This window comes from Oncorhynchus nerka, unplaced genomic scaffold, assembly GCF_034236695.1.
Source record: "Oncorhynchus nerka isolate Pitt River unplaced genomic scaffold, Oner_Uvic_2.0 unplaced_scaffold_991, whole genome shotgun sequence".
Taxonomy (NCBI): domain Eukaryota; kingdom Metazoa; phylum Chordata; class Actinopteri; order Salmoniformes; family Salmonidae; genus Oncorhynchus; species Oncorhynchus nerka.
Window position 1 is genome coordinate 160,751 of NW_027040304.1, and position 72,089 is coordinate 232,839.

Sequence of the window (72,089 nt, forward strand, 5' to 3'; positions counted from 1 at the left end):
CAGTAGTAGTGGCTAGAACTGATAGAGAGATGACACCTGGGTTCTATCAGGTGGCCTATATATATATAGTGGCAGTAGTAGTGGCTAGTACTGATAGAGAGATGAGACCTGGGTTCTATCAGGTGGCCTATATATATATAGTGGCAGTAGTAGTGGCTAGTACTGATAGAGAGATGAGACCTGGGTTCTATCAGGTGGTCTATATATATATATATATAGTGGCAGTAGTAGTGGCTAGTAGTGATAGAGAGATGAGACCTGGGTTCTATCAGGTGGCCCATATATATGTATATATAGTGAATATATATATGTATATCTAGTGTTTTGGAGAACCTTCCAGAAGGACAACCATCTCTGCAGCACTCCACCAATCAGGCCTTTATGGTAGAGTGGCCAGATGGAAGCCAGTCCTCCGTAAAAGGCACATGACAGTCCGCTTGGAGTTTTCCAAAAGGCACCTAAAGGACTCTCAGACCATGAGAAACAAGATTCTCTGGTCTTTTGAAACCAAGATTTACCTGGTTTGCTAAGCAAACTGAATGCTAAGCATCACATCTGAAGGTAACCTGGCACCATCCCTACGATGAAGTATGGTGGTGGCAGCATCATGCTGTGAGGATGTTTTTCAGCTGCAGGGACTGGGAGACTAATCAGGATTACGGGTAAGATGAACAGAGCAAAGTACAGAGATCCTTGATGAAAACCTGCTCCAGAGCGCTCAGGACTTCAGACTTGTGATTAAGGTTGACCTTCCAAAAGGACAACGACCCTCAGCACACAGCCAAGACAACGCAGGAGTGGCTTCTGGACAAGGCTCTGAATGCCTTTGAGTGGCCAATCCACAGCCCAGAACCCGATCAAACATCTCTGGAGAGAACTGAAAATAGCTGTGCAGCGACGCTCCCAATCCAACCTGACAGAGCTTGAGAGGATCTGCAGAGAAGAATGGCAGAACCTCCCCAAATACAGGTGTGCCAAGCTTGTAGCATCATACCCAATAAGAATCAAGGCTGTAATCGCTGCCAAAGGTGTTTCAACAAAGTGCTGAGTAAAGGGTCTGAATACTTATGTAAATATGATCTATGTTTTTTTTAAATAAAAATGTTCACACATAAACTGTTTTTGCTTTGTAATTCTGGGTTATTGTGTGTAGATTGATGAGGGGAAAAACACATTTAATCCATTTTAGAATAAGGCTGTAACATGACAAAATGTGTAAAAAGTCAAGGGGTCTGTCACGCCCTGGTCTAGTATTTTGTGTTTTTCTTCATGTATTGGGTCAGGCCAGGGTGTGGCATGGAGTTTTTGTATTGTGGTGTGTTTTGTCTTGGGGTTTTGGTGTGCATGTTTTTGGGATTGTAGCTAGTGGGGTTATCTAGCAAGGTCTATGGCTGTCTGGAGTGGTTCTCAATCAGAGGCTGGTGGTTATCGTTGTCTCTGATTGGGAACCATATTTAGGCAGTCATATTCTTTGAGTTTGTCGTGGGTGATTGTCCTATCTGTCCTATGTGTACTCTCTGTTAGTTTGCACAAGTATAGGCTGTTTTCGGATTTCGTTTATTGTTTTGTAGTGTTCGTGTTTAGTCGTGTTTACGTTTGTTTAAATAAACATGGATCGCAATCGACACGCTGCAGTTTGGTCCGACTCTCCTTCATCACAACTAGAAAGCCGTAACAGGGTCTGAATACTTTCTGAATGCACTGTAAATCAGTATATTAGTCTCTCTCTCTCTCTCTCTCTGCAGTGATGTTGTTTTCATCACTTCTGGTTTAACACTGCCATCAAGTGGTGATTGTCCAAACTTCACCACTGTTAAGATAGATAGAGCAAAGAATGTGGGAGAGAGAGAGAGAGAGAGAGAGCAGAGTGTGGGAGAGAGAGAGAATAGAGAGAGAGCAGAGAGTGTGGGAGAGAGAGAGCAGAGAGTGTGGGAGAGAGAGAGCAGAGAGTGTGGGAGAGAGAGAGCAGAGAGTGTGGGAGAGAGAGAGCAGAGAGTGTGGGAGAGAGAGCAGAGAGTGTGTGTGAGAGAGATAAGAGCAGAGAGTGTGTGTGAGAGAGAGAAGAGAGCAGAGCACACAGAGAGAGCAGAGAGCGGGGAAAAGAGAGAGAGAGCAGAGAGAGGGGAGGGGGAGCGGAGACCAGGCTTCGAGAACAAAGAGAGAGAGCAGAGAGTGAGATCAAAGAGAGCAGAGATAATAGAGTGAGAGAGCAGAGAGAACAAAGGGCAGAGAGAGAAGAAAACAGAGAGAGAGCAGAGAACAGAGAGAGAAGAGAGAGAGAGCAGAGAGAGAGAGAAGAGAGAGCGCAGAGAACAGAGAGAGAAGAGAGAGAGAGCAGAGAGAACAGAGAGAAGAGAGAGAGAGCAGAGAGAACAGAGAGAGCAGAGAACAGAGAGAAGAGAGAGCAGAGACAGCAGAGGAAGTGAGAGAGCAGAGAACAGAGAGGAGAGAGAGCAGAGAACAGAGAGAGCAGAGGGAGAGAGAGAGCAGAGAACAGAGAGAGCAGAGAACAGAGAGAAAAGAGAGCAGAGAGCATAGAGAGAGACAGCAGATAACGAGAGCAGAAAGAGAGAGAGCAGAGAGAGAGGAGAGAGAGCAGAGAAAAGCGAGAGAGCAGAGAGTGTGTGAGAGAGAGAGAAGAGAGCAGAGCACACAGAGAGATCAGAGAGCAGGGAAAAGAGAGAGAGAGCAGAGAGAGAGCAGAAAAAAGAGAGCAGAGAGTTGAGAGAGCAGAAAGCAGGCAGAAAGCAGGCTGAGAGAGCAAAGAGCGAGAGCAGAGAGAAGAGAGAAGGCTGAGAGAGGGCAGAGAGCATTAGAGAGAGAGAGAGAGAGAGAGAGAGAGGGGGAGGGAGAGAGCGGAGAGCAGGCTGAGAGAACAAAGCGAGCAGAGAGTGAGAGAGAGATCAAAGAGAGCAGAGAGAGCAGAGATAATAGAGAGTGCGAGAGCAGAGAGAGCAGAGAGCAGAGAGAACAAAGGGCAGAGAGAGAGCAGAGAACAGAGAGAAGAGAGAGCAGAGAAGGCAGAGGGAGTGAGAGAGCAGAGAACAGAGAGAAGAGAGCAGACAGAGAAGAGGGAGAGAGAGAGCAGAGAACAGAAAGAGCAGAGAACAGAGAGAAGAGAGAGAAGAGAGCAGAGAGAGAGGGAGCAGAGAGCAGAGGGAGAGAGAAGAGACCAGATAGGGAGAGAAGAGACCAGATAGAGAGAGAGAAAAGAGAGAGAGCAGAGGGAGAGAGAGAGAGAGCAGAGAGAGAGAGCAGAGAGAGCAGATAAAAGCGAGAGAGCAGAGAGTGTGTGTGTGAGAGAGAAGAGAGCAGGGAAAAGAGAGAGAGAGCAGAGAGAGAGCAGAAAAAAGAGAGCAGAGAGTTGAGAGAGCAGAAAGCAGGCAGAACGCAGGCTGAGAGAGCAGAGAGCGAGAGCAGAGAGAAGAGAGAAGGCTGAGAGAGGGCAGAAAGCATTAGAGAGAGAGAGAGAGAGAGAGAGAGAGAGAGAGAGAGAGAGGGGGAGGGAGAGAGCAAAGTGAGCAGAGAGAGCAGAGATAATACAGAGTGTGAGAGCAGAGAGGGCAGAGAGAGAGCAGGGCAGAGAGGGCAGAGAGAGAGCAGGGCAGAGAGGGCAGAGAGAGAGCAGAGAACAGAAAGAAGAGAGCAGACAGAGAAGAGGGAGAGAGAGAGCAGAGAACAGAGAGAGCAGAGAACAGAGAGAAGAGAGAGCAGAGACAGAGGGAGCAGAGAGAGACAGCAGATAATGAGAGCAGAAAGAGAGAGAGCAGAGAGCAGAGGGAGAGAGAAGAGACCAGATAGGGAGAGAGAAAAGAGAGAGAGCAGAGGGAGAGAGAGAGAGAGCAGAGAGAAAGAGCAGAGAGAGAGCGAGCAGAGAGATAGCAGAATGAGAGAGGAGAGAACAGAGAGAGAGAGAGCAGAGAGAGAGAGCAGAGGGAGAGAGATAGCAGAGAGAGCGAGCGAGCAGAGAGCAGAGAGAGTGAGAAGAGAGAGAGAGCAGAGAGGGCAGAGAGGGCAGAGAGAGGGCAGAGAAAGAGAGAGAGCAGAGAGAGCAGATAAAATAGAGAGCAGCAGAGCAGAGAGTAGAGAGAGCAGAGGGAGCAGAGGGAGAGAGAGAACAGAGAGAGCAGAGAACAGAGAGAAGAGAGAGCAGAGAGCATAGAGAGGGAGCAGAGAGAGACCGCAGATAACGAGAGCAGAAAGAGAGAGAGCAGAGAGAGAGAGCAGAGAGCAGAGAAAAGCAAGAGAGCAGAAAGCAGAGAGCAGAGCACACAGAGAGAGCAGAGAGCAGGGAAAAGAGAGAGAGCAGAGAGAGAGCAGAGAGAGAGCAGAGAAAAGAGAGCAGAGAGTTGAGAGAGCAGAAAGCAGGCAGAGAGAGAGAGAGAGAGAGAGAGAGCACAAAGAGAGAGAGAGAGAACAAAGGGCAGAGAGAGCAGAGGAAATAGAGGGAGTGAGAGAGCAGAGAACAGAGAGAAGAGAGAGAGAGCAGACAGAGCAGAGGGATGGAGAGAGCAGAGAGGGCAGAGAGAGAGCAGGGCAGAGAGGGCAGAGAGAGAGCAGAGAACAGAAAGAAGAGAGCAGACAGAGAAGAGGGAGAGAGAGAGCAGAGAACAGAGAGAGCAGAGAACAGAGAGAAGAGAGAGCAGAGAGCAGAGACAGAGGGAGCAGAGAGAGACAGCAGATAATGAGAGCAGAAAGAGAGAGAGCAGAGAGCAGAGGGAGAGAGAAGAGACCAGATAGGGAGAGAGAAAAGAGAGAGAGCAGAGAGAGAGCAGAGGGAGAGAGAGAGAGAGCAGAGAGAAAGAGCAGAGAGAGCGAGCAGAGAGATAGCAGAATGAGAGAGGAGAGAACAGAGAGAGAGAGAGCAGAGAGAGAGAGCAGAGGGAGAGAGATAGCAGAGAGAGCGAGCGAGCAGAGAGCAGAGAGAGTGAGAAGAGAGAGAGAGCAGAGAGGGCAGAGAGAGGGCAGAGAAAGAGAGAGAGCAGAGAGGAAGAGCAGAGAGAGCAGATAAAATAGAGAGCAGCAGAGCAGAGAGTAGAGAGAGCAGAGGGAGCAGAGGGAGAGAGAGAACAGAGAGAGCAGAGAACAGAGAGAAGAGAGAGCAGAGAGCATAGAGAGGGAGCAGAGAGAGACCGCAGATAACGAGAGCAGAAAGAGAGAGAGCAGAGAGAGAGAGCAGAGAGCAGAGAAAAGCAAGAGAGCAGAAAGCAGAGAGCAGAGCACACAGAGAGAGCAGAGATCAGGGAAAAGAGAGAGAGCAGAGAGAGAGCAGAGAGAGAGCAGAGAAAAGAGAGCAGAGTGTTGAGAGAGCAGAAAGCAGGCAGAGAGAGAGAGAGAGAGAGAGAGAGAGAGAGAGAGAGAGAGAGAGCACAAAGAGAGAGAGAGAGAACAAAGGGCAGAGAGAGCAGAGAAAGTAGAGGGAGTGAGAGAGCAGAGAACAGAGAGAAGAGAGAGAGAGCAGACAGAGCAGAGGGATGGAGAGAGCAGAGAACAGAGAGAGCATAGAACAGAGAGAAGAGAGAGCAGAGAGCAGAGAGAGAGGGAGCAGAGAGAGACAGCAGATAATGAGAGCAGAAAGAGAGAGAGCAGAGAGAGCAGAGAGAGCAGAGAAAAGCGAGAGAGCAGAGAGAGCAAATAGAGAGGCCAGAGGGAGAGAGAAGAGAGCAGAGAGCAGAGGGAGTGAGAAGAGAGCAGAGAGAGAGAGCCGAGAGCAGAGAGAGAGCAGAGTGAAAGAGATAGCTGAGAGAGAGCGAGCAGAGAGCAGGCTGAGAGAGCAGAGAGAGAGCGGAGAGCAGAGAGAGCAGAGAGTGAGCAGAGAGCAGAGAGAGTAATAAGAGAGAGAGAGCAGAGAGGGCAGAGAAAGAGAGAGCAGAGAGAGCAGATAAAATAGAGAGCAGCAGAGCAGAGAGCAGAGGGAGCAGAGGGAGAGAGAGAGCAGAGAACAGAGAGACGAGAGATAGCAGAGAACAGAGAGAGCCATGGGAGAAAGAGAGAGAGAGAGAGAGAACAGAGAGAGAGCAGAGAGAGCAGAAGGAGTGAGAGAGCAGAGAACAGAGAGAGCAGAGGGAGAGAGAGCAGAGAACAGAGAGAGAGAGCAGAAAACAGAGAGAGGGCAGAAAACAGAGAGACGAGAGAGCAGAGAGAGAGCAGAGGGCAGAGAGATGGCAGCAGAGCAGAGAGAGAGCATAGAGAGAGCAGAGAGAGAGCAGAGAACAGAGAGAGAGCGCAGAGAGAGAGCAGAGGGAGAAAGAGAGAGAGAGAGGGAGCATAGAGCAGAGAGAGCAGAGAGAGCAGAGGGAGAGAGCAGAGAATAGATAGAATAGAGAGAGAGTTAGCAGAGAGCAGGCTGAGAAAGCAAAGAGAGAGTGAGAGAGCAAAGAGTGAGAGAGGAGAGAGCAAAGAGTGAGAGAGGAGAGAGAGCAGAGAGCAAAGAGAGAGAGCAGAGAGAGCAGAGAGAAACCAGAGAGAGAGCAGAGAGATCAGAGGAAGTGAGAGAGCAGAGAGAGAGGGAGCAGAGAGAAAGAAACAGCAGAGAGAGAGCAGAGAGCAAAGAGATACTCTCTTCTGTTGCTATAGTGACCCTGCATCACAACACTACATTGCTATAGTGACCCTGCATCACAACACTATGTTGCTATAGTGACCCTGCATCACAACACTCTGTTGCTATAGTAACCCTGCATTACAACACTCTGTTGTACTAATTGTACAATCTGTATAATTCTATTCCACATATTTAATTGTTTTGTATTTCATTTCATATTTGTTTCATGTTTCAACCAGTCGCAGGTTAACATCAACCTGACAGAGGAAACGTAAAATCAATAAACAAACTGTTTTCACAATTAACAAGCCTTTTCTTGTTTCAAGTATGTTTTATTATGAAAAGTACAATATATCCTTGTTTTCTTGTACAACTATGGAGCGTATGTCCATATATAATTATATATAATTGTACAATTTGTTGTTCAACATAAAAGACATAAAACAAATGATCACATTGGTATTTTAACAGTGTTATTGTCATGTGTGTGTCCAGTGTGTGTGTGTGTCCAGTGTGTGTGTGTGTCCAGTGTGTGTGTGTGTGTATGTGTGTGTGTGTGTGTGTTTGTTTGTCCAGTGTGTGTGTGTCCAGTGTGTGTGTCCAATGTGTCCGGTGTGTGTGTGTGTGTGTTATTGTTTGTCCAGTGTGTGTGTGTGTGTGTTTTTGTTTGTCCAGTGTGTGTGTGTGTGTGTGTGTGTCCAGTGTGTGTGTCAGTGTGTGTGTGTGTCCAGTGTGTGTGTCCAGTGTGTGTGTGTGTGTGTGTGTGTGTGTGTGTCCAGTTTGTTTGTCCAGTGTGTGTGTGTCCAGTGTGTCCAGTGTGTGTGTGTGTCCAGTGTGTCCAGTGTGTGTGTCAGTGTGTGTGTATGTCCAGTGTGTGTGTGTCCAGTGTGTGTGTCCAGTGTGTGTGTGTGTGTGTGTGTGTGTTTGTTTGTCCAGTGTGTGTGTGTCCAGTGTGTGTGTCCAGTGTGTCCAGTGTGTGTGTGTGTGTGTTTTTGTTTGTCCAGTGTATGTCCAGTGTGTGTGTGTCCAGTGTGTGTGTCCAGTGTGTGTGTGTGTGTGTGTGTGTGTGTTTGTTTGTCCAGTGTGTGTGTGTCCAGTGTGTGTGTCCAGTGTGTCCAGTGTGTGTGTGTGTGTGTTTTTGTTTGTCCAGTGTGTGTTCAGTGTGTGTGTCAGTGTTTGTGTGTGTCCAGTGTGTGTGTGTGTCCAGTGTGTGTGTGTGTCCAGTGTGTCCAGTGTGTGTGTGTGTGTGTGTGTTTGTCCAGTGTGTGTGTGTGTGTTCAGTGTGTGTGTGTCCAGTGTGTGTGTCTGTGTGTCCAGTGTGTGTGTGTGTGTGTGTGTTTGTCCAGTGTGTGTGTGTGTGTGTGTTCAGTGTGTGTTTGTCCAGTGTGTGTGTCCTGTGTGTGTGTGTGTCCAGTGTGTGTGTGTGTCCAGTGTGTGTGTGTGTGTCCAGTGTGTGTGTGTGTGTCCAGTGTGTGTGTGTGTGTATGTGTGTGTGTGTGTGTGTTTGTTTGTCCAGTGTGTGTGTGTCCAGTGTGTCCAGTGTGTGTGTGTTTTTGTTTTGTTCAGTGTGTGTGTGTGTGTGTGTGTCAGTGTGTGTGTGTGTCCAGTGTGTGTGTGTCCAGTGTGTGTGTCCAGTGTGTCCAGTGTATTTGTGTGTCCAGTGTGTCCAGTGTGTGTGTCAGTGTGTGTGTGTGTGTGTCCAGTGTGTGTGTGTCCAGTGTGTGTGTGTGTGTGTGTGTGTGTGTGTGTGTGTGTGTGTGTGTGTGTGTTTGTTTGTCCAGTGTGTGTGTGTCCAGTGTGTGTGTCCAGTGTGTCCAGTGTGTATGTGTGTCCAGTGTGTGTGTCAGTGTGTGTGTATGTCCAGTGTGTGTGTGTCCAGTGTGTGTGTGTGTGTGTGTGTGTGTGTGTGTGTGTGTTTGTTTGTCCAGTGTGTGTGTGTCCAGTGTGTGTGTCCAGTGTGTGTGTGTGTGTGTGTGTGTTTTTGTTTGTCCAGTGTGTGTTCAGTGTGTGTGTCAGTGTGTGTGTGTGTCCAGTGTGTGTGTGTGTCCAGTGTGTGTGTGTGTCCAATGTGTGTGTCCAGTGTGTCCAGTGTGTGTGTGTGTGTGTTTGTCCAGTGTGTGTGTGTGTGTTCAGTGTGTGTGTGTCCAGTGTGTGTGTGTGTGTCCAGTGTGTGTGTGTGTGTGTGTGTTCAGTGTGTGTTTGTCCAGTGTGTGTGTCCTGTGTGTGTTCAGTGTGTGTTTGTCCAGTGTGTGTGTGTGTTCAGTGTGTGTGTGTTTGTGTATTTTTGTTTGTCCAGTGTGTGTGTGTGTGTGTGTGTGTGTTCAATGTGTGTGTGTCCAGTGTGTGTGTGTGTGTTCAGTGTGTGTGTGTGTCCAGTGTGTTTGTGTGTGTGTTCAGTGTGTGTGTGTGTCCAGTGTGTTTGTGTGTGTGTGTTCAATGTGTGTTTTTCCAGTGTGTGTGTTTGTCCAGTGTGTGTGTGTGTGTTCAATGTGTGTGTGTCCAGTGTGTGTGTGTTTGTGTGTGTGTGTGTGTGTGTGTGTGTGTGTTTTTGTTTGTCCAGTGTGTGTGTGTTTTTTGTCCAGTGTTTGTGTGTCAAGTCTGTGTGTGTGTGTGTTCAGTGTGTGTGTGTGTGTCCAGCGTGTGTGTGTGTGTGTGTGTCTATTTGTGTGCGTGTGTGCGTGTGTGTGTGTGTGTGTGTGTGTGTGTGTATCACTGACAGAGAGACACTGAGTTGGAGTAATAATGAACCCTAAACCCTGGATAGAGGGGCTCAGTGAATGTGGAGGTGAATGTGATCAGGTGGGTCATTGTGTCAGAGGAGGCTCTATAGAAGGACAGAGTGCCGGCTGGCCAGTCCAGATACACTCCTACTCTGTGGGGGCTGGAGGAGGGGACGTCTATGGTAGTGGGATTATTATTGTGACAGGCATAGTAACTGTTGTCAGAGCAGAACAGACTCCAGGACTTGTCATTGTGTCCAAGACAACAGTCATCAACCCTTCCTCTCCTGTTGATTCCTTTATATGTCACTCCTATAACAGCCCTTATCCCACTCCACTCTACCTCCCAGTAACAGCGCCCAGTCAGACCCTCTCTACACAGCACCTGTCTACAGTCCTCAAATCTCTCTGGGTGATCAGGATACGGCTGCTTCTCTGTCCTCCATGTCACCTTTCTGTTCTCCTCAGACAGAGAGAGGAGTCTGTTTACTGTGTTTAGGTCCAGTGTGAGATCACAGACATCTGATGGATGAAACTCAATACCCTCCCTCTCTCTCTTTCAATCTGTTCTGACTCTATACCCTCCCTCTGTTCTGACTCTCTACCCTCCCTCTCTCTCTTTCCCTCTGTTCTGACTCTCTACCCTCCATCTCTCTCTTCCCTCTGTTCTGACTCTCTCCCCTCCATCTCTCTCTTTCCCTCTGTTTTGACTCTCTACCCTCCCTCTGTTCTGACTCTCTACCCTCCCTCTCTCTCTCTTTCCCTCTGTTCTGACTCTCATCTCTCTCTCTCTTTCCCTCTGTTCTGACTCTCTACCCTCCATCTCTCTCTTCCCTCTGTTCTGACTCTCTCCCCTCCATCTCTCTCTTTCCCTCTGTTCTGACTCTCTACGCTCCCTCTCTCTCTCTTCCCTCTGTTCTGACTCTCTACCCTCCCTCTCTCTCTCTTTCCCTCTGTTCTGACTCTCTCCCCTCCATCCCTCTCTTTCCCTCTGTTCTGACTCATCTCTCGCTCTTTCTCTCTGTTCTGACTCTCTCCCCTCCATCTCTCTTTCCCTCTGTTCTGACTCTCTCCCCTCCATCTCTCTCTTTCCCTCTGTTCTGACTCTCGACCCTCCATCTCTCTCTTCCCTCTGTTCTGACTCTCTCCCCTCCATCTCTCTCTTTCCCTGTTCTGATTCTCTACCCTCCCTCTGTTCTGACTCTCTACTCTCCCTCTCTCTCTCTTCCCTCTGTTCTGACTCTCTCCCCTCCATCTCTCTCTTTCCCTCTGTTCTGACTCTCTACTCTCCCTCTCTCTCTGTGATATCTACGTTTTTTTAAATAAAAATGTTCACACATAAAGTGAACCGTTTTTGCTTTGTAATTCTGGGTTATTGTATGTAGATTGATGAGGGGAAAAACACATTTAATTCATTTTAGAATAAGGCTGTAACGTGACAAAATGTGTAAAAAGTCAAGGGGTCTGAATACTTTCTGAATGTTACTGAATACTTTCTGAATGTTACTGTATATCTGTATATTAGTCTCTCTCTCTCTCTCTCTCTCTGCAGTGATGTTGTTTTCATCACTTCTGGTTTAACACTGCCATCAAGTGGTGATTGTCCAAACTGCACCACTGTTAAGATAGAGAGAAAAAAGTGTGGGAGAGAGAGAGAGCAGAGAGCAGAGTGTGGGAGAGAGAGCAGAGAGAGAGCAGAATGTGGGAGAGAGAGAGCAGAATGTGGGAGAGAGAGAGAGCAGAATGTGGGAGAGAGAGCAGAGAGAGCAGAGTGTGTGGGAGAGAGAGCAGAGAGTGTGAGAGAAAGAGAGAGCAGAGAGAGCAGAGAACAGAGAGAGCAGAGAACAGAGAGAGCAGAGCAGAGCAGAGAGAGAGCAGGCTGAGAGAGCTGATAGAGCAGAGCGAGGAGAAGAGAGCAGAGTGAGATCAGAGAGTGAGAGAGAAGAGGGCAGAGAGAGCAGAGAACAGAGAGAGCAGAGAACAGAGCAGAAAGAGAGAGAACTCTGTTGCTATAGTGACCCTGCATTACAACACTCTGTTGCTATAGTAACCCTGCATTACAACACTCTGTTGCTATAGTAACCCTGCATCACAACACTCTGTTGTACAATTTGTTTAATTCTATTCCACATATTTAATTGTTTTGTATTTCAGTTCATATTTGTTTCATGTTTCAACCAGTCGCAGGTTAACATCAACCTGACAGAGGAAACGTAAAATCAATAAACAAACTGTTTTCACAATTAACAGGCCTTTTCTTGTTTCAAGTATGTTTTATTATGAATAGTACAATATATCCTTGTATACTTGTACAACTATGTAGCGTATGCCCATATATAATTATATATAATTGTATAATTAGTTGTTCAACATAAAAGACAAAACATGATCACATTGGTATTTTAACAGTGTTGTTGTCAGAGGTCCTCACAACTATAGAAAGACGCGCATGTGTGTGTGTGTGTGTCCAGAATGTGTGTGTGTGTGCGTGTGTGTCTAGAGTGTGTGTATGTGTGTCCAGAGTGTGTGTGTGTGTGTGTCCAGTGTGTGTGTGTGTCCAGAGTGTGTGTGTGTGTGTCCAGAGTGTGTGTGTGTGTGTGTGTCCAGAATGTGTGTGTGTGTGTGTGTCTAGAGTGTGTGTGTGTGTCCAGAGTGTGTGTGTGTGTGTGTCCAGAGTGTGTGTGTGTCCAGTGTGTGTGTGTGTGTCCAGAGTGTGTGTGTGTGTGTGTCCAGAGTGTGTGTGTGTCCAGTGTGTGTGTGTGTCTAGAGTGTGTGTGTGTGTCCAGAGTGTGTGTGTGTGTCCAGAGTGTGTGTGTGAGTGTGTGTCCAGAGTGTGTGTGTGTGTGTGTGTCCAGAGTGTGTGTGTGTGTGTCCAGAGTGTGTGTGTGTGTCCAGAGTGTGTGTGTGTGTCCAGAGTGTGTGTGTGTGTCCAGTGTGTGTCCAGTGTGTCGAGTGTGTGTGTGTCCAGAATGTGTGTGTGTCCAGTGTGTGTGTGTGTCCAGTGTGTGTGTGTGTCCATAGTGTGTGTGTGTGTCCAGTGTGTGTGTGTGTCCAGTGTGTGTGTGTGTCCAGTGTGTGTGTGTGTCCAGAGTGTGTGTGTGTGTCCAGTGTGTGTGTGTGTCCTGTGTATGTGTGTGTCCTGTGTGTGTGTTTGTCCTGTGTGTGTGTGTGTGTCCAGAGTGTGTGTGTGTCCAGTGTGTATGTGTGTGTGTTTGTGTGTGTTTGTCCAGTGTGTGTGTCCAGAGTGTGTGTGTGTCCAGAGTGTGTGTGTGTGTCCAGTGTGTGTGTGTGTCCTGTGTATGTGTGTGTCCTGTGTGTGTGTTTGTCCTGTGTGTGTGTGTGTGTCCAGAGTGTGTGTGTGTCCAGTGTGTATGTGTGTGTGTTTGTGTGTGTTTGTCCAGTGTGTGTGTCCAGAGTGTGTGTGTGTCCAGAATGTGTGTGTGTGTGTGTCCAGAGTGTGTGTGTGTCCAGAGTGTGTGTGTGTCCAGAGTGTGTGTGTGTGTCCAGAGTGTGTGTGTGCGTCCAGTGTGTGTGTGTGTGTGTGTCCACTGTGTGTGTGTGTCCAGTGTGTGTGTGTGTCCAGTGTGTGTGTGTGTGTGTCCAGTGTGTGTGTGTGTCCAGTGTGTGTGTGTGTCCAGTGTGTGTGTCCAGTGTGTGTGTCCAGTGTGTGTGTGTGTCCAGTGTGTGTGTCCAGTGTGTGTGTGTGTCCAGTGTGTGTGTGTGTCCAGTGTGTGTGTGTGTCCTGTGTGTGACCATTGTGTGTGTGTCCAGAGTGTGTGTGTGTCCAGTGTGTGTGTGTCCTGTGTGTGTGTGTCCTGTGTGTGTGTGTGTGTGTGTGTGTGTGTCAGGTTATTATTGACACTGAGTCACCATCACCATTATTTTAGGGACACTGAGGAGTCAGAATCATAATAAACCCTAAACCCTGGATAGAGGGGCTCAGTGAATGTGGAGGTGAATGTGATCAGGTGGGTCAGTGTGTCAGAGGAGGCTCTATAGAAGGACAGAGTGCCGGCTGGCCAGTCCAGATACACTCCTACTCTGTGGGAGCTGGAGGAGAGGACGTCTATGGTCGTGGGATTATTATTGTGCCAGGCATAGTAACTGTTGTCAGAGCAGAACAGACTCCAGGACTTGTCATTGTGTCCAAGCCAACAGTCCTCAACCCCTCCTCTCCTGCTGATTCCTTTATATGTCACTCCTATATCAGCCCTCCCACTCCACTCTACCTCCCAGTAACAGCGCCCAGTCAGACCCTCTCTACACAGCACCTGTCTACAGTCCTCAAATCTCTCTGGGTGATCAGGATACGGCTGCTCCTCTGTCCTACATGTCACCTTTCTGTTCTCCTCAGACAGAGAGAGGAGTCTGTTTACTGTGTTTAGGTCCAGTGTGAGATCACAGACATCTGATGGATGAAACCAGACACAATATTAGAAATCATCAACATTCACATTAGAATGTTAACTCACTTTTCACTAATTCATTTAATGTAGATGTTTCTAGGTATCAAAAGGAGAAGTTAAGGTAACTTGAGACTTGTTGAATGATCATATGTTATACTGTATGGTAATATAAAACACACTTATTCCCATTAATTACACACACACACACACACACACACACACACATTGTCAAAGAAACTCATTGTAAACTTTGGTGTCCCTGATTTCTAATTCTGTAGAACTACGGCTGATATTTAATATGACCAAGTAAGTAATGATGGTGGTCTTTGACTTTGACTTAACTTGAGTTAAGACTTATTCTTAGTCATATTCTTCACAGCTGTCAACACTCACATTTTCTAAGCCCAGGTTTCATTCTGTCCTCTCCACCATGTTCCACACTGTAGTGGTAAGCAGAAGAACAGACAGTCATTGAGGGATACACCTGAACATATACACACACACACACACACACACACACACACACACACACTGGACACACACACACATGCACACTGGACACACACACAGGGTCAATCATTGGTAAGAATGTCCTGTGAGTATGTGTGTGTTCATTGTGTGTGTGTTTGTGTCTAGTTTGTGTTTCCTTTGTGTGTGAGTCCAGTGTGTCAGTATCTAACTTTGTCCAAGTGGTGGTTAGAATGTTTGTCTTAACCAGCCTGATAAGTCAAACATGTCTGATATGAACATTGACATAAACCCTCTACATACTTGAGTTTCTCCAGTCTGCAGTGTGGATCCTCCAGTCCAGCAGAGAGCAGTCTGACTCCTGAGTCTCCTGGGTGATTGTAGCTCAGGTCCAGCTCTCTCAGGTGTGAGGGGTTTGACCTCAGAGCTGAGACCAGAGAAGCACAGCCTTCCTCTGTGACTAGACAACCTGACAGCCTGCAAAGAGTCAAATCATATTAAAACCACACTGATATTCTTTGGTGGTGAAAATAGTGGCAGAATATTTTTTCAACATATAACTAACTTTCTCATTCATCCTTATTCTCTATTCATTCCTGATTATTCATCATCATGGTAGCATCAACATGAATGTAGAAGTGTTCAGAAACATCTTCTATTCTTACTGACAATACAAGTGAAGTGACTCCAAAATGACAGGACATTATTCACCATTCAGTTTCTATCAGGAAAAACATCCAAAACACAACCAAGACAAACTGCAAATTAATTCAACAAGTTAGTAGAATCACAAGCTTGATGTAATCACTGCAGGCATGGAATATGGGACCAAATACTAAACGTATGACTACTTTAATACAATATAAGTGAAAATAACCGAATAATTACGACTTTTCAAATGGGAGAACTACATACATAAAGTGCTTTCATATCTGATAATACTGACCTCAGAGTCTCCAGTTTACAGTGGGGATTCCCCAGTCCAGCAGAGAGCAGCTTCACTCCTGAATCCTTCAGCTCATTGTTACTCAGGTCCAGCTCTCTCAGATGTGAGGGGTTTGAACTGAGAACTGAGGCCAACACTTTACAGGATGTGTTCCTGAGTTTACAGCCAGCGAGTCTGAAACACAGAGAAATACAATGACAGACAGGTTGTATTAAAATGTTACACTTAGCTTTCCCTGGTTACACTGTAACATGTGCACAAATAATGTGAGGGGTTTGACCTCAGAGCTGAGACCAGAGAAGCACAGCCTTCCTCTGTGACTAGACAGCCTGACAGTCTGCAGAGTCAAATCATATTAAAACCACACTGCTATTCTTTGAAGGTGAAAATAGGGACAGTATATATTTTTTTAATGTTCAGATATATCAGTGTCCTGAAACCTTCCATATCTATTCATTTATGAATGTATCATTATTATAAATGACACATTTTCCAAGTATTGCCTGCAGATAGAAACATGTATAGTACAAATATTATAGTAGACTGACCAGACCAGTTTAAAAATCAGTATCAGTCAAAAGACAGACAGTGAGGAATCAGATTTAGATTGTATTGAGTATACAGTCCACACCATATCTATTTAGACAGTGAGGTATCAGATTTAGATTGTATTGAGTATACAGTCCACACCATATCTATTTAGACAGTGAGGTATCAGATTTAGATTGTATTGAGTATACAGTCCACACCATATCTATTTAGACAGTGAGGTATCAGATTTAGATTGTATTGAGTATACAGTCCACACCATATCTATTTAGACAGTGAGGTATCAGATTTAGATTGTATTGAGTATACAGTCCACACCATATCTATTTAGACAGTGAGGTATCAGATTTAGATTGTATTGAGTATACAGTCCACACCATATCTATTTAGACAGTGAGGTATCAGATTTAGATTGTACTGAGTATACAGTCCACACCATATCTATTTAGACAGTGAGGTATCAGATTTAGATTGTATTGAGTAAACAGTCCACACCATATCTATTTAGACAGTGAGGTATCAGATTTAGATTGTATTGAGTATACAGTCCACACCATATCTATTTAGACAGTGAGGTATCAGATTTAGATTGTATTGAGTATACAGTCCACACCATATCTATTTAGACAGTGAAGCTAACATTTCAAATGTGGCTCTATTCTCCAACATTTTGGATTTCAGATCAAATGTTTCATATGAGGTGACAGTTTATAATGTCACCTTTAATTTGAGGATATTTTAATACATATCTGTTTCACCATTTAGAAAAATAAAGCACTTTATGTATCTAGTCCCCCATTTGAAGAAGTCATAAATATTCTGACCAATTAACTTTCAGTGTATTAAAATAGTCAAAAGTTGAGTATTTGGTCCCATATTCCTTGAACGCAATGACTTCATCAAGCTTGTGACTGAAACTCTGTAATGGTCTGTGTGAAGCTGGTGCAGAGGAGTCAGGTGCAGGACAGCAGAGATGAGTAACACAAGTAACTTTACTCAAATATTCCAATAACATGTCGTAATACCGAGCCCACAATAACAGACCGAACAGAAAACTATCACAAAGGGGAAAAGACGGTTAAATAATGAACATGTAATTGGAGAAATGAAACCAGCTGTGTAAAACAAAGACAAAACAAATGGAAAATGAAAGTGGGATCTGCGATGGCTAGAAGGCCGGTGACGTCGACCACCGAACGCCGCCCGAACAAGGAGAGGGACCGACCTCGGCGGAAGTCCTGACAAACTCGTTTGTTACATCTACAGTTTGTTTTGGTTGTTTTGGGTTATTTTTGTTCATTAAAACAATTGTGAATGATGACTAGAGTATTTTTCTGTCTTAGTAGATAACATGTTTCTAAGCACTACTAAACTAATCCTGATGATGACATGATTAATACAAATCATGACTGAATCATGAATAATAATGAGTGTGTAAGTTACAGAGGCTACAACAACACATGCTAACCTCTCACCATTACCAATAACAGAGGCTACAACAAAACATGCTAACCTCTCACCATTACCAATAACAGAGGCTACAACAAAACATGCTAACCTCTCACCATTACCAATAACAGAAACTACAACAAAACATTATAACCTCTCAACATTACCAATAACAGAGGAGTTTAGCATTTATTCTGATCTTTGTCTCTCTATAACTTTTTTATTCGTCATTATTCACTATTCATATTTAAACAGTAACACAGGTATGCACATATGGTATGGACTATGTGTGTCTGGTAAACACATGTGGATCTGGTGAACAGTTATCACTTGTTGACCAACTACAGGAATACTGACCTCAGAGTCTCCAGTTTACAGTGGGGATTCCCCAGTCCAGCAGAGAGCAGCTTCACTCCTGAATCCTTCAGGTCATTGTTACTCAGATCCAGCTCTCTCAGGTGTGAGGGGTTTGAACTGAGAACTGAGGCCAACAATTCACAGGATGTGTCTGTGAGTTTACAGCCAGTGAGTCTGAAACACAGAAGAAATACAATGACAGACAGGTTGTATTAAAATGTTACACTGTAACCAGTCCACAAATAATGTGTTGGGTTTGACCTCAGAGCTGAGACCAGAGAAGCACAGCCTTCCTCTGTGACTAGACAGCCTGACAGTCTGCAGAGTCAAATCATATTAAAACCACACTGATATTCTTTGGTGGTGAAAATAGGGACAGTATATATTTTTTTAATGTTCAGATATATCAGTGTCCTGAAACCTTCCATATCTATTCATTTATGAATGTATCATTATTATAAGTGACACATTTTCCAAGTATTGCTTGTAGATAGAAAGATGCATATTAACAAATATTATAGTAGACTGACCAGACCAGTTTAAAAATCAGTATCAGTCAAAAGACAGACAGTGAGGTATCAGATGTAGATTGTATTGAGTATACAGTCCACACCATATCTATTTAGACAGTGAGGTATCAGATTTAGATTGTATTGAGTATACAGTCCACACCATATCTATTTAGACAGTGAGGTATCAGATTTAGATTGTATTGAGTATACAGTCCACACCATATCTATTTAGACAGTGAGGAATCAGATTTAGATTGTATTGAGTATACAGTCCACACCATATCTATTTAGACAGTGAGGTATCAGATTTAGATTGTATTGAGTATACAGTCCACACCATATCTATTTAGACAGTGAGGTATCAGATTTAGATTGTATTGAGTATACAGTCCACACCATATCTATTTAGACAGTGAGGTATCAGATTTAGATTGTATTGAGTATACAGTCCACACCATATCTATTTAGACAGTGAAGCTAACATTTTAAACGTGTCTCTATTCTCCAACATTTTAGATTTCAGATCAAATGTTTCATATGAGGTGACAGGATATAATGTCATCTTTTATTTGAGGATATTTTAATACATATCTGTTTCTCCATTTAGAAAAATAAAGCACTTTATGTATCTAGTCCCCCATTTGAAGAAGTCATAAATATTCTGACCAATTAACTTTCAGTGTATTAAAATAGTCAAAAGTTGAGTATTTGGTCCGATATTCCTTGAACGCAATGACTTCATCAAGCTTGTGACTGAAACTCTGTAATGGTCTGTGTGAAGCTGGTGCAGAGGAGTCAGGACAGCAGAGATGTGTCTCTGTAATGGTCTGGGTGAAGCTGGTGCAGAGGAGTCAGGCGCAGGACAGCAGAGATGTGTCTCTGTAATGGTCTGTGTGAAGCTGGTGCAGAGGAGTCAGGCGCAGGACAGCAGAGATGTGTCTCTGTAATGGTCTGGGTGAGGCTGGTGCAGAGGAGTCAGGCGCAGGACAGCAGAGATGTGTCTCTGTAATGGTCTGTGTGAAGCTGGTGCAGAGGAGTCAGGCGCAGGACAGCAGAGATGAGTAACACAAGTAACTTTACTCAAATATTCCAATAACATGTCGTAATACCGAGCCCACAATAACAGACCGAACAGACAGAAAACAATCACGCACAAAAACAAAGGGGGAAAAGAGGGTTAAATAATGAACATGTAATTGCGGAAATGAAACCAGCTGTGTAAAACAAAGACAAAACAAATGGAAAATGAAAAGTGGATCGGCGATGGCTAGAAGGCCGGTGACGTCGACCACCGAACAAGGAGAGGGACCGACCTCGTCGGAAGTCGTGACAAACTCGTTTGTTACATCTACAGTTTGTTTTGGTTGTTTTGGGTTATTTTTGTTCATTAAAACAATTGTGATTGATGACTGGAGTAATTTTCTGTCTGAGTAGATAACATGTTTCTAAGCACTACTAAACTAATCCTGATGATGCCATGACTAATACAAATCATGACTGAATCATGAATAATAATGAGTGTGTAAGTTACAGAGGCTACAACAACACATGTTAACCTCTCACCATTACCAATAACAGAGGCTACAACAAAACATGCTAACCTCTCACCATTACCAATAACAGAGGCTACAACAAAACATGCTAACCTCTCACCATTACCAATAACAGAGGCTACAACAAAACATGCTAACCTCTCACCATTACCAATAACAGAGGCTACAACAAAACATGCTAACCTCTCACCATTACCAATAACAGAGGCTACAACAAAACATGCTAACCTCTCACCATTACCAATAACAGAGGGGGTCTGATCTTTGTGCCTCTGTAACTTTCTCATTCATCATCATTCTCTATTCATTCCTGATTATTCATCATCATGGTAGCATCCACATGAATGTAGAAGTGTTCAGAAACATCTTCTATTCTTACTGACAATACAAGTGAAGTGACTCCAAAATGACAGGACATTATTCACCATTCAGTTTCTATCAGGAAAAACATCCAAAACACAACCAAAACCAGCTGCAAATACAGTCACCAAGTTAGTAGAATCACAAGCTTGATGTAATCACTGCAGGCATGGAATATGGGACCAAATACTAAACTTTTGACTAAATTAATTTGACCAAATAATTAAGACTTCTTCAAATGGGAGAACTAAACTCAGCATAAAAAGAAACGTCCTCTCACTGTCAACTGCGTTTATTTTCAGCAAACTTAATTAACATGTGTAAATATTTGTATGAACATAACATTCAACAACTGACACATAAATTGAACAAGTTCCACAGACATGTGACTAACAGAAATGGAATAATGTGTCCCTGAACAAAGGGGGGGGTCAAAATCAAAAGTAACAGTCAGTATCTGGTGTGGCCACCAGCTGCATTAAGTACTGCAGTGCATCTGAGAGATGTTACTCCACTCTTCAACCAAGGCACCTGCAAGTTCCCGGACATTTTGGGGGGAATGGCCCTCGTCCTCACCCTCTGATCCAACAGGTCCCAGATGTGCTCAATGGGATTGATAACCGGGCTCTTCGCTGGCCATGGCAGAACACTGACATTCCTGTCTTGCAGGAAATCACGCTTCCTTTTTTTTTTTTGCTTCCTGCAACACTAACTCTAAAAAGTTCTGGGACACTGTAAAGTCCATGGAGAATAAGAACACCTCCTCCCAGCTGCCCACTGCACTGAAGATAGGAAACATTGTCACCACTGATAAATCCACCATAATTGAGAATTTCAATAAGCATTTTTCTACGGCTGGCCATGCTTTCCACCTGGCAACTCCTACCCCGGTCAACAGCACTGCACCCCCAACAGCAACTCGCCCAAGCCTTCCCCATTTCTCCTTCTCCCAAATCCATTCAGCTGAAGTTCTGAAAGAGCTGAAAAATCTGGACCCCTACAAATCAGCCGGGCTAGACAATCTGGACCCTTTCTTTCTAAAATTATCTGCCGAAATTGTTGCCACCCCTATTACTAGCCTGTTCAACCTCTCTTTCGTGTCATCTGAGATTCCCAAAGATTGGAAAGCAGCTGCGGTCATCCCCCTCTTCAAAGGGGGGAACACTCTTGACCCAAACTGCTACAGACCTATATCTATCCTACCATGCCTTTCTAAGGTCTTGAAAGCCAAGTCAACAAACAGATTACCGACCATTTCGAATCTCACCATACCTTCTCTGCTATGCAATCTGGTTTCAGAGCTGGTCATGGGTGCACCTCAGCCACGCTCAAGGTCCTAAACGATATCTTAACCGCCATCGATAAGAAACATTACTGTGCAGCCGTATTCATTGATCTGGCCAAGGCTTTCGACTCTGTCAACCACCACATCCTCATCGGCAGACTCGACAGCCTTGGTTTCTCAAATGATTGCCTCGCCTGGTTCACCAACTACTTCTCTGATAGAGTTCAGTGTGTCAAATCGGAGGGTCTGCTGTCCGGACCTCTGGTAGTCTCTATGGGGGTGCCACAGGGTTCAATTCTTGGACCGACTCTCTTCTCTGTATACATCAATGAGGTCGCTCTTGCTGCTGGTGAGTCTCTGATCCACCTCTACGCAGACGACACCATTCTGTATACTTCCGGCCCTTCTTTGGACACTGTGTTAACAACCCTCCAGGCAAGCTTCAATGCCATACAACTCTCCTTCCGTGGCCTCCAATTGCTCTTAAATACAAGTAAAACTAAATGCATGCTCTTCAACCGATCGCTACCTGCACCTACCCGCCTGTCCAACATCACTACTCTGGACGGCTCTGACTTAGAATACGTGGACAACTACAAATACTTAGGTGTCTGGTTAGACTGTAAACTCTCCTTCCAGACCCATATCAAACATCTCCAATCCAAAGTTAAATCTAGAATTGGCTTCCTATTTCGCAACAAAGCATCCTTCACTCATGCTGCCAAACATACCCTTGTAAAATTGACCATCCTACCAATCCTCGACTTTGGCGATGTCATTTACAAAATAGCCTCCAATACCCTACTCAACAAATTGGATGCAGTCTATCACAGTGCAATCCGTTTTGTCACCAAAGCCCCATATACTACCCACCATTGCGACCTGTACGCTCTCGTTGGCTGGCCCTCGCTTCATACTCGTCGCCAAACCCACTGGCTCCATGTCATCTACAAGACCCTGCTAGGTAAAGTCCCCCCTTATCTCAGCTCGCTGGTCACCATAGCATCTCCCACCTGTAGCACACGCTCCAGCAGGTATATCTCTCTAGTCACCCCCAAAACCAATTCTTTCTTTGGCCGCCTCTCCTTCCAGTTCTCTGCTGCCAATGACTGGAACGAACTACAAAAATCTCTTAAATTGGAAACACTTATCTCCCTCACTAGCTTTAAGCACCAACTGTCAGAGCATCTTACAGATTACTGCACCTGTACATAGCCCACCTATAATTTAGCCCAAACTACCTCTTTCCCAACTGTATTTAATTAATTTATTTATTTTGCTCCTTTGCACCCCATTATTTTTATTTCTACTTTGCACATTCTTCCATTGCAAAACTACCATTCCAGTGTTTTACTTGCTATATTGTATTTACTTTGCCACCATGGCCTTTTTTGCCTTTACCTCCCTTCTCACCTAATTTGCTCACATTGTATATAGACTTGTTTTTTTTACTGTATGTTTGTTTTACTCCATGTGTAACTCTGTGTCGTTGTATGTGTCGAACTGCTTTGCTTTATCTTGGCCAGGTCGCAATTGTAAATGAGAACTTGTTCTCAACTTGCTTACCTGGTTAAATAAAGGTGAAATAAAATAAATAAAAAACGCACAAAACAAGCAGTATGGCTGGTGGCATTATCATGCTGGATGGTCATGTCAGGATGAGCCTGCAGGAAGGGTACCACATGAGGGAGGAAGATGTCTTCCCTGTAACGCACAGCTTTGAGATTGCCTGCAATGACAACAAACTCAGTCAAATGATGCTGTGAGACACCTCCCCAGACCAAGACGGACCCTCCACCTCCAAATCGATCCCACTCCAGAGTACAGGCCTCGGTGTAACGCTCATTCGTTCGACGATAAATGCGAATACGACCATCACCAAAAGCCAAAACCGCGATTCGTCAGTGAAGAGCACTTTTTGCCAGTCCTGTCTGGTCCAGCGACAGTGGGTTTGTGCCTATAGGCGACGGTGTTGCCAGTGATTTCTGGGGAGGACCTGCCTTACAACAGGTGTACAAGCCCTCAGTCCAGCCAGATGTTTCTCAGCCTATTACGGACCATCTGAGCACTGGAGGAGGGATTGTGCGTTCCGGTGTAACTCGGGCAGTTGTTGTTGCCATCCTGTACCTGTACCGCAGGTGTGATGTTCGGATGTACCGATCCTGCGCAGGTGTTGTTACACATGGTCTGCCACTGCGAGGACGATCAGCTGTCCATCCTGTCTCCCTGTAGCGCTGTCTTAGGCGTCTCACAGTACAGACATCACAATTTATTTCCATGGCCACATCTGCAATCCTCATGCCTCCTTGCTGCATGCCTAAGGCACGTTCATGCAACTGAGCAGGGACCCTGGGCATCTTTCTTTTGGTGTTTTTCAGAGTCAGTAGAAAGGCCTCTTTAGTGTCCTAAGTTTTCATAACTGTGATCTTCATTGCCTACCGTCTGTAAGCTGTAAATGTCTAAACGACCGTCCCATAGGTGCATGTTCATTAATTGTTTATGGTTCATTGAACAAGCACGGGAAACAGTGCTTAAACCCTTTTCAAAAAAGATCTGTGAAGTTATTTGGATTTTTACAAATTATCTTTGAAAGACAGGGTCCTGAAAAAGGGATGTTTCTTTTTTTGATGAGTTTAGATACATAAAGTGCTTTCATATCTAAACGGTAAAATATACAGTCTGCTGCCTCAGGACAAGGCTGGAGATCACTCTGTCATGCTGATTGAGTTCGAATAACAGACTGGAAGCTTCAAAAGGAGGGTGGTGCTTGGAATCATTGTTCTTCCTCTGTTAAACATGGTTTACCTGCAAGGAAACTTGTGTCGTCAACATTGCTTTGCACAAAAAGGGCTTCACAGGCAAGGATATTGCTGCCAGTAAGATTGCCCCTAAATCAACCATTTATCGGATCATCAAGAACTTCAAGGAGAGCAGTTCAATTGTTGTGAAGAAGGCTTCAGGGTGCCCAAGAAAGTCCAGCAAACACCAGGACCGTCTCCTAAAGTTGATTCAGCTGCGGGATCGGGGCACCACCAGTACAGAGCTTGCTCAGGAATGTCAGCAGGCAGGTGTGAGTGCATCTGCACGCACAGTGAGGCAAAGACTTTTGGAGGATGGCCTGGTGTCAAGAAGGGCAGCAAAGAAGCAACTTCTCTCCAGGAACAACATCAGGGACAGACTGATATTCTGCAAAAGGTACAGCGATTGGACTGCTGAGGACTGGGGTAAAGTCATTTTCTCTGATGAATCCCCTTTCCGATTGATTGGGGCATCCGGAAAAAGGCTTGTCCGGAGAAGACAAGGTGAGCGCTACCATCAGTCTGTGTCATCCAACAGTAAAGCATCCTGAGACCATTCATGTGTGGGGTTGCTTCTCAGCCAAGGGAGTGGGATCACTCACAATTTTGCCTCAGAACACAGCCATGAATAAAGAATGGTACCAACACATCCTCCAAGAGTAACTTCTCCCAACCATCCAGGAATAGTTTGGTGACGAACAATGCCGTTTCCAGCATGATGGAGCACCTTGCCATAAGGCAAAAGTGATAACTAAGTGGCCTGGGGAACAAAACATTGATATTTTGGGTCCATGGCCAGGAAACTCCCCAGACCTTAATCCCATTGAGAACTTGTGGTCAACCCTCAAGAGGCGGGTGGATATACAAAAACCCACACATTCTGACAAACTCCAAGCATTGATTATGTAAGAATGGGCTGCCATCAGTCAGGATGTGGCCCAGAAGTTAATTGACAGCATGCCAGGGCGGATTGCAGAGGTCTTGAGAAAGAAGGGTCAACACAGCAAATATTGACTCTTTGCATCAACTTCATGTAATTGTCAATAAAAGCCTTTGACACGTATGAAATGCTTGTAATTATACTTCAGTATTCCATAGTAACATCTGACAAAAATATCTAGACACTGAAGCAGCAAACCTTGTGGAAATTACTATTTGTGTCATTCTCAAAACTTTTGGCCACGACTGTATATGGATGAATACCTTTAAATAAAAGGTGACATTCTGTACTGTCTCCTAATATGAAACATTCTATCTCAAATCCAAAATGCTGGAGCATAACACCAAATTTAAAACTGTAAGCTTCACTGTCCAAACACATATGGTGTGGACTATGTGTGTCTGGTAAACACATGTGGATCTGGTGAACAGTTATCACTTGTTGACCAACTACAGGAATACTGACCTCAGAGTCTCCAGTTTACAGTGGGGATTCCCCAGTCCAGCAGAGAGCAGCTTCACTCCTGAATCATTCAGGTCATTGAAACTCAGATCCAGCTCTCTCAGATGTGAGGGGTTTGAACTGAGAACTGAGGCCAACACTTTACAGGATGTGTTTCTGAGTTTACAGCCAATGAGTCTGAAAACACAGAAGACATACAATGACAGACAGGTTGTATTCAAATGTTACGCTTAGCTTTCCCTGCTTACACTGTAACCTGTGCACAAATAATGTGTTGGGGTTGACCAGACAGCCTGCACCATTACCAATAACAGAGGTTACAACAAAACATGCTAACCTCTCACCATTACCAATAACAGAGGCTACAACAAAACATGCTAACCTCTCACCATTACCAATAACAGAGACTACAACAAAACATGCTAACCTCTCACCATTACCAATAACAGAGGCTACAACAAAACATGCTCACCTCTCACCATTACCAATAACAGAGGCTACAACAAAACATACTAACCTCTCACCATTACCAATAACAGAGGCTACAACAAAACATGCTAACCTCTCATCATTACCAATAACAGAGGCTACAACAAAACATGCTAACCTCTCACCATTACCAATAACAGAGGCTACAACAAAACATGCTAACCTCTCACCATTACCAATAACAGAGGCTACAACAAAACATGCTAATCTCTCACCATTACCAATAACAGAGGCTACAACAAAACATGCTAACCTCTCATCATTACCAATAACAGAGGCTACAACAAAACATGCTAACCTCTCACCATTACCAATAACAGAGGCTACAACAAAACATACTGACCTCTCACCATTACCAATAACAGAGGATACAACAAAACATGCTAACCTCTCACCATTACCAATAACAGAGGCTACAACAAAACATGCTAACCTCTCACCATCAACCTCAAATAAAAGGTGACATTCTGTACTGTCTCCTAATATGAAACATTGTATCTCAAATCCAAAATGCTGGAGCACCACATTTAAAACTATAGGCTTCACTGTCCAAACACATATGGTGTGGACTATGTGTGTCTGGTAAACACATGTGGATCTGGTGAACAGTTATCACTTGTTGACCAACTACAGGAATACTGACCTCAGAGTCTCCAGTTTACAGTGGGGATTCCCCAGTCCAGCAGAGAGCAGCTTCACTCCTGAATCCTTCAGGTCATTGTTACTCAGATCCAGCTCTCTCAGGTGTGAGGGGTTTGAACTGAGAACTGAGGCCAACACTTTACAGGATGTGTCTGTGAGTTTACAGCCAGTGAGTCTGAAAACACAGAAGACATACAATGACAGACAGGATGTATTAAAATATTACGCTTAGCTTTCCCTGCTTACACTGTAACCTGTGCACAAATAATGTGTTGGGGTTGACCAGACAGCCTGCACCATTACCAATAACAGAGGTTACAACAAAACATGCTAACATCTCACCATTACCAATAACAGAGGCTACAACAAAACATGCTAACCTCTCACCATTACCAATAACAGAGACTACAACAAAACATGCTAACCTCTCACCATTACCAATAACAGAGGCTACAACAAAACATGCTCACCTCTCACCATTACCAATAACAGAGGCTACAACAAAACATACTAACCTCTCACCATTACCAATAACAGAGGCTACAACAAAACATGCTAACCTCTCATCATTACCAATAACAGAGGCTACAACAAAACATGCTAACCTCTCACCATTACCAATAACAGAGGCTACAACAAAACATGCTAACCTCTCACCATTACCAATAACAGAGGCTACAACAAAACATGCTAATCTCTCACCATTACCAATAACAGAGGCTACAACAAAACATGCTAACCTCTCATCATTACCAATAACAGAGGCTACAACAAAACATGCTAACCTCTCACCATTACCAATAACAGAGGCTACAACAAAACATACTGACCTCTCACCATTACCAATAACAGAGGATACAACAAAACATGCTAACCTCTCACCATTACCAATAACAGAGGCTACAACAAAACATGCTAACCTCTCACCATCAACCTCAAATAAAAGGTGACATTCTGTACTGTCTCCTAATATGAAACATTGTATCTCAAATCCAAAATGCTGGAGCACCACATTTAAAACTATAGGCTTCACTGTCCAAACACATATGGTGTGGACTATGTGTGTCTGGTAAACACATGTGGATCTGGTGAACAGTTATCACTTGTTGACCAACTACAGGAATACTGACCTCAGAGTCTCCAGTTTACAGTGGGGATTCCCCAGTCCATCAGAGAGCAGCTTCACTCCTGAATCCTTCAGGTCATTGAAACTCAGATCCAGCTCTCTCAGGTGTGAGGGGTTTGAACTGAGAACTGAGGCCAACAATTCACAGGATGTGTCTGTGAGTTTACAGCCAGTGAGTCTGAAAACACAGAAGACATACAATGACAGACAGGATGTATTAAAATATTACGCTTAGCTTTCCCTGCTTACACTGTAACCTGTGCACAAATAATGTGTTGGGGTTGACCAGACAGCCTGACAGCCTGCACCATTACCAATAACAGAGGTTACAACAAAACATGCTAACCTCTCACCATTACCAATAACAGAGGCTACAACAAAACATGCTAACCTCTCACCATTACCAATAACAGAGGCTACAACAAAACATGCTAACCTCTCACCATTACCAACAACAGAGGCAACAACAAAACATGCTAACCTCTCACCATTACCAATATCAGAGTGGGTCTGATCTTTGTGCCTCTCTAACTTTCTCATTCATCATCATTGACGATTCATTCCTGATTATTCATCATCATGGTAGCATCCACATGAATGTAGAAGTGTTCAGAAACATCTTCTATTCTTCCTGACAATACAAGTGAAGTGACTCCAAAATGACAGGACATTATTCACCATTCAGTTTCTATTAGGAAAAACATCCCAAACACAACCAAGACAAACTGCAAATGAATTCAACAAGTTAGTAGAATCACAAGCTTGATGTAATCACTGCAGGCTTGGAATATGGGACCAAATACTAAACGTATGACTACTTTAATACACTATAAGTGAATATAACCAAATAATTACGACTTTTCAAATGGGAGAACTACATGCATAAAGTGCTTTCATATCTGATAATACTGACCTCAGAGTCTCCAGTTTACAGTGGGGATTCCCCAGTCCAGCAGAGAGCAGCTTCACTCCTGAATCCTTCAGGTCATTGTTACTCAGATCCAGCTCTCTCAGGTGTGAGGGGTTTGACTCCAGAGCTGAGACCAGAGAATCACAGCCTTCCTCTGTGAGTCCACAGCCTGACAGCCTGACAAAGAGATCATCATGACTTCACAAACACACTGTTAATTTAACACCAGTAGTGTAGAAGGACAATGGCAGATGCATTTAGTTAATTCTCCCAAACAACATATAGATTCATCTTCCGTTTCCTAGAATTGTATGGTCATATTGTTATACTAATGTGAACATCAATGAATTTATTCAATATGTTTTTCAATATAATATTATAGACATATTATAATACATATTTTTCTCTAACTGAATATTTCTTCCTGATGATTAGTTCTTATATTTAATTTGATATACTCACAGAACAGCTCTGGAGGCTTTGACCACTGGCAGCAGCCTCAGAAGACCTTCCTCTGATCTGGAGTATTTCTTCAGGTCAAACACATCCAGCTCCTTTTCTGAAGTCAGCAACACAAAGACCAGAGCTGACCACTGTGCAGGTGTCAGGTTGGGTTTTGAGAGACTTCCTGATCTCAGGTATCTTTGGATCTCCTCCACTAGAGAATGGTCATTCAGTTCATTCAGACAGTGGAACAGATTGATGCTCCTCTCTGGAGAGAGATCCTCCCCGATCTTCTCCTTGATGTACTCGACTGTTTCTTCATGGCTCTGTGAGATGCTTCTTGTCTTTGTCAGTAGACCTCGTAAGTGCTTCTGATTGGACTCCAGTGAGAGGCCCAGTAGGAAGCGGAGGAAAAGGTCCAGGTTTCCTGTCTCACTTTGTAAGGCTTTATCCACAGCACTCTTGTAGAAAGTAACTTCAGACTCGTCTTTTGTTTGCAGTTTGTCCATTAGATTCTCATTGTTGTTGATGAATGAGAGGAACACATATACAGCAGCCAGAAACTCCTGAATGCTCAGATGAACAAAGCAGTACACCTTGTCCTGGTAGAACACACACTCCTCTTTAAAGAGCTGTGTGCACAATCCTGAGTACACTGAGGCTTCATTAACATCAATGCCAGCCTCTTTCAAGTCTTCTTCATAGAAAATCAGATTGCCATTCACAAGCTGTTGAAAAGCCAGTTTTCCCAGTGACAGAATGCTCTCTTTATTCCAGTGTGAACCTGTGTCTTCTTTCCCAAGATACTTTTCATTCTTCTGTTTGGTATGAAACTCCACAAGGTGTGTGTACATCTCAGTCAGAGTCTTGGGCATCTCTTCTCTCTTATGTTTCAGGATGTGTTCAAGGACTGTTGCAGAAATCCAACAGAAGACTGGAATGTGGCACATGATGTGGAGGCTCCTTGATGTCTTTATGTGTGAGATGATTCTGCTGGCCAGGTCCTCATCACTGAATCTCTTCCTGAAGTACTCATCCTTCTGTGGGTCATTGAACCCTCGTACCTCTGTCACCTGGTCAACACACCCTGAAGGGATCTTATTGGCTGCTGCAGGTCGGGTAGTTATCCAGAGGAGAGCAGAGGGAAGCAGATTTCCCTTGATGAGATTTGTCAGCAGAACATCCACTGAGGTTGACTCTGTGACGTCCCAACAGATCTTGTTCTTCTGGAAGTCTAGGGGCAGTCGGCACTCATCCAGACCATCAAAGATGAACAGAACTTTGTACTTGTTGTAGATGGAGATTCCTGATTGTTTGGTTTCCATTGAGAAGTGATTGAGAAGTTCAATGAAAGTGTGTTTGTCCTCTTTCATCAAATTCAGCTCCCGGAAAGGGAATGAAAATACAAATTGGACATCCTGGTTTGCTTTTCCTTCAGCCCAGTCCAGAATGAACTTCTGCACAGAGACTGTTTTTCCAATGCCAGCGACTCCCTTTGTCAGCACAGTTCTGATAAGTTTGTCTTGTCCAGTTAAGGGTGTGAAGATGTCGTTACATTTGATTGCAGTCTCTGGTCTTGCTTGTTTCCTGGTTGTTGTCTCAATCTGTCTCAGCTCATGTTCATTATTGACCTCTCCTGTTCCACCCTCTGTGATGTAGAGCTCTGTGTAGATCTTATTGAGAAGTGTTGGGTTTCCTTGTTTAGCGATCCCCTCAAATACACATTGAAACTTCTTCTTTAGATTAGATTTGAGTTCACGTTGGCAAATCACAGCAAGTTCATCTGAATGAAGAAGTAACACAGAGGATATTAATATTACGTCTGTTTTAATGTCTACAGTATTGAAGGACTGTTATAAAGTTTTACATTATAATAATTTATTATCTTAACTGACTGTATAAATGTGTAAATGTTTTCATAATGCATTACAGACTGGTGTGACTGATTATATTATTATTGGTATTATTGATGGTATTATTAATGTTCTCTCTCTCTAAATGAATCACCACAACACATCCCTGCTGCTACTTGATGAGGTCACTAGGTGTTGTGTTAAGGCTGCTACAATATCATTGAGTTACACAGCTACTTTAGCTGTACTTTGGCTACAGCTTTTAAATGTTATAAAACATCATTCAACATGAGGCAGACAGATCTTACATTTCTCCAGTGTGTCAGCAAGCTCCTTCTGGTTCATTTTCCTCAGGATGTGCAGTGTGATCTTCAGAGCCCCCTCTCTGGCACTGCTCTCCTGCTTCTCATCTTCAGCATCCACCACTTCCTTATCCTGCTTCTGACTCTCAAAGCCTTCTGGGAGTTCTGGACTAAGAATCCTCTTGAACATCTTCAGCTCGTTCTTCACAAATGTCATAATTTTATCTTCAAGCATCTGGAATAAATTAAGTAAATAAGTTAAGCAAGAGAATAAAATGCTTTCTCATTAACACATTAATGAATGATTGACAGATCAACTTTACTTGAGGTAAACAAAAACAAAAATGTACATAACAGGACCACATACACTGAATATGGAGGCCAGGTCTGTTTGATGACTCTGGGAAGACTGACAACTGAGAATCTCTGACCCTGATCTCTCCTGTTGGTTTCTGTGGACAAAACATGAGATTACATCTCCTCATCCAGGGAGTAAAACACACACACACACACACACACACACACACACACACGGAGGGAATGTTGTGTTTGTTTAATATTGTTTTAGGACTATGAAAATGGGCAATATGATTAGCATATGGATTATGAAAACAACAACAATAAATGGGAAAATGGGAGAGGAGAAATGACTAGAGACAGTGTTGTTTAACTCACTGACCAGGACCCATGAGTTCTTCTTACCTTTGTTCAGTAGAAAAGTCTCCCTCTCTAAAGTTTAGAGGAGGATTCATAGACTGGTCACTCTTCATGGACACACAGCTGGGAACAGGGGAGGCTGGTCTCTCCTGCTTGATTGGTCTTCAACACAACAGAGACAAACATTACATCTCTCATCTACTCTGAGCTCAGATGGGGAAACATAAGAGTTTCATTCCAAAACACTATATATCACTTTTCAGAAATGTTAGTAAATTAGCTTTTATTGTTCAAAGCATTTCTGAAATCTAATCATGGTATGGGATTGTTCACTATCTAATCATGGGGTTGTTCACTATCTAATCATGGGATTGTTCACTATCTAATCATGGGGTTGTTCACTATCTAATCATGGGGTTGTTCACTATCTAATCATGGGGTTGTTCACTATCTAATCATGGGGTTGTTCACTATCTAATCATGGGGTTGTTCACTATCTAATCATGGGGTTGTTCACTATCTAATCATGGGGTTGTTCACTATCTAATCATGGGATTGTTCACTATCTAATCATGGGATTGTTCACTATCTAATCATGGGATTGTTCACTATCTAATCATGGGGTTGTTCACTATCTAATCATGGGGTTGTCCCCTATCTAATCATGGGGTTGTTCACTAGCTAATCATGGGGTTGTCCCCTATCTAATCATGGGGTTGTTCACTATCTAATCATGGGGTTGTTCACTATCTAATCATGGGGTTGTTCACTATCTAATCATGGGGTTGTTCACTATCTAATCATGGGGTTGTTCACTATCTAATCATGGGGTTGTTCACTATCTAATCATGGGGTTGTTCACTATCTAATCATGGGATTGTTCACTATCTAATCATGTTCACTAAATAATCATACGGTTGTTCACTATCTAATCATGGGGTTGTTCACTATCTAATCATGGGGTTGTTCACTATCTAATCATGGGATTGTTCAATGACAGATATGTATTTGTTTAAAATCACTTGATGTCTTCATTTCAGAGAGACAAATAATCATGTTTTTTTTCCTATCTAAAATGCTATATATTTGCCTCACTCTCAAATGTTACCGACCGGAATAATGAGGCTATAAGGATTACCAGTACTGAGTCAATGTGCAGGGTACCAGGTAGTTGAGGTAATAATGAGACTATAAGGAGTACCAGAACTGAGTCAATGTGCAGGGTACCAGGTAGTTGAGGTAATAATGAGACTATAAGGAGAACCAGTACTGAGTCAATGTGCAGGGTACCAGGTAGTTGAGGTAATAATGAGGCTATAAGGAGTACCAGTACTGAGTCAATGTGCAGGGTACCAGGTACCACACACACACACACACACACAGTGAGGGAATGTTGTGTTTGTTTAATATTGTTTTAGGACTATGAAAATGGACAAAAGGATTAGCCTATGGATTATGAAAACAACCAAAAGGATTTGGAAAATGGGAGGAGAAATGACTAGAGACGGTGTTGACCAGGACCTATGAGTTCTTCTTACCTTTGTTCAGTAATAAAGTCTCTCTCTCTAAACATTATAGGTTGTTCCATAGACCGGTCACTCTTCATGGACACACAGCTGGGAACAGGGGAGGCTGGTCTCTCCTGCTTGATTGGACTTCAACACAACAGAGACAAACATTACATCTCTCATCTACTCTGAGCTCAGATGGGGAAACATAAGAAGAGTTTCACAAATAGAACTGACTTCTAGACGCTCGTTGCAGCGCGCGAGCAGTGTGTCATTTTTAATGACGAGATTAATTTATCGACGCGAGCGTTGTAGTCAGTCTGTCAGCCCCGCTAAAAGGCTGGTGTCGTTACTCTGCCTTCTCCGGGGCATGTTGAGGTAAATTTACTAACCGGGAGGGTTGAATGATGTCATTTATTGGAGGGCTGGAAGACGCACTCTCGAGGTTGTTTACTCACAATATCAGATATTAAGATGATTTTTATAATGAATGTATACTGAGGTTGAAGTTCTGACTAGTGATTATTTACCCGGTGTTCAATACCTGCTATTGAGGCGTCCTGAAAATAATATTCAAAAGTTCGGTCCTTGGACACAGAGGGTTTAAACACTAAAGAAACAACCGGGGAGCCGGTGATGATGTAGTGGTAGCTATGGTAACTAGGATGTAGCTGGTAGAGTAGCTAGCTAGCTTACCGAGCTGTGCCGACTAGCTAGGATAACTAGGATGCTGCTGGTAGAGTAGCTAGCTATCTTACCGAGCTGTGCCGACTAGCTAGGATAACTAGGATGCTGCTGGTAGAGTAGCTAGCTATCTTACCGAGCTGTAACGACTAGCTAGGATAACTAGGATGCTGCTGGTAGAGTAGCTAGCTAGCTTACCGAGCTGTAACGACTAGCTAGGATAACTAGGATGCTGCTGGTAGAGTAGCTAGCTATCTTACCGAGCTGTAACGACTAGCTAGGATAACTAGGATGCTGCTGGTAGAGTAGCTAGCTATCTTACCGAGCTGTACCGACTAGCTAGGATAACTAGGATGCTGCTGGTAGAGTAGCTAGCTATCTTACCGAGCTGTGCCGACTAGCTAGGATAACTAGGATGCTGCTGGTAGAGTAGCTAGCTAGCTTACCGAGCTGTACCGACTAGCTTGGTTAGTTAGCAGGTCGTTCGTCTGTCCCTCGTCTCGATGATGAATCCGGTGAACCACAAAATGAAACGAGGATAGAGAGTGAAAAGGATCTGGCTACACTCATAATGTCCCTCACCGTAAAGAAAAAAGCAAATTGAACAATAAACTTCGGTGTCTCAACACTAAAACAAACTCTGTCGTTATTCCCCAAGATCACCTCAGTCCACTCTGCGCGTAACCGGACAATATCCACACCGAACGTGGACGCGGACAGTTCTGTACGGGGACGCGGACAGGTCCAGAACGCGGACATGAGCAGTGCAACACAATAACCTAAACCCAGTCTTTACAGTGGGTTACATTAGTAATATTCATTTTTTATTATTATGTTTAACAAACATTTTTACAAAATTATAACAACATTTTGAGATCAAACATTCAGTTTTTTTATGACAATATGTTGAGATCTGGGTCCATATGGCCAAAGTGTCTGAGTAGAAAATTGGTCGTATAAGTGCTGAGAATAAAGACATTTTACACTTATGGGTATAAATGACCTAGTTACCTACCCATTGCCTAAATTACCTACCCACCTAGTCAGTAGATATTTAGGACACCTCGTGAGCTGTCCTAAGTAGTTAAGAGTTAACAGCAGGTGTCCTAAGTAGTTAAGTGTTAACAGCAGGTGTCTTGATAATACTATAGAATCATGCAGTGAGTCAGTGGTTCCTGAGCCACATGTAATTGCATTGCAGTAGTTAAAAATAATGTTTTTATATTTCTATATGTGATCAACCCATAAATAATATAGACCAACATGCAACAGTATGTCTTGTGCTTTTGGCGATGAGTTATGTATGATAATTATGCATAACAAGTGATACCATGTCTGCATAGCATTTTGTCTTCATTTTGGCAGATTAACTCATGCTTATTTCTGAAGATTAACTCAGGTTGGAGTTGGAGCTGTGACCGAAGGGTGGCTGGTTCGAATCCCGGGCCGGGCGCTGGAAAAAACAGGTGGAATTGATCTGACCACTGGATGGCTGCTGGGTTCACATCCTCAAAACATGAACCTTTTGTTGATCAGAACTCTAGAGGTTCTTCTTCACTGAACCCCAAAATATATATAACTTTTATTGATTTCATATTTTAAGGAAGTGATAGAAGCCTTTTTATAAGGAACCTTATTTTCTAAACACGTTTTTCTTTTGATGATTTAATTATCTACATCATGTTATTTCAAGTTCTCCTTTGGAGCGCAACATCATATTGTTAAAAAATACTCCTAAATTGGGGATGGATATAAATTGGGCAGTTGAAGGCGTCTAGGGTGTAATATGTGTTCGATGAAAATGAACATTGTATGAAACGTTGTAGGCAACATTATTGGAAGGGACTTGATGCCTACTATGCCAAAGATATTTAGAGTTGTTAAACGGGTGTGAAGAGAGTGTTGATGTAACAGTTATATTGTCAATATTCTGCTGGTAACAACCATCACAATTGGTTAAAATATGCATTCCATTATATTAGTCAATAATTAAGAGAAGGCAAAGTGGTTTTGTCATGTAAAAATCCTATCAAATGTCTGACATTGCAACGCCCCTCCCCAGTACAGTCAGGGTGCCGTGGAACCCCTGCAGTACCTCCCCAGACCCCGGATTGAGAACCCCTGCAGTACCTCCACAGACCCCGGATTGAGAACCCCTGCAGTACCTCCACAGACCCCGGATTGAGAACCCCTGCAGTACCTCCACAGACCCCGGATTGAGAACCCCTGCAGTACCTCCACAGACCCCGGATTGAGAACCCCTGCAGTACCTCCACAGACCCCGGATTGAGAACCCCTGCAGTACCTCCACAGACCCCGAATTGAGAACCCCTGCAGTACCTCCACAGACCCCGGATTGAGAACCCCTGCAGTACCTCCACAGACCCCGGATTGAGAACCCCTGCAGTACCTCCACAGACCCCGGATTGAGAACCCTGATTTAGCAGATGCTCTTATCCAGAGTGATTTACAGTAAGTGCATTCATCTTAAGATAGCTATTTATTTTGGAAATAAACTTTATAAATTATTCATTAAATTATCATCTTACCTCTTATCTTTGGTGTCATGTCCCTCAGAGAGATGAATTTTAGAGGCAGGGCCCCCCTCCTCTCTCTCCCCAGAGAGACTCATTTTAGAGCACTGACCCCTAAACAGAGATCCAGCATGTTGGTTGTGATTAACACAGTGACAACTAATTATTGTTCTCATGTATTCATTATCTCTTTGAAAAATAAAACATTTACTAACAGACATAGAAACAGCCAGGTGATTTAATGCATCACATGACCATGTAGTTGTGATATTTCATCTCCATGGTAACTGTCAATAATAATAATAAGTCACTGTTTGTTAAGGTAGTTCTAGACAGTGCAGCAACACAAGGCCATGTCTCACACTTATTTGTATTCACTAACAGTAGGATATTTATTGTCTTTCAATCTGTTATTTTCTAAACTAATCTGAGAATGTAGACAGAAGGGCTAAAACGGACATTATTGATCTGAGGGGGGCATTGATTGATTTCAGTTTCAACTGTTCTGCCTTGTTATTATTCAACCATACTGGTCATTTATGAACATTTGAACATCTTGGCCATGTTCTGTTATAATCTCCACCCGGCACAGCCAGAAGAGGACTGGCCACCCCACATAGCCTGGTTCCTCTCTAGGTTTCTTCCTAGGTTTTGGCCTTTCTAGGGAGTTTTTCCTAGCCACCGTGCTTCTACACCTGCATTGCTTGCTGTTTGAGGTTTTAGGCTGGGTTTCTGTACAGCACTTTGAGATATCAGCTGATGTACGAAGGGCTATATAAATAAATTCGATTTGATTTGATTGATCCATTCAGAAAGGTTTTTTGCAACAAGTGAGAGATTTTATATTATGTAAAGTAGGCTAGGTTATAATGTATAGTAGTGGGTTGTTAGTGATATGTTATATTATGTAAAGTAGGCTAGGTTATAATGTATAGTAGTGGGTTGTTAGTGATATGTAGATTTTATATTATGTAAAGTAGACTAGGTTATAATGTATAGTAGTGGGGTTGTTAGTGATATGTAGATGTTATATTATGTAAAGTAGGCTAGGTTATAATGTATACTAGCAGTTTGTTAGTGATATGCAGATGAAAGTCTATACCTCAGATATAGCCTACATGTCATCGATGACCAGCCTAAACCTGTTCAGATCAGTTCACATAATGTTATAGTCCTACCAGTAGCAGGACAGAGAATCTACACTGTATATGCAAACATATGTGGACACCCCTTCAAATTAGTGGATTCTATTTCAGCCACACCTGTTGCTGACAGGTGTATAAAGTCGGACAGCCAGCCATGCAATCTCCATAAACAAACATTGGCAGTAGAATGACCTAACTGAAGATCTCAGTGCCTTTCAACGTGGCACCGTCATAGGATGCCACCTTTCCAACATGCCAGTTTGTCAAATATCTGCCCTGCTAGAGCTGCCCCGGTCAACTGTAAGTGCTATTATTGTGAAGTAGAAACATCTCGGAGCAACAACGGCTCAACAGTGAAGTGGTAGGCCACTCAAGCTCAGAGGACTGGCTCGCCAAGTGTGGAAGCACATAAAAATGATCTGTCCTCGGTTGCAATACTCACTACCGAGTTCCAAACTGCAATGTCAGCAAAATAACTGTTCATCGGGAGCTTCATGAAATGGATTTCCATGGCCAAGCAGCCGCACACAAGATCACCTTGCGCAATGCCAAGCATTGGCTTGAGTGGTGTAGAGCTCGCTGCCATTGGACTCTGGAGCAGTTGAATCTGGGTTTGGTGGATGCCAGGAAAACGCTTCCTGTCCGAATGCATTGTGCCAACTGTAAAGTTGGGGCAGTTTGGGGAAGGCCCTTTCCAGTTTCAGCATGACAATATCCCCGTGCACAAAGCGAGGTCCATACAGTAATGGCTTGTCGAGATCGGTGTGGAAGAACTTGACTGGCCTGCACAGAGCCCTGACCTCAACTCCATTGAACACCTTTGGGATGAATTGGAATGCCGACTGCGAGCCAGGCCTAATCACCCAACATCAGTGCCCGACCTCCCTAATGCTCTTGTGGCTGAACGGAAGCAAGTCCCCGCAGCAATGTTCCAACATCTAGTGGAAAGCAAACCCAGAAGAGTGGAGGCTGTTATAGCAGCAAAGGGCTGACCAACTCCATAGGAATGCCTATGATTTTGGAATGAGATGTTCGACTAGCAAGTGTCCACATACTTTTGGTCATGTAGTGTATATCACCTAATCTAAATCAAATCAAATGTTATTGGTCACAATGTCAGAGCGGCATAGACTGAGATACAGTAGAATAGTATAGAATACAGTATATACATATGAGATGAGTAATGCATAGACTAAAATACAGTAGAATAGTATAGAATACAGTATATACATATGAGATGAGTAATGCATAGACTAAAATACAGTAGAATAGTATAGAATACAGTATATACATATTAGATGAGTAATGCATAGACTAAAATACAGTAGAATAGTATAGAATACAGTATATACATATGAGATGAGTAATACATAGACTAAGATACAGTAGAATAGAATACAGTATATACATATGAGATGAGTAATACATAGACTAAGATACAGTAGAATAGAATACAGTATATACATATGAGATGAGTAATGCATAGACTAAGATACAGTAGAATAGATTACTGTATATACATATGAGATGAGTAATGCATAGACTAAGATACAGTAGAATAGAATACAGTATATACATATGAGATGAGTAATGCATAGACTAAGATACAGTAGAATAGATTACAGTATATACATATGAGATGAGTAATGCATAGACTAAGATACAGTAGAATAGATTACAGTATATACATATGAGATGAGTAATGCATCGACTAAGATACAGTAGAATAGAATTTCCTTCAAATCAACACATTTATCTGTCTTCTAATGCAGTGGTGTAAAGTACTTCAGTAAAATACTTTAAAGTACTACTTCAGTAGTTTTTGTGGGTATCTGTCCTTTACTTTACTATTTATATTTTTGAACAACTTTTACTTTCACTTCACTACATTCATAAATAGAATGATGTACTTTTTACTCCGTACATTTTCCCTGACAGCCAAAGGTACTCATTACATTTTGAATGCTTAGCAGGACAGAAAATTGTCCAATTTGCACAATTATCAACAGAACATCGCTGGTCATCCCTAATGCCTCTGATCTGGAGGACTCACTAAACACAAATGCTTTGTTTTTAAATGGTATCTGAGTGTTGGAGTGTGACCCTGGCTATCCATAAATTAAAATAACAAGAACATTGTGCAGTCTGGTTTTCTTAATATAAGGAGTTTTCAATTATTACAACTTTACTTTTACTTTTGATATTTAATTATATTTAAAACCAAATACTTCTAGACTTTTCCTGAAGTAGTATTTTACTGGGTGACTTTCACTTTTACTTGAGTCATTTTCTATTAAGGAATCTTTACTTTTACTCCAGTTTGAGAACTGAGTTCTGTTTCCACCACTGTTCTAACGTTCCATATGAGACACAGTTTCAACAGACATTCTGGAACTGAGTTCCTTTTCCACCACTGTTCTAACGTTCCATATGAGACACAGTTTCAACAGACATTCTGGAACTGAGTTCTGTTTCCACCACTGTTCTAATGTTCCATATGAGACACAGTTTCAACAGACATTCTGGAACTGCGTCAGCTACAAAATTACTTTCCATTTCATATCAGGAAATAAAGTAACAATCACTGGGGGAATTAGTTTTGCATTGCCCGGCTCCCCGGGGGGGCAGAGTTTAAGCATTTTAGACCATTCCATTGGTCCATAAATTATATGTCCACTCACCTGTAGCACCGGGCCATGCAAAACAAACCTCCCACTGTCGCAGGGCACTGAGACACTGAGTTCTAAACCCAGACGCGTTTCTTCAAGACATCTCTCTTACATTCTTTTTGATAAACATATAATTTACTCAAAACCAAGTTTAGCTGTGTTTTTTTTCTCCAAGATGTGAGTTACTGTAGGACTTTAATAATTGTAAGCAGTCCTACAAACCAAAAAGGTTTTAATTTGAGAATGTTCATTTGTATGCCTCGAATATTAAATTATTTTAAAATATTTGATGATTAGTTGAATCAGGTGTGTAAGTGCTGGTAAGAACAAAAGGATGGAGAAACCCTGAGATAAACATAAAACCATATCATTGAAAAGCTCCTCCACCATCTTTACCAGACGTGTTACTGATAGCATGTCGGCCTACTGATTAGTTTACACTTTGAAAACTGCTGTCTGTCAGCAACTCAGCTCAAGTAGCAGTTCTACTAACTAGTAATATCTCATTACAGGTATTCATTCTCTTATTCTGTCCATTAGAATAGATTATTGTTCAGAAATACTTACTTTATTTTTCAATAATCTCCATATAGTCTTTTCTGCTCTGTCGTCTCAAAATGGATCCTGAACAAAAGAACAACTTTACTTTCTGTTTCAGCTCAGCCGCCTCCCCACCCTGATAATAAAGTGTTATATTGGTATCTTCCACTAGATGGAAGTAAACACCTGCTGTAACTAGACTTTACAACTATGTGTTCTGTTTCAGCTCAGCCGCCTCCCCACCCTGATAATAAAGTGTTGTATTGGTATCTTCCACTAGATGGCAGTAAACACCTGCTGTAACTAGACTTTACAACTATGTGTTCTGTTTCATACAGGCAGTGTCCCAGAGTTGAAGTGCTGAACTAGGATCACGTCCTCCTCTCCATGTAATCTGGTTCATTATGATCTAGGATCAGGTCTCCCTCCTCTCCATCTAATCTGATTCATTATGATCTAGGATCAGGTCTCCCTCTCCATGTAATCTGATTCATTATGATCTAGGATCAGGTCCTCCTCTCCATGTAATCTGATTCATTATGATCTAGGATCAGGTCCCCCCTCTCCATGTAATCTGATTCATTATGATCTAGGATCAGTTCCCCTCTCCATGTAATCTGATTCATTATGATCTAGGATCAGGTCCCCCCTCTCCATGTAATCTGATTCATTATGATCTAGGATCAGGTCCTCCTCTCCATGTAATCTGATTCATTATGATCTAGGATCAGGTCCTCCTCTCCATGTAATCTGATTCATTATGATCTAGGATCAGGTCCCCCTCTCCATCTAATCTGATTCATTATGATCTAGGATCAGGTCCTTCCTCTCCATGTAATCTGATTCATTATGATCTAGGATCAGGTCCCCCTCTCCATGTAATCTGATTCATTATGATCTAGGATCAGGTCTCCCTCTCCATGTAATCTGATTCATTATGATCTAGGATCAGGTCCCCCTCTCCATGTAATCTGATTCATTATGATCTAGGATCAGGTCTCCCTCTCCATGTAATCTGATTCATTATGATCTAGGATCAGGTCCCCTCTCCATGTAATCTGATTCATTATGATCTAGGATCAGGTCCCCCACTACTGGATCAGAGCGTCTGCTAAATGACTCACTACTGGATCAGAGCGTCTGCTAAATGACTCACTACTGGATCAGAGCGTCTGCTAAATGACTCACTACTGGATGAGAGCGTCTGCTAAATGACTCACTACTGGATCAGAGCGTCTGCTAAATGACTCACTACTGGATCAGAGCGTCTGCTAAATGACTCACTACTGGATCAGAGCGTCTGCTAAATGACTCACTACTGGATCAGAGCGTCTGCTAAATGACTCACTACTGGATCAGAGCGTCTGCTAAATGACTCACTACTGGATCAGAGCGTCTGCTAAATGACTCACTACTGGATCAGAGCGTCTGCTAAATGGCTCACTACTGGATCAGAGCGTCTGCTAAATGACTCACTACTGGATCAGAGCGTCTGCTAAATGACTCACTACTGGATCAGAGCACCTGCTAAAATACTCACTACTGGATCAGAGCTTCTGCTAAATGACTCACTACTGGATCAGAGCGTCTGCTAAAATACTCACTACTGGATCAGAGCGTCTGCTAAAATACTCACTACTGGATCAGAGCGTCTGCTAAAATACTCACTACTGGATCAGAGCGTCTGCTAAATGACTCACTACTGGATCAGAGCGTCTGCTAAAATACTCACTACTGGATCAGAGCGTCTGCTAAATGACTCACTACTGGATCAGAGCGCCTGCTAAATGACTCACTGCTGGATCAGAGCGTCTGCTTAATGACTCACTACTGGATCAGAGCGTCTGCTAAAATACTCACTACTGGATCAGAGCGTCTGCTAAATGACTCACTACTGGATCAGAGCGCCTGCTATAATACTCACTACTGGATCAGAGCGTCTGCTATATGACTCACCTCTGCATCAGAGCGTCTGCTGAATGACTACAATGTAAATGTAAATGATGCAGCCACTACTATGCTTGAACATATGGAGACTGGCAGTCAGTAAGGGGTTGTATTGGATTTGCCCCAAACAGCCACCACTATGCTTCAACATATGGAGAATGGCAGTCAGTAAGGGGTTGTATTGGATTTGCCCCAAACAGCCACCACTATGCTTCAACATATGGAGAATGGCAGTCAGTAAGGGGTTGTATTGGATTTGCCCCAAACAGCCACCACTATGCTTCAACATATGGAGAATGGCAGTCAGTAAGGGGTTGTATTGATTTGCCCCAAACAGCCACCACTATGCTTGAACATATGGAGAATGGCAGTCAGTAAGGGGTTGTATTGGATTTGCCCCAAACATAACACTTTGTATTCAGGACAAAAAGTGAACTGCTTTGCCACCGGCTTCCTTCTTTTCACTCTGACAATGAGGTTAGTATTGAGGAGTAACTATAATGTAGTTGATCCATCCTCAGTGTTCTCCTATCACAGCCATTAAACTCTGTCAGTGAGGTTAGTATTGAGGAGTAACTATACTGTTGTTGATCCATCCTCAGTGTTCTCCTATCACAGCCATTAAACTCTGTCAGTGAGGTTAGTATTGAGGAGTAACTACAATGTTGTTGATCCATCCTCAGTGTTCTCCTATCACAGCCATTAAACTCTGTAACTGTTTTTAAGTCACCATAATTCTCCATACTGGCTAATGATTATAAAGCTGATTCTGAACTAATCATTAATTCACACATTGCGCCCCTGACCTGAGAGGATGGAAGTTCAATATGTAGCTAGATGTAGACGGCTAATATTTAATAGTTAACTAGCGAACGTTGCGAACCAAGCTATTTAGCCAAGTAGCCGAGACATAAAATAAAGGTATGTACAGTATTTATTACCTCTCTTATCCTGCCTCATTTACACATGCTGTATATAGATCTACTGTATTTATTACCTCTCTCATCCTGCCTCATTTACACATGCTGTATATAGATCTACAGTATTTATTACCTCTCTCATCCTGCCTCATTTACACATGCTGTATATAGATCTACTGTATTTATTACCTCTCTTATCCTGCCTCATTTACACATGCTGTATATAGATCTACTGTATTTATTACCTCTCTCATCCTGCCTCATTTACACATGCTGTATATAGATCTACTGTATGTATTACCTCTCTTATCCTGCCTCATTTTTTATTTATTTATTTTATTTATTTCACCTTTATTTAACCAGGTAAGCAAGTTGAGAACAAGTTCTCATTTACAATTGCGACCTGGCCAAGATAAAGCAAAGCAGTTCGACACATACAACGACACAGAGTTACACATGGAGTAAAACAAACATACAGTCAATAATACAGTAAAAAAAAAAAACAAGTCTATATACAATGTGAGCAAATTAGGTGAGAAGGGAGGTAAAGGCAAAAAAGGCCATGGTGGCAAAGTAAATACAATATAGCAAGTAAAACACTGGAATGGTAGTTTTGCAATGGAAGAATGTGCAAAGTAGAAATAAAAATAATGGGGTGCAAAGGAGCAAAATAAATAAATAAATTAAATACAGTTGGGAAAGAGGTAGTTGTTTGGGCTAAATTATAGGTGGGCTATGTACAGGTGCAGTAATCTGTAAGATGCTCTGACAGTTGGTGCTTAAAGCTAGTGAGGGAGATAAGTGTTTCCAATTTAAGAGATTTTTGTAGTTCGTTCCAGTCATTGGCAGCAGAGAACTGGAAGGAGAGGCGGCCAAAGAAAGAATTGGTTTTGGGGGTGACTAGAGAGATATACCTGCTGGAGCGTGTGCTACAGGTGGGAGATGCTATGGTGACCAGCGAGCTGAGATAAGGGGGACTTTACCTAGCAGGGTCTTGTAGATGACATGGAGCCAGTGGGTTTGGCACCAGTATGAAGCGAGGGCCAGCCAACGAGAGCGTACAGGTCGCAATGGTGGGTAGTATATGGGGCTTTGGTGACAAAACGGATTGCACTGTGATAGACTGCATCCAATTTGTTGAGTAGGGTATTGGAGGCTATTTTGTAAATGACATCGCCAAAGTCGAGGATTGGTAGGATGGTCAATTTTACAAGGGTATGTTTGGCAGCATGAGTGAAGGATGCTTTGTTGCGAAATAGGAAGCCAATTCTAGATTTAACTTTGGATTGGAGATGTTTGATATGGGTCTGGAAGGAGAGTTTACAGTCTAACCAGACACCTAAGTATTTGTAGTTGTCCACGTATTCTAAGTCAGAGCCGTCCAGAGTAGTGATGTTGGACAGGCGGGTAGGTGCAGGTAGCGATCGGTTGAAGAGCATGCATTTAGTTTTACTTGTATTTAAGAGCAATTGGAGGCCACGGAAGGAGAGTTGTATGGCATTGAAGCTTGCCTGGAGGGTTGTTAACACAGTGTCCAAAGAAGGGCCGGAAGTATACAGAATGGTGTCGTCTCGTAGAGGTGGATCAGAGACTCACCAGCAGCAAGAGCGACCTCATTGATGTATACAGAGAAGAGAGTCGGTCCAAGAATTGAACCCTGTGGCACCCCCATAGAGACTGCCAGAGGTCCGGACAGCAGACCCTCCGATTTGACACACTGAACTCTATCAGAGAAGTAGTTGGTGAACCAGGCGAGGCAATCATTTGAGAAACCAAGGCTGTCGAGTCTGCCGATGAGGATGCGGTGGTTGACAGAGTCGAAAGCCTTGGCCAGATCAATGAATACGGCTGCACAGTAATGTTTCTTATCGATGGCGGTTAAGATATCGTTTAGGACCTTGAGCGTGGCTGAGGTGCACCCATGACCAGCTCTGAAACCAGATTGCATAGCAGAGAAGGTATGGTGAGATTCGAAATGGTCGGTAATCTGTTTGTTGACTTGGCTTTCGAAGACCTTAGAAAGGCATGGTAGGATAGATATAGGTCTGTAGCAGTTTGGGTCAAGAGTGTCCCCCTTTGAAGAGGGGGATGACCGCAGCTGCTTTCCAATCTTTGGGAATCTCAGATGACACGAAAGAGAGGTTGAACAGGCTAGTAATAGGGTGGCAACAATTTCGGCAGATAATTTTAGAAAGAAAGGGTCCAGATTGTCTAGCCCGGCTGATTTGTAGGGGTCCAGATTTTTCAGCTCTTTCAGAACTTCAGCTGAATGGATTTGGGAGAAGGAGAAATGGGGAAGGCTTGGGCGAGTTGCTGTTGGGGGTGCAGTGCTGTTGACCGGGGTAGGAGTTGCCAGGTGGAAAGCATGGCCAGCCGTAGAAAAATGCTTATTGAAATTCTCAATTATGGTGGATTTATCAGTGGCGACAGTGTTTCCTATCTTCAGTGCAGTGGGCAGCTGGGAGGAGGTGTTCTTATTCTCCATGGACTTTACAGTGTCCCAGAACTTTTTAGAGTTAGTGTTGCAGGAAGCAAATTTCTGCTTGAAAAAGCTAGCCTTGGCTTTTCTAACTGCCTGTGTATAACGGTTTCTAGCTTCCCTGAACAGCTGCATATCACGGGGCTGTTCGATGCTAATGCAGAACGCCATAGGATGTTTTTGTGTTGGTTAAGGGCAGTCAGGTCTGGGGAGAACCAAGGGCTATATCTGTTCCTGGTTCTAATTTTCTTGAATGGGGCATGTTTATTTAAGATTGTTAGGAAGGCATTTTAAAAAATATCCAGGCATCCTCTACTGATGGGATGAGATCAATATCCTTCCAGGACACCGGCCAGGTCGATTAGAAAGGCCTGCTCGCTGAAGTGTTTCAGGGAGCGTTTTACAGTGATGAGTGGAGGTCGTTTGACCGCTGACCCATTACGGATGCAGGCAATGAGGCAGTGATCGCTGAGATCTTGGTTGAAGACAGCAGAGGTGTATTTAGAGGGGAAGTTGGTTAGGATGATATCTATGAGGGTGCCCGTGTTTAAGGCTTTGGGGGTACCTGGTAGGTTCATTGATAATTTGTGTGAGATTGAGGGCATCAAGTTTAGATTGTAGGATGGCTGGGGTGTTAAGCATGTTCCAGTTTAGGTCGCCTAGCAGCACGAGCTCTGAAGATAGATGGGGGCAATCAGTTCACATATGGTGTCCAGAGCACAGCTGGGGGCAGAGGGTGGTCTATAGCAGGCGGCAACGGTGAGAGATTTGTTTTTAGAGAGGTGGATTTTTAAAAGTAGAAGTTCAAATTGTTTGGGTACAGACCTGGATAGTAGGACAGAACTCTGCAGGCTATCTTTGCAGTAGATTGCAACACCGCCCCTTTGGCAGTTCTATCTTGTCTGAAAATGTTGTAGTTTGGAATTAAAATTTCTGAATTTTTGGTGGTCTTCCTAAGCCAGGATTCAGACACAGCTAGAACATCCGGGTTGGCAGAGTGTGCTAAAGCAGTGAAAAGAACAAACTTAGGGAGGAGGCTTCTAATGTTAACATGCATGAAACCAAGGCTATTACGGTTACAGAAGTCATCAAAAGAGAGCGCCTGGGGAATAGGAGTGGAGCTAGGCACTGCAGGGCCTGGATTCACCTCTACATCGCCAGAGGAACATAGGAGGAGAAGAATAAGGGTACGGCTAAAAGCAATAAGAATTGGTCGTCTAGAACGTCTGGAACAGAGAGTAAAAGGAGGTTTCTGGGGGCGATAAAATAGCATCAAGGTATAATGTACAGACAAAGGTATGGTAGGATGTGAATACAGTGGAGGTAAACCTAGGCATTGAGTGATGAAGAGAGAGATATTGTCTCTAGAAACATAATTGAAACCAGGAGATGTCATTGCATGTGTGGGTGGTGGAACTAATAAGTTGGATAAGGTATAGTGAGCAGGACTAGAGGCTCTACAGTGAAATAAGCCAATAAACACTAACCAGAACAGCAATGGACAAGACATATTGACATTAAGGAGAGGCATCCTTAGTCGAGTGATCAAAAGGGTCCAGGGAGTGGAGAGGTTGGTTTGGGGGTCACGGCGATTTAGACAGCTAGCCAGGACATCGGTAGCAAGCTAGCATAGGATGGAGGTCTGTTGTTAGCCACCTCTTGCGTTCCGCCATTCAGTAGATTAGTGGGGTTCCGTGTTGTAGAGGGGATTAGTCCAAATCACACAACAACAAAAAAATAAAAACAATAGATATAGTTATAGAGGCCCAAGAAGAAACATAATAATAATAAAAATAAATAAATTGTCCGATTGTCTATTCTGAGAGCAGCCATTAAGACAGCTAACGGTTAGCAGGCCGCAGATGGGCGTTCAGGTAACGTCGCGACGGAGGAGCCAGCCGGATCTCCTTCGGGTAGATAACGTCGGCAGTCCAGTTGTGAAGGCCTGGTGGGGCTCCGCGTAGGCAGTAAAACGGGTCCGGATAGGTGACTGCAGCCCAGGAGTGATTGACGTTAGCTCAGGAGTGATTGACGGAGCTGGCTAGCTCCGGAGTAATTGATGTTTGCTCCTGAATTAATAAAGCAGATAGGTATATAGATCTACTGTATTATTGCTTGTATGTTGGTTTATTCCATGTGAAACTCTGTTTTGTTAAATGTGTCGAACTGCTATGCTTTATCTTGGCCAGGTCGCAGTTGCAAATGAGAACTTGTCCTCAACTCGCCTACCTGGTTAAATAAAGGTGTTCTCAACTAGCCTACCTGGTTAAATAAAGGTGTTCTCAACTAGCCTACCTGGTTAAATAAAGGTGTTCTCAACTAGCCTACCTGGTTAAATAAAGGTGTTCTCAACTAGCCTACCTGGTTAAATAAAGGTGTTCTCAACTAGCCTACCTGGTTAAATAAAGGTGTTCTCAACTAGCCTACCTGGTTAAATAAAGGTGAAATAAAAAAAATGAAAAATTAAACAGTATGACAGGGTGATAGACCGTTTTGTTCTTCTGGAATTTTGTTGCTGAAGAGAATCTCTTCTCTCACTCTGTTTTGGTTCATGCATGTTCTATGGTGCATTGAGGTGGTTTAAACCTCTCCAGTTAACCTCTTCAACCTATGGGGGCACTATGTCATTATTGGATAAAAAGACGTGCCTGTTTTAAGTGCAATATTTTGTCACGAAAAGATGCTCGACTATGCATAGAATTGACAGCCTTGGAAAGACAAAACTCTGACTCGTTTCCAAAACTGCAAAGATATTATCTGTTTTGAGTGCCCCAGAACTAATGCTACAGGCGAAACCAAGATGAAGTTTCAGGTACTTGAAATGCCCCAGATTCTGAATGCGCTTTGTTCAATGTCTCCTTATATGGGTGATGTGACAGGAATGAGCCCTCTTTCTTTGTCACTCTTTTTGGCATGCATTGTGATTGTGACATTGGATTGACTACATTTACCTGTTTTGTCCATGCCAGGTGTCCTGTGACAGATCTCTTATTGCGTTTTAATCTGTAGGTCCATCTCATTCTCATTTGTTTTGGTTCATGCAGGTGACTGTGGATTTTATCTCTTCTCTCACTCTGATTTGTTCAAAAGGTGACTTGACAGGATTGATTCTCTCTCATCTGTTTTGCCATGTTTCTGTGATATTATGGGTTAATTTGGAAAACTCTGTTTTGGTTTTAATGACTTATTATTACATTTTTTACCCAAACAGGTGACTGTGAAAACAGGGTGATTTTCTCTAAACTCTGTTTTTTCATGCAAAAACTGAACATTTGCTATCCAGTCTCTTCTCATGTGAAAGCATTGAGGTGGTTTCTTCCAGTTAACTAAATGATTCATTTAGTTTGAATGCTTGTCCTGTGTTTTTCAACATCAACAAAAGTGTTGCTGACACTGAACACACACACACTAAACACACACACACACACAAACACTACACTAGCTATCAACACACACACACAAACACATAAATCAGAACCATGGACTGCCACATATGTAGCTTACGTTGAAGACTAAATAGTTGTTGGTATCTTTTAGATGTAACTGTCTGTTAAATGCAAAATGTGTTGTGGACTCCAAATAGACTCATTTGATTTAGTGATGAAACAAAGGTGTGGTTGAATTTAATTGCCACTGTGTCTTCTTATTGTCTGGGCTTGAGGCTTATATATCATGGTTCAAAGCATAATGAACTAGCAGGTTATGAGCAAACAATGCAATTATCACAACACATTGGTGTAACATGTCTTCCCCAGTGATATTACCCACTATATTACCCACTATTATCACAACACATGTGGTGTAACATGTCTTCCCCAGTGATATTACCCACTATATTACCCACTATTATCACAACACATGTGGTGTAACATGTATTTACAGTGATATTAGTGATATTACCCACTATTATCACAACACATGTGGTGTAACATGTCTTCCCCAGTGATATTACCCACTATTATCACAACACCCATGTCTTCCCCAGTGATATTACCCACTATTATCACAACACATGTGGTGTAACATGTCTTCCCCAGTGATATTACCCACTATTATCACAACACATGTGGTGTACCATGTCTTCCCCAGTGATATTACCCACTATTATTACAACACATGTATGTAACATGTCTTCCCCAGTGATATTACCCACTATATTACCCACTATTATCACAACACATGTGGTGTAACATGTCTTCCCCAGTGATATTACCCACTATTATCACAACACATGTGTTGTAACATGTCTTCCCCAGTGATATTACCCACTATATTACCCACTATTATCACAACACATGTGGTGTAACATGTCTTCCCCAGTGATATTACCCACTATTATCACAACACATGTGGTGTAACATGTCTTCCCCAGTGATATTACCCACTATTATCACAACACCATGTCTTCCCCAGTGATATTACCCACTATTATCACAACACATGTGGTGTACCATGTCTTCCCCAGTGATATTACCCACTATATTACCCACTATTATCACAACACATGTGTTGTACCATGTCTTCCCCAGTGATATTACCCACTATTATCACAACACATGTGTTGTACCATGTCTTCCCCAGTGATATTACCCAGGCACCACTGCAGCACCACTGCAGCACCACTGCTGATTATTGTGTGACTTGTTAAGCTCATTTCTCCTCCTGAACCTCTTTAGACTTGGGGCCATAACAAAGGGGCTGAATACTTAATGATTCAAGACATTTCAGCTTTTCATTTTAAATACATTTTGTAAAGACTTCATAAAACATAATTCCACTTTGACATTATGGGGTGTTGTGTGTTCAGGCCAGTGACCCCAAAACATCTGAATGAATCCATTTTAAATTCAGGCTTTGACATTATGGGGTGTTGTGTGTTCAGGCCAGTGACCCCAAAACATCTGAATGAATCCATTTTAAATTCAGGCTTTGACATTATGGGGTGTTGTGTGTTCAGGCCAGTGACCCCAAAACATCTGAATGAATCCATTTTAAATTCAGGCTTTGACATTATGGGGTGTTGTGTGTTCAGGCCAGTGACCCCAAAACATCTGAATGAATCCATTTTAAATTCAGGCTTTGACATTATGGGGTGTTGTGTGTTCAGGCCAGTGACCCCAAAACATCTGAATGAATCCATTTTAAATTCAGGCTTTGACATTATGGGGTGTTGTGTGTTCAGGCCAGTGACCCCAAAACATCTGAATGAATCCATTTTAAATTCAGGCTTTGACATTATGGGGTGTTGTGTGTTCAGGCCAGTGACCCCAAAACATCTGAATGAATCCATTTTAAATTCAGGCTTTGACATTATGGGGTGTTGTGTGTTCAGGCCAGTGACCCCAAAACATCTGAATGAATCCATTTTAAATTCAGGCTTTGACATTATGGGGTGTTGTGTGTTCAGGCCAGTGACCCCAAAACATCTGAATGAATCCATTTTAAATTCAGGCTTTGACATTATGGGGTGTTGTGTGTTCAGGCCAGTGACCCCAAAACATCTGAATGAATCCATTTTAAATTCAGGCTTTGACATTATGGGGTGTTGTGTGTTCAGGCCAGTGACCCCAAAACATCTGAATGAATCCATTTTAAATTCAGGCTTTGACATTATGGGGTGTTGTGTGTTCAGGCCAGTGACCCCAAAACATCTGAATGAATCCATTTTAAATTCAGGCTTTGACATTATGGGGTGTTGTGTGTTCAGGCCAGTGACCCCAAAACATCTGAATGAATCCATTTTAAATTCAGGCTTTGACATTATGGGGTGTTGTGTGTTCAGGCCAGTGACCCCAAAACATCTGAATGAATCCATTTTAAATTCAGGCTTTGACATTATGGGGTGTTGTGTGTTCAGGCCAGTGACCCCAAAACATCTGAATGAATCCATTTTAAATTCAGGCTTTGACATTATGGGGTGTTGTGTGTTCAGGCCAGTGACCCCAAAACATCTGAATGAATCCATTTTAAATTCAGGCTTTGACATTATGGGGTGTTGTGTGTTCAGGCCAGTGACCCCAAAACATCTGAATGAATCCATTTTAAATTCAGGCTTTGACATTATGGGGTGTTGTGTGTTCAGGCCAGTGACCCCAAAACATCTGAATGAATCCATTTTAAATTCAGGCTTTGACATTATGGGGTGTTGTGTGTTCAGGCCAGTGACCCCAAAACATCTGAATGAATCCATTTTAAATTCAGGCTTTGACATTATGGGGTGTTGTGTGTTCAGGCCAGTGACCCCAAAACATCTGAATGAATCCATTTTAAATTCAGGCTTTGACACAACAAAATGTGGAACAATTCAAGGGGTGTGAATACTTTCTGCCAGTGACCCCAAAACAAATGAATGAATCCATTTTTAAATTCAGGCTTTGACATTATTAAAAGTTTGGTCCATGGACACAGGGGTTAAACACTAAAACATCTGAATGAATCCATCTTAACATTCAGGCTTTGACACTTAGGGGTGAGGTTCAGGCCAGTGCCCACAAGGCATCTGAATGAAGCATTTGGAAAATACTTTGCACAGGGGTTGGCAATGGGGTGTTAGTGTGATTGGCCATGTTGACCCCAAAACATCTGAATGAATCCATTTTAAATTCAGGCTTTGCCCATTGATGCTGTTGTGAGTTACATTAGCCAGTGACCCCAAAACATCTGAATGAATCCATGATAAATGAACATCATTTATATTATGCTTTGATTGGACTGATCATATCAACATCATGTTATATCCAGTAGCTTTGATTGGATCAAAACATCTGAATGTAATCCATTTCAAATCATGTTATATTGACATTATGGGCTTTGATTGTGTTCAGGCCAGTGATCAAAACATCTGAATGAATCCATTTTAAATTCAGGCTTTGATTGGGGTGTTGTGTGTTCATGTTATATCTACAAAACATTTGATTGGAATCCATTTCAAATCAGGTTATGACAGTAGCTTTGATTGGACTGATCATAGCAAAACATCATGAATTATATCTACAGTAGCTTTGATTGGATCTTTCAACATCATGTTATATCTACAGTAGGCTTTGATTGGACCCATAAAACATCTGAATGTTATATCTACAGTAGCTTTGATTTGATCATATCAACATCATGTTATATCTACAGTAGCTTTGATTGGGTGATCATAAACATCATGTTATATCTACAGTAGCTTTGATTGGATCATATCAACATCATGTTATATCTACAGTAGCTTTGATTGGATCATATCAACATCATGTTATATCTACAGTAGCTTTGATTGGATCATATCAACATCATGTTATGAACAGTAGCTTTGATTGGATCATATCAACATCATGTTATATCTACAGTAGCTTTGATTGGACTGATCATATCAACATCAAGTTATATCTACAGTAGCTTTGATTGGATCATATCAACATCATGTTATATCTACAGTAGCTTTGATTGGACTGATCATATCAACATCATGTTATATGACAGTAGCTTTGATTACTGATCATATCAGCATCATGTTATTCTACAGTAGCTTTGATTGGATCATATCAACATCATGTTATATCTACACTCCAGCTTTGATTGGAGATCATATCAACATCATGTTATATCTACATAGCTTTGATTATCAAATCAACATCATGTTATATCTACAGTAGCTTTGATTGGACTGATCATATCAACATCATGTTATATCTACAGTAGCTTTGATTGGATCATATCAACATCATGTTATATCTACAGTAGCTTTGATTGAAGATCATATCAACATCATGTTATATCTACAGTAGCTTTGATTGGATCATATCAACATCATGTTATATCTACAGTAGCTTTGATTGGATCATATCAACATCATGTTATATCTACAGTAGCTTTGATTGGATCATATCAACATCATGTTATATCTACAGTAGCTTTGATTGGATCATATCAACATCATGTTATATCTACAGTAGCTTTGATTGGACTGATCATATCAACATCATGTTATATCTACAGTAGCTTTGATTGGATCATATCAACATCATGTTATATCTACAGTAGCTTTGATTGGATCATATCAACATCATGTTATATCTACAGTAGCTTTGATTGGATCATATCAACATCATGTTATATCTACAGTAGCTTTGATTGGATCATATCAACATCATGTTATATCTACAGTAGCTTTGATTGGATCATATCAACATCATGTTATATCTACATAGCTTTGATTGGAGCTTTGATTGGACTGATCATATCAACATCATGTTATATCTACAGTAGCTTTGATTGGACTGATCATATCAACATCATGTTATATCTACAGTAGCTTTGATTGGACTGATCATATCAACATCATTTTATATCTACAGTAGCTTTGATTGGATCATATCAACATCATGTTATATCTACAGTAGCTTTGATTGGATCATATCAACATCATGTTATATCTACAGTAGCTTTGATTGGACTGATCATATCAAATCATGTTATATCTACAGTAACTTTGATTGGATCATATCAACATCATGTTATATCTACAGTAGCTTTGATTGGACTGATTATATCAACATCATGTTATAAAGTAGCTTTGAACCATTTCAACTCATGTTATATCTACAGTAGCTTTGATTGATTGGATCATATCAACATCATGTTATATCTACAGTAGCTTTGATTGGATCATATCAACATCATGTTATATCTACAGTAGCTTTGATTGGACTGATCATATCAACATCATGTTATATCTATAGTAGCTTTGATTGGACCATATCAACATCATGTTATATCTACAGTAGTTTGATTGGACTGATCATATCAACATCATGTTATATCTACAGTAGCTTTGATTGGATCATATCAACATCATGTTATATCTACAGTAGCTTTGATTGGATCATATCAACATCATGTTATATCTACAAAACTTTGATTGGAACCATATCAACATCATGTTATATCTACTAGCTTTATTGGGTATTATATCACCTCCACTGTTATATACAAACTTTGATTGGAACTGATCAATTTCAACATCATGTTATATCTCAGTAGCTTTGATTGGGTATCATATCAGCATCATAGTTTCAAACTCTTAGCTAGCAGGCTAGCAGCCATCATCATGAACCAACTCGACAACCTACTGGCAAATCCTTTTCAATCCTTGTCATATGAAGAGAAATTGTAGATAGAACATATCAGTGCTTATCGGCCATTGGACATAAACATTATACAACATTTGATGAAAATAGGTCTTGAATGATCATCCAACTATAAATTCCATTTCTGTTTGACTCTGGTGTTTGGCTCCACTATGATGCTTTTTTCAGAGTTCCAGTTGTCATGAAACACCATAATTTCCTGTTTGGCCAGACTTTATGACAAAGTTTGATGACAATATTGCCCACAAGAATGGCCGTGTAACCCTCCCTACACTGCCCTTATTTGAAGTGTTTCTACAATTGGTGGAAAAACTATTGGAACCATTTCCCTGTTTGACCGCTAGGTTTTATGGGTACTATAACACCTCCACTGTGGGGCTCTATAAAACTATTGGAACAATTTTCCTGTTTGAAGGTGTTATGGGTATTACGACATCTCCACTGTGGGGCTCTATAAAACTATTGGAACCATTTCCCTGTTTGACCTCTGATGTTATGGGTACTATGACACCTCCACTGTGGGTACTATGACACCTCCACTGTGGGGCTCTATATAAAACTATTGGAACCATTTCCCTGTTTGACCGCTAGGTGTTATGGGTACTATAACACCTCCACTGTGGGGCTCTATAAAACTATTGGAACATTTCCCTGTTTGACTGCTAGGTGTTATGGGTATTATGACACCTCCACTCTGGGGCTCTATAAAACTATTGGAACCATTTCCCTGTTTGAGCGCTAGGTGTTATGGGTATTATGACACCTCCACTGTGGGGCTCTATAAAACTATTGGAACCATTTCCCTGTTTGAGCTAGGTGTTATGGGTACTATAACATCTCCACTGTGGGGCTCTATAAAACTATTGGAAACATTTGTGATGAAGGCTAGGTGTTATGGGATGTAGACATATCCACTGTGCTCTATAAAACTATTGGAACCATTTCCCTGTTTGCTAGGTGTTAAAAACACCTCCACTGTGATATAAACTATTGATAAATTAAACTTGTAATCTAGGTGATGGTATTATGAATTCAAATTACTTGAGAATGTAAGAATGTAACAATATTAGTTTCATCTTGCTGTGATGTAACAATATTCACTGTGATGTAACAATATTCGCTGTGATGTAACAATATTCACTGTGATGTAACAATATTCACTGTGATGTAACAATATTCACTGTGATGTAACAATATTCGCTGTGATGTAACAATGTAACAATATTCACTGTGATGTAACAATATTCGCTGTGATGTAACAATATTCGCTGTGATGTAACAATATTCACTGTGATGTAACAATATTCGCTGTGATGTAACAATATTCGCTGTGATGTAACAATGTAACAATATTCACTGTGATGTAACAATATTCACTGTGATGTTCATATTCCTGTGATGTAACAATATTCGCTGTGATGTAACAATGTAACAATATTCACTGTGATGTAAACTGTATGTTCAGTCCCCAAAATGAAAATAAATAGTAAATAATTTCATAGAATTGAACTCAGACCACTTTCTCTTGGTCACAGACGGACAACATCACTTAGTGTTTCCAGCTGAAGATGTAATGAATCTGCACACATTTGAATGGTGTCTCTGCACCGCTCAGTTGACGTTTAGGAGAAAATATCAGACACTAAAATCTATGAATCTTAGAACAGTAATATTTTACACATGAAGGTACCCAGAAGACTTCATTTCTGATGAAAAAACACAAATGTGAAAAAATTATGGATATAAACTCTTCATAAATTCCTAAACAAAATTGTAATCTCACCTCTTAGCTTTAGACTCATGTTCCTCCTCTCTCTCCCCAGAGACTCATTTTAGAGCAGGGCTGCCCTCCTCTCTCTCCCCAGAGAGACTCATTTTAGAGAATTGGCTGCCCTCCTCATTGGCTGCCCTAGCTCTCCCCAGAGAGACTCATTTTCGAGCAATGACCCCTAAACAGAGATCCAACATGTCATTGAATTATAATACATGAAAAAATATACAAATTGTAAAATATCCACAATATACGAATATATGAACAATATGTTTTTTCATTTCATTGCCTACGCCCAGTTAGCACCATTTTGTATAATTGAACTGTCACGTAGCTGTCCCAGGTGAAATGGACTGTTACATCTGAGTGTTTTACTGTCATTCACTACACTAAAATAACACCATACATTTAATTTCTCTTCACACTTTACAATAATCCCTGGGAAGATTCTTACCTTGTAGCCTGAATTCACAACCAGAACATGTCAAGTAATTGAAATATTTTCGGTTCTGCTGAGAGAGCACCTTTCTGATGACAAGTGGCTCTGTATCTTCAACTTTCTACCAACATCCTACATGAATAATCCCTGGTAGGATTCTTACCTTGCAGCCTGAATTCAAAACCAGAACATGTCAAGTCAGTGAGAGTTTCCTTTGTGTTGAGAATGAAACCTTGGGAACCGTTTATTCACCTCCCCAATGTCAGGAAACTTTGTGTCATTTTTGTTACTGATTAATTTAGGACTCCATCATTTCTGTTAAAGTTTAGTAGCTCTGACCCCATGTCAGCATCATCAGAAACCCAGTTTAACCTGTTTACCAGAAAAGCCTTGGGTTTCCAATAACATCGCTGTGTAGCTACTGCTTTCCTGCAGTCAGATTACCTATTGACCTCATGGTGGAATGTTATTCATATTGTACCATTATTACCTAGTGACCTCATGGTGGAATGTTATTCATATTGTATCATTATTAAATATTGACCTCATGGTGGAATGTTATTCATATTGTATCATTATTAAATATTGACCTCATGGTGGAATGTTTTTCATATTGTATCATTATTACCTAGTGACCTCATGGTAGAATGTTATTCATATTGTATCATTATTACCTAGTGACATCATGGTGGAATGTTATTCATATTGTATCATTATTACCTAGTGACCTCATGGTGGAATGTTATTCATATTGTAACATTATTACATAGTGACCTCATGGTGGAATGTTATTCATATTGTATCATTATTACCTAGTGACCTCATGGTGGAATGTTATTCATATTGTATCATTATTACCTAGTGACCTCATGGTGGAATGTTATTCATATTGTATCATTATTACCTAGTGACCTCATGGTGGAATGTTATTCATATTGTATCATTATTACCTAGTGACCTCATGGTGGAATGTTATTCATATTGTATCATTATTACCTAGTGACCTCATGGTGGAATGTTATTCATATTGTATCATTATTACCTAGTGACCTCATGGTGGAATGTTATTCATATTGTATCATTATTACCTAGTGACCTCATGGTGGAATGTTATTCATATTGTATCATTATTACCTAGTGACCTCATGGTGGAATGTTATTCATATTGTATCATTATTACCTAGTGACCTCATGGTAGAATGTTATTCATATTGTATCATTATTACCTAGTGACCTCATGGTGGAATGTTATTCATATTGTATCATTATTACCTAGTGACCTCATGGTGGAATGTTATTCATATTGTATCATTATTACCTAGTGACCTCATGGTGGAATGTTATTCATATTGTATCATTATTACCTAGTGACCTCATGGTGGAATGTTATTCATATTGTATCATTATTACCTAGTGACCTCATGGTGGAATGTTATTCATATTGTATCATTATTACCTAGTGACCTCATGGTGGAATGTTATTCATATTGTATCATTATTACCTAGTGACCTCATGGTGGAATGTTATTCATATTGTATCATTATTACCTAGTGACCTTATGGTGGAATGTTATTCATATTGTATCATTATTACCTAGTGACCTCATGGTGGAATGTTATTCATATTGTATCATTATTACCTAGTGACCTCATGGTGGAATGTTATTCATATTGTATCATTATTACCTAGTGACCTCATGGTAGAATGTTATTCATATTGTATCTTTATTACCTAGTGACCTCATGGTGGAATGTTATTCATATTGTATCTTTATTACCTAGTGACCTCATGGTAGAATGTTATTCATATTGTATCATTATTACCTAGTGACCTCATGGTGGAATGTTATTCATATTGTATCATTATTACCTAGTGACCTCATGGTAGAATGTTATTCATATTGTATCATTATTACCTAGTGACCTCATGGTGGAATGTTATTCATATTGTATCATTATTACCTAGTGACCTCGAATATGGAATGTTATTCATATTGTATCATTATTACCTAGGGACCTCATGGTGGAATGTTATTCATATTGTATCATTACATACCTAGTGACCTCTTTGGTGGAATGTTATTCATATTGTATCATTATTACCTAGTGACCTCATGGTGGAATGTTATTCATATTGTATCATTATTACCTAGTGACCTCATGGTGGAATGTTATTCATATTGTATCATTATTACCTAGTGACCTCATGGTGGAATGTTATTCATATTGTATCATTATTACCTAGTGACCTCATGGTGGAATGTTATTCATATTGTATCATTATTACCTAGTGACCTCATGGTAGAATGTTATTCATATTTATTTATTACTAGTTCAACAAGTTATTCATATTAATATACATTGCACTACTTTTGAACAGAGCTCTATACACCCTATTCTAGTGACCCAAATATTTTATTCATATTTGATCATTCTTCACCTAGTGACCTCATATGGAATGTTATTATATTGTATCACTTATTACCATTTGAGCTAGCAGTGACCTCATGTGAATGTTATTCAGAGCTCTATATTACCCTGGGATGCACCTCAACATGTAATGTTTTCAGTCATTTATGTATATGAAAGTGGAATGTTTTTCATATTGCATTATTACCAGTGACCTCAGTGGAAGTTATTCATATTTTTTATGATTTTATATAATAAACATTAATAGTTTTTGGGATGCAACTCAGCCAAATGGTTTTGTAATATATTTCAGTCTTCTGTGATGTATATAAACTGTAATATTGGGATGCAACTCAGCATGTAATATATTTCAGTCTTCTATGATGTATATAAAGTGTAATATTTGGATGCAACTCAACATGTAATCCATTTCAACTCCATATCTGACATGGTACAGGTGTCTTCTTTCTTTAAGCCCACAACCATGTGTTTGAGGTGATACCTTTGTTTCAGAGTAGATTTGTTTAAGACTTCCAACAAACACTGTGTGACCCTGATTCAGCCCACTGCATTTCTAACAACACCGTATGAACAACTAACCCACTGCATGATTCAAGGTTAACCCTATCATTAATAACACAACTATTCCCTATGAACACTACTTTGACAGCTTTATTTCCAAGACCAGTGACTTTCAGAGCTCTATAGTTACCCTATTCCCATAAGTGGCTACTATAACCCTATTCCCTAGTACACTACTTTGACCAGAGCGCTATAACACCCTATTGCCTACATAGTGCACTACTTTGACCAGAGCTCTATAACACCCTATTCCCTACATACTGTGGTACACTACTTTAGACCAGAGCTCTATAACACCCTATTCCCTACATAGTGCACTACTTTGACCAGAGCTCTATAACACCCTATTCCCTACATACTGTAGTACACTACTTTGACCAGAGCTCTATAACACCCTATTCCCTACATACTGTGGTACACTACTTTAGACCAGAGCTCTATAACACCCTATTCCCTACATACTGTAGTACACTACTTTGACCAGAGCTCTATAACACCCTATTCCCTACATACTGTAGTAAACTACTTTAGACCAGAGCTCTATAACACCCTATTCCCTACATAGTGCACTACTTTGAACAGAGCTCTATAACACCCTATTCCCTACATACTGTAGTGCACTACTTTGAGCAGAGCTCTATAACACCCTATTCCCAACATAGTGCACTACTTTGACCAGAGCTCTATAACACCCTATTGCCTACATAGTGCACTACTTTGACCAGAGCTCTATAAAAAAACAACCGTGAAGCTTACAGGGCAAAGAGCCACTAACAAAGTTAACTTCCCACACTGAAAGGAGGGAAAGGGCTGCCTAAGTATGGTTCCCAATCAGAGACAACGATAGACAGCTGTCCCTGACTGAGAACCATACCTGGCCAAAACATAGAAATAAAGAAGCATAGAAAACAAAACATAGAATGCCCACCCCACATCACACCCTGACCTAACCAATCAGAGACAACGATAGACAGCTGTCCCTGAACCATACCCAGCCAAAACATAGAAATAAAGAAACATAGAAAACAAAACATAGAATGCCCACCCCACATCACACCCTGACCTAACCAATCAGAGACAACGATAGACAGCTGTCCCTGACTGAGAACCATACCCAGCCAAAACATAGAAATAAAGAAACACAGAAAACAAAACATAGAATGCCCACATCACACCCTGACCTAACCAATCAGAGACATAAATTGATTGTTTTGTGACCATGAATGTGAATGACAGACAAAAACTGTTATTTGTCTTCCTCCATGTCTGTAGTCTCTCTCTGTCTCTGCCTCTCTGACAGGAATGTTTTCTGACAAACATGAATCTAAGTCCAATGACAAACTAACAAAACTGTTTATTCTTTCTTCCTCTAGATCTCTCTCACTCCCACTCCCCTCTCTCTCTCTCTCTCTCTCTCTCTCTCTCTCACTCTCCCCCTCACTCTCTCACTGTTTAGACCTGCCAGGCTGTTAGGTTAATGGACCATGGAAACCTACTGAGAATCTGTCATACAGAGAGAGATACAAATGAACATGATTAAAACTAAAAATACATTAAAACGTGTTGAACTCATTTCCATGTATGTTGTTCTGTTTCTGTTTACAGGACCAGAAATGGGATTCAACTGGATCAATACAGTCAGAGAATTAACTATATATCCTCAACCTTATTCTATAGTCAATACAGTCAGAGAATTAACTATATATCCTCAACCTTATTCTATAGTCAATACAGTCAGAGAATTAACTATATATCCTCAACCTTATTCTATAGTCAATACAGTCAGAGAATTAACTATATATCCTCAACCTTATTCTATAGTCAATACAGTCAGAGAATTAACTATATATCCTAAACCTTATTCAACCTTATTCTATAGTCAATACAGTCAGAGAATTAACTATATATCCTAAACCTTATTCTATAGTCAATACAGTCAGAGAATTAACTATATATCCTAAACCTTATTCTATAGTCAATACAGTCAGAGAATTAACTATATATCCTCCAACCTTATTCTCAAGTCAATACAGTCAGAGAATTAACTATATATCCTCAACCTTATTCTATAGTCAAACACTAACCTAACCCTAACCCTAAACCATTCCCAAACCAATACAGTCAACCCTAACCCTAACCCAACCTAACCCAACCTATCTAACCCAACCCAACTCTATCCTCAATCCTGACCCAACCCCAACCCTAACCCTAACCCTAAACCCTAACCATAACAGGAGAATTAACTATATATCCTCAACCTATTCTCAAGTCAATGGTTCAGAGAATTCAGACTATATATCCTAAACCTTATTCTGTCAACCTCATTTATACCTCAACCCTATGTACAGTCAGAGTTAACTATATTCCTAAATGTATTCTGTCAATACAGTCATTAACTATATATCCTCCAACCTTATTCTGTCCATCCACATGGTTCAAACCAACCCAACACTAACCTAACCCTAACCCTATTAACCCCAACCCAACACTAACCTAACCCTAACCCTAACCTCATTATAGACCCATAACCAACCCTTGGTTCCAGATAACCCAACCCAACCCTAAACCTTCTCTAACCCTAAACCATTATAAACCCAACACTAACCTGGTTGGTTCAGTTACCCATACCCTAACCAACCCTAACCCTTCTAACCCAACCCTAACCCAACCCAACCTCTAACTAATACCTGAACCCAACCCTAACCCAAACCCTCAACCCTAATCTTTAACCCTAACCCAATCCCTAATGTACTAACCTAACCCTAACCCATTATCCTTAATATCCCTAACCCAACCCCAAACCCAACCCTTCAGTTAACCCTAACCCAACCCCAACTCAAACCCTAACCTAACCCTAACACCAAACCAACCCTAATCCAACACTAACCTCTAACCTAACCCAATTATAGATAACCCATCAACCCAACCCTATTCAAAACCCTGTGGTTGGTTCAGACCTCAAGATGTAACCCTAACCCAACTCTACCTCAACCTTATAATCCATAACCCTGTGGTTGGTTCAGATAGATATGTGCTCTGTACCTCATTTCAGTAGACCCATGTGTGGTTGGTTCAGCGATATGTATTCTGTACCTCATTATAGACCCATGTGTTGTTGGTTCAGATACATATGTATTCTGTACCTCATTATAGACCCATGTGTGGTTCAGATTGGTTCATTATAGACCCATGTTCCCCATTCAGTCAACAATCAACCTCATTATAGACCCATGTGTGTTGGTTCAGATAGATCACAGTTCCTACCTCATTATAGACCCATGTGTGGTTGGTTCAGTTACATATGTATTCTGTACCTCATTATAGACCCATGTGTGGTTGGTTCAGATAGATATGTGTTCTGTACCTCATTATAGACATCATGTGTTGTTGGTTCAGATAGATGTGTATTCTGTACCTCATTATAGTTAAAGACCCATGTGTGGTTGGTTCAGATAGATATGTGTTCTGTACCTCATTATAGACCCATGTGTTGTTGGTTCAGATAGATGTGTATTCTGTACCTCATTATAGACCCATGTGTTGTTGGTTCAGATAGATGTGTATTCTGTACCTCATTATAGACCCATGTGTTGTTGGTTCAGTAACACTAACCCTAAACCAACCCTAACCCAAACCCCTAACCACAAACCTTAATACATATGTATTCTGTACACAGTTTGGGATACAACAACTGTCTCACAACAGTTCCTCTGTATTACAGCCCCACTCTGTGGTTAAGATCAGTATTGCAGCTCTGTCAATCAGGCCAGTTTGGAGAGGATTAATTAAATATTCTTTCAACGTTTTTATTGATAAGAATTTAGACAAAAAAGCTGCAAATTGTCTTTGAAGAGAAAGGGCACACATACAAGACCCAAGTCACTAGCGTTGTTCAAATAATATTACAACAGATAACAACCAGGCTATACAGTAGAAGAATGACTGATACAAAGCACCATTTAATAACAACACTAACAACCAGGCTATACAGTAGAAAAATGACTGATACAAAGCAATGTCAACCATTTAGAAATAACAACACAGTTTGGGATACAACAACCAGGCTATACAGTAGTAGAATGACTGATACAAAGCACCATTTAATAACAACTAACAACCAGGCTATACAGTAGAAGAATGACTGATACAAAGCACCATTTAATAACAACAACAACCAGGCTATACAGTAGTAGAATGACTGATACAAAGCACCATTTAATAACTAACAACCAGGCTATACAGTAGTAGAATGACTGATACAAAGCACCATTTAATAACAACAACCAGGCTATACAGTAGTAGAATGACTGATACAAAGCACCATTTAATATCAACAACCAGGCTATACAGTAGTAGAATGACTGATACAAAGCACCATTTAATAACAAACTAACAACCAGGCTATACAGTAGTAGAATGACTGATACAAAGCACCATTTAATAACAACAACCAGGCTATACAGTAGTAGAATGACTGATACAAAGCACCATTTAATAACTACAACCAGGCTATACAGTAGTAGAATGACTGATACAAAGCACCATTTAATAACAACAACCAGGCTATACAGTAGTAGAATGACTGATACAAAGCACCATTTAATAACAACACTAACAACCAGGCTATACAGTAGTAGAATGACTGATACAAAGCACCATTTAATAACAACAACCAGGCTATACAGTAGTAGAATGACTGATACAAAGCACCATTTAATAACAACCAGGCTATACAGTAGTAGAATGACTGATACAAAGCACCATTTAATAACAACAACCAGGCTATACAGTAGTAGAATGACTGATACAAAGCACCATTTAATAACAACAACCAGGCTATACAGTAGTAGAATGACTGATACAAAGCACCATTTAATAACAACACTAACAACCAGGCTATACAGTAGTAGAATGACTGATACAAAGCACCATTTAATAACAACAACCAGGCTATACAGTAGTAGAATGACTGATACAAAGCACCATTTAATAACAACACTAACAACCAGGCTATACAGTAGTAGAATGACTGATACAAAGCACCATTTAATAACAACAACCAGGCTATACAGTAGTAGAATGACTGATACAAAGCACCATTTAATAACAACAACCAGGCTATACAGTAGTAGAATGACTGATACAAAGCACCATTTAATAACAACAACCAGGCTATACAGTAGTAGAATGACTGATACAAAGCACCATTTAATAACAACAACCAGGCTATACAGTAGTAGAATGACTGATACAAAGCACCATTTAATAACAACAACCAGGCTATACAGTAGTAGAATGACTGATACAAAGCACCATTTAATAACAACACTAACAACCAGGCTATACAGTAGTAGAATGACTGATACAAAGCACCATTTAATAACAACAACCAGGCTATACAGTAGTAGAATGACTGATACAAAGCACCATTTAATAACAACAACCAGGCTATACAGTAGTAGAATGACTGATACAAAGCACCATTTAATAACAACAACCAGGCTATACAGTAGTAGAATGACTGATACAAAGCCCCATTTAATAACAACACTAACAACCAGGCTATACAGTAGTAGAATGACTGATACAAAGCACCATTTAATATCAACACTAACAACCAGGCTATACAGTAGTAGAATGACTGATACAAAGCACCATTTAATAACAACAACCAGGCTATACAGTAGTAGAATGATGTTGAAGGAATTAAATTGCTATATGTTTTAATACCCAATTAAAATTAAACACTCTGTCAATTCATAAGGATTTGTAAGACCCTTATTCTATAATAATGGACAGAGCCCAGTCTTAAAGTCCAACAGCAGAGTTTATTCACGAGAGTACTGAACACGATACAGGTTACCACAGGTTATAAACTGAAAATGACGTCATTAGTTCCAGTACCAACCCGTGCCATCTCCGTTCCAGTACAAAGGATGTATCTCAAGCCTTCCCACATCCGTCTCCCTACCAATTTAATATAATTTATGGCTGAGCCAAGGTTTTCCGGTGTAGATAAGCATTCTAGCCAGTCTGAAGATATCGTTCATTCATTCCTACCCAGGAACAGACCGTCATTGTTCTACCTCTTGATGACATTCACACACATTATATTCAGTACTAGATCAAGAAAGAAAACTCATACATATACAGTAAACATAATAGTATTCTGATTAGTACATATACAGTAACATAATAGTATTCTGATTAGTACATATACAGTAACATAATAGTATTCTGATTAGTACATATACAGTAACATAATAGTATTCTGATTAGTATACAGTAACATAATAGTATTCTGATTAGTACATATACAGTAACATAATAGTAATTAGTATATACACTAACATAATAGTATTCTGATTAGTACATATACACTAACATAATAGTATTCTGATTAGTACATATACACTAACATAATATATTCTGATTAGTATTAACATAATAGTATTCTGATTAGTACATATACAGTAACATAATAGTATTCTGATTAGTACATATCAGTAACCTGATTGAAATGTAACATAACAGTAATTAGTCATCATTGAAATGTATACATAATTAGTCATCATTGATAAAAATTCCTTAACATATCCACCCTTTGATTAAATATTATACATCCAATCACACATGCATTTATATTGTAATATTAAAAAGCCTATTTCTATTTTTATTAGAGATATTTCTTGTCATCAAAACATCACCTAAACATAACCCACTACTTGCATTCGCCATGACTGTTTCTCAGGCCTACATCAGAATCATAACTCTTCTTATCAGGATTTTCGTTACAATCTTCATTAAAAAAAACAGTCTAATATTGAAACAAGATACAACCTAACCTCCCTAAACATCAAAAATGGTCTCATCAAATATACATTCCCCGCAAATGAAGTATCCAGATTTGTCCACTTGTTCTGTAGACATGCATTCAGCACTTCACAGGTCAGAACCTGGAATCCGCTGGTACCTCACCATCTATTGTCATCGATTTCTCCAGAGTCCTGGAAATAAGGCCTCATATACAGGGAATTAGACAACAGCCCCATAAAACTAAACAGTCACACAGGTGAATGTAGCCCATAATACAGTGATCATAATATATTTTCTTTCCAAACATACTATCGAACCAATTAGTCAGAGAAGTATCCACCCCAGAGTTTTCTGCCAAACCGTGAGCCAGGGTGGTCAAACCAGCTGAGGCTTCGGGCACTGATTCGTCCGGAGCTGTGGTATTTGGGATGTAAGCACAAACATGGTCCCGATAATCACGCATACTTCTCCCTTTTCAGCCAATAACATATCTAATGCAATTATATTCTGCGAAGCCATCAGGCTGGTTGATTCAGTCTGTTCTGCAAAACCTTTAATAGCATCTCTGGTATACTTGTTAAAGCTCTGTTGATTATCATAAATATAATAAATCCAGTCCACGTTCTTATTGAGAGTAGACTACCCGGAAATACTTAACTCTAATCCTGCTAGGATCTGATTTCCTGCTTTGAACTCATCTAGCACCCCCCTGGAACCCCAATGTTATCAATGTATACTTTGTCATCAAGAGACCCGGATGGAGTAGCTCTTTTTCCCATTTGGCTAAACTTCATGTCTTGGTGTTGAATGAGTGTGAAAGGCATTCCCAAATGTACAAGGGAGCATAATCCTGTCCAATCTGTCGGTAAAACCTCGCCCTGACATCATTTCCCAAGAGTACTGTACCGGGCCAAACGGTAATAATCTCCTCCGGTCACTGTAAAGGGAGGAAGTCTTGATTTAAGGGGAACCTGGGGATATAAATAGTGCAATCAATACAACTGTCATTATCTGGCATTCCTGCTTTCGTGAACAGCAAGAGCCAGACACATCTTCACTTCTATGAACAAAAACAGGGGTGATAGGACAGGTAGGATTACTTCATTCGAGAGATGGCCTCCGGAATTCTGTTAATTCCAGTTCTCCTCTCGAACACTGTTTATTGTTCGACAGTGGCATTGTGTCTTACCCTCCCGCCGTGCGATATGAATCCGGGTAGCTCTTTCAGCTAGCTGTCACCAGGAGTCCTTGGTATGGTCCCCCCAACAAGCCTCTGGGACTGGATTGAGTGACTTCACCTGTAGTTCACCTGTAATGCATAAAATCCTGGACATACAGGCTTGGTTAACAAATAGTTTCTCATATGTTTTATCTGATTATATCTTTAACTTATATGCCTATTTGTTAGCTAAAAACCTTTATTTTTAATTATTAGTTTCTCATCCAATAGGCCACTAACTTACCCACCCCCCTTTTTGATACCTGGCTCTGCCCAGGTAACAACCTTATACACCATAAATAATGACTTAGGTAGGATTAGTAAATTATCCTTATTTTCTGACATTATCATGTATGTCCAATTCTCCCTTGGGCATCCATTCATCCCAATCCTGTATCAATTCTCTGTCCAGTGTCTTATCTAGTTTAATTAAGAAGTATGTGTGCTATTTATATATGTTCTTAAATATATATATTTACCGATTTCAACAGTAATTCCTTTCTCTCCTATCTCTCAAAATGCCACTAAGCATCTCACTGTTTGACTCATTGATGTTTTAGAAAAAACATGTCTATGAGTGGCCATCTCTAAAGTCCTTACATTTCCTTAATCAATCTATCTTAATCCTTACAATAATCCTAAATCACTACAGATGTCCTATATTCCTGTCAAATGTAATAATATTTAAAATACCTCCTAATTGTTAACCAGAGCCTGAACAAATGCTAACCATATCGAAATCTTTCCTACACTTTTACAAGCTCTTTCCTTCAGGGGTCCTCAGTATTCTATCTGACAATAACATGAATGTAATATATGTTGCATAGTGTGGAATACCTTATCTACAGTAATTTATCACCCCTATTTATTCTCAATGATAAATATAACTATTTTCTGTTGTAATATCAAATCCATAATAGCCAATTCAAAAACTTCACAGCTAATATTGTAAATCAGCTTCAGTGATTCAAACAATAATTCTAAACCCCAAACTAAAACTCCATTATAACTGATTTACCTTAAAATTAGTAACCCAACTGACCACAATTCATTATACAAATGGCTCTCCCCCGGGGCTGATCAGACCCCAAAAGATAGCCACGATAAGGTCAAAAGGTCATACCACCCTTTTATAGTCATGTTCCATACCATATTAGACATATTAAAGAACTCTTTATCCTTAAAATAAAAAAATCACTTGTGTAACTAAAACTCATAAAATAAAAACTCATAAGGTTCCATATGTGAGCGTGCCTCTTTAAAATACCTTTGCACTAAAACAAATAGTCCTACCAAATGTTTTATGTGTATCTATTTGCAAACCTTAATGGATAATCAAGACTTCCAGACCTTTTTCAATTTGGTCGTTTATGGCCGCTCTCTCCCCCACTCTCCCCAAGATTATAATCCCAGGAATTTCTAAAAGTGAGACACAACACGCCTAACTAGCATTCACTATGCTACTAGAAACTCAATAAGTGAACTATAACTAAACCTAATGATAATTCCCCTTTGACTCAAATCATTAATCATCAGTTTAGATACAATTAACCTGATAACATTATTATCCAATGCTTCCCTTAGATCCAATTAACCTGATAACATTATTATCCAATGATACCCTTAGATACAATTAACCTGATAACATTATTATCCAATGCTTCCCTTAGATACAATTAACCTGATAACATTATTATCCAATGCTTCCCTTAGATACAATTAACCTGATAACATTATTATCCAATGCTTCCCTTAGATACAATTAACCTGATAACATTATTATCCAATGCTTCCCTTAGATCCAATTAACCTGATAACATTATTATCCAATGATACCCTTAGATACAATTAACCTGATAACATTATTATCCAATGCTTCCCTTAGATACAATTAACCTGATAACATTATTATCCAATGATACCCTTAGATACAATTAACCTGATAACATTATTATCCAATGATACCCTTAGATACAATTAACCTGATAACATTATTATCCAATGATACCCTTAGATACAATTAACCTGATAACATTATTATCCAATGCTTCCCTTAGATACAATTAACCTGATAACATTATTATCAAATTATTACTTTTTCCCACAGCAAATCGTGCATTTCTCAGTGCCCTGTAATTTAATCCCAGATATTTAATAAAAATGCAGTCGCATTCTCCCATAGCTCCTTTAATTTATCTTATTTTAGATACCATCCTTATGAGATAAAGAATCCTACTTAAACACGCCAGACATACAATGTTGAACTAAATTAAATTATAATGCACGCATTTTCCCTCTAAATGCCACAACCCATTTTCTCTGTTTAAATTTGAGGAACGATATTGTTCAACGTAAAACGACGCCACAAATCTGCCTGCCTCTGTAAAATATATATTCCCTATTCAGATTGAGTTCAGTTTTAAATTCTAATCATCAAAGTAAAACCAACCAAACTTCTCAACTTTCTATACCCTAACATTTAAACGTACCATGTTTTGTGCTAAATTTATCGTATGTCAGTCGATTCATAAATAGCTATAACATCCGGATAGCAAGAAATTGTATCGTATCTCTCCGTTATTCCCTACATTTAACTTTAGGTGCCTTTCTCTTCTATGATACATTTATTTAATTACGACTCCCATCTCAATACATTATTCCACCAGATCATTTTGGGCAAAATAGCGTATTACATCGAAATTGTCTCGCCATTATTTTTAATTACTTTTTTCAATTCAATCTAAAACACATAATAAACGTTCAGTTCATATCTTTTACAAACACTAGCGACCATATTTTTTTCAGGCAAAACATACAAATATATGAATTACAATCTAATATCAGTTTTAATTAACCGCCTCAGCTGGGAACCGTGGATTGCCGTTGGTAAGACTGCTGCGCTCACCACTATACCACCAACACTGGAACTGACTGAGATTCTCTGCAAATAGACCCATCTTCTCTGTTTGAATTTGTAACTCCGGCCTCTGGACAACAGAAAATAGCCCTAATTAAATGACCCAAAGTTTCCCTCAGGATTCTCCTTAATCTCGCTCTCTTTGTATCTGACCCTTCCTTTTTTTACCCGATTGTCGCCTCTGATCTTCCCCTCAGTTAAATTACAACCTTGTTGACGACGTTTGCAGGGAGTGTTACACTCCCGGGCGAAATGTCCAATTTCGTTACCATTAAAACATTTAATATTTTTCTTTTGACTCACCTCATCCACTTTTCTCGACTTTATTCCCTTCTCCAACTCCATTATACCTCCCTCGGCTTCAGCGGGATCCACATACTTGGGTGGTAATTTCACAGGTAGCTCCTGCAGCCGTATTCTTACAACCACTATTTTGTCGACTGAATTATCTCTGTATTGTTGGTATAATCGAGGAAGATATAGTTTGTTAGCCTCACCTCCACCCAATTGGTTAACTTCTCCATCTGCGGGAGCGGAGGGCAGCGCCTCTCGACTCTTGTCATATTTAACATTTTTTCCTGCGCCTCCAACTCTCTTTTTTTCT

At 41.1% G+C, this 72,089-nt stretch overlaps 1 protein-coding gene across 6 annotated transcripts; it reads right to left on the reverse strand.

Annotated features, from left to right (window-relative positions):
• Nucleotides 1-7,402: 7,402 nt before the first annotated feature.
• LOC135570303 (NACHT, LRR and PYD domains-containing protein 12-like) lies at nt 7,403-41,004 on the reverse strand. 6 transcript variants are annotated; one of them, XM_065016425.1, is made up of 16 exons: nt 40,880-41,003; nt 36,514-36,612; nt 33,311-33,427; nt 31,818-31,934; nt 31,483-31,567; nt 31,122-31,350; nt 28,979-30,743; nt 28,520-28,693; nt 27,611-27,784; nt 26,482-26,655; nt 25,353-25,526; nt 17,440-17,613; nt 15,085-15,258; nt 14,442-14,615; nt 14,064-14,110; nt 7,403-13,672 (listed from the first exon to the last, which is right to left on the reverse strand). In XM_065016425.1, exons 2-16 carry the CDS (start codon nt 36,594-36,596, stop codon nt 13,143-13,145), a joined length of 4,191 nt encoding a protein of 1,396 aa, XP_064872497.1. In that variant the 5' UTR covers nt 36,597-36,612; nt 40,880-41,003; the 3' UTR covers nt 7,403-13,142. The 6 variants fall into 6 exon arrangements, with proteins under 6 accessions (XP_064872497.1, XP_064872499.1, XP_064872495.1 ...); XM_065016427.1 differs by lacking the exon at nt 36,514-36,612 and having other exon boundaries at nt 40,880-41,004; XM_065016423.1 differs by lacking the exon at nt 40,880-41,003 and having other exon boundaries at nt 36,514-38,890.
• Between the last annotated feature and the right edge of the window lie 31,085 nt (nt 41,005-72,089).

Coding starts and splice junctions, on each gene's coding strand:
- LOC135570303 (XM_065016423.1), bottom strand. CDS start 36,719: ATGTCTGTTAGTAAATGTTTTATTTTTCAAAGAGATAATGAATACATG. Junction 31,935..33,310: donor GACTTTATTACTGAACAAAG/GTAAGAAGAACT, acceptor GTTGTGTTGAAG/ACCAATCAAGCAGGAGAGAC. Junction 14,111..14,441: donor TGCAGACTGGAGAAACTCAA/GTATGTAGAGGG, acceptor TTACCACTACAG/TGTGGAACATGGTGGAGAGG.